Source organism: Eretmochelys imbricata, chromosome 14 (genome assembly GCF_965152235.1).
Source record: "Eretmochelys imbricata isolate rEreImb1 chromosome 14, rEreImb1.hap1, whole genome shotgun sequence".
Lineage (NCBI taxonomy): Eukaryota > Metazoa > Chordata > Testudines > Cheloniidae > Eretmochelys > Eretmochelys imbricata.
In genome coordinates, this window is record NC_135585.1 from 13,843,303 (window position 1) to 13,914,194 (window position 70,892).

The window sequence follows — 70,892 nt, forward strand, 5'->3', positions numbered from 1 at the left end:
CAAAACCATGTCAGTGCATGAGCCAGATTTAGTAAACAACTGGAGAATTTTGACTATTACTATTGAAAGTTTTGCACATGAAGTTAAGGGAATCAGTTCTCATGCTTCAGGATTAGAATAATCCTCCCCACCCCCACAGTGTGCAGAATTGTCTGCAGTTCCCTGAGTGTGTTGTGTGTATTGCCTTCCTTTGAAATATCAGGTACTGGCCATTGCTGAAGCCAGGCCATCAGACTAGTGGCTTGGTCCACTTGGTTAAATGATACATAGTGACCTAAACACCGCCTTCCCTTTCTAACACGATACTGTTCATCTCTTCCAGGTGGGGATGGGTTGTAACAAGACTCTCTATGCTCTGGAGGATGGGATTGTGCGATTCACCAAGGAGGTCTATGTGCCACCACCCCGCAGCCAAGAGAGCAGGGAAGTGATCTGTCGTCTACCAAAAGGAGTGGTGCTTTACAAAACCTTCATCAACGTTGTCCCCACCAAAGAAGTGGGGAGCTTCAAGCTAGTCACCATGCTCTGAGGCTCTGCTGCCTCATGCAGTAATGACTGATCACCTTGACAGATGTGGTACTCAATCAAAAAGATGTCTGGAGGACTCCTCTAGCTCTGAAATGACTTGTTGGCGACTCCAGTTTCCTGCTCCTGGAACTCACTGGGTGTAAATTTGAGAGTTACAAGGTAACCCGGACTACCTTGAAGTTTTTTGTAGAAATATATATCCAATAAATGTTCTGGGATTCTCGAACAGCGTGAGGGTGTTCGTGGAATAAATGTAAAACAAAAAGGGCTCAGCAAAGCTGCCTTTCCCTTCTGGACAGCTGTGCTCCAATCCAGCCAGATATACTGCAATTTCTGCACAGGAATTATCCAGTTCTAGGTATGGCCATTTTGATTCTCAGCATTCCTTGGAACGGCTCCTGTCCTAACTGCACCTGATGTACACTGGGAATTCCGGAAAGGGAATTGTGGGGTGTGGGAGGGAGTCAGTCAGTCCAAGACTGGGAACCTGAGTTCTAATCCCAGCTTTGGCACCAACTCACTCTGCAGCATTGGGCCTCAACTTCTGCCCCAGTTTCCTCAGTGGTAAAACCGGGATGATGATAATCACATCTTCAGACATTTACAAACATGAATTCTCATAACGTGTGAAATAGGAAAGCAGCTATTCCCATGAGACATGGGGAAACTGAGGCTCAAGATTGCTGAAGGCTCCAGCATCAGGATCATTACTCAGGAGTTACTGAGTCAGTCTAACGAGGATGCCTTTTGGTGTGTGCTAACTAGAAGCATTGTTTCTAATAGGCGGGAGCGAATTGTGGTGGGGATCAGAGGCTGTATTGAATCCTTGCTGTCTCTCCCCCTCCTCTTAATGAAAGAATTTGCAGCATATTGATAACAGTTATAAACCTGCATGCAAGGAGTTACTGGTTTCCCAACACTACAGTTTATTGGCACGAACAAGTACCAGAAGGAGCTGTCTCCACTGTTTGTAGTTATCATCTGAGGGGAAAGTCTAGGGAGACATAAACAACCAGCTCTGCTCACACGGTGAGCTCTGGTTGTACTGCGTGAAGCCTGCATCTTTGCAAGAAGTTTTGTTGTAAAACTCCCGTCCTCTAGGTAGCAGAGGAAACTCTAGGAGCTCCCTGTCCAAAAGACAGCTTCAGAGAATGAGAATAAAATGTTTTTCTGAATTAATCATAAAATAGTTTTAGAATTATGGCCATGTCCAATCCTGCCATGATGAGCATATTCAAAAGGGAAACTGCCACATTGTGGCCAAAAATAAAACCCTACAGTCAACAGAAATATTTTCATGACTTTCTAAGGTTTCATTCTAAAGCAATTTGTCTGGATTTTGAGTCCCTCATGTTTGTAATGCTCATGTTACAGCATTGTGCAAGGGCAGGGGAACCAGTGACAAAATAAGGCCAGCTGACTTTGAAAATGTTTGATTTTAATAGTAGAAGGTGTTAAACTTCTGTTCCTATAATTTCTAGCATAGTGGGCCTTTAAAAAAAAAATCCTTATCCTTGCCTTCTGCCTCTTTAGTAAACATCAAATCATTTTTTTAGGGAGTCCTTCATGCTAATTATATTTTGCACTTTCACTTACCTTGGACATAAACCAAAACTGGTTGGTTTTATTTTTGTCCCTAGTTATTTTCACTTCCTGGTTCTCAGGCACTGGCACTATACTGTTGTGTTTAGGTTCCACATACTGCAGAAGAGAATTTTCCTTTCCCTTCTTGGAACCACCCCCCACAAAAAAAGTGTGTAACTCCCAACTGGGCGAAGAAGTCTGTGAGAGCATCATACTCATCAGCTGAAGGGTGAAAGAGGCGTAATCCAAACAACAAAACTTCAGTCTTGTCAGGCTGCAGCACTTGGTCACACAGCAGACATCTTGTGATCTGACTGGCCGTGTTTTATCTACAACATTGTAAACAACATTTTAAAAGTTTGTCCTGAAATACAAAAAAGTAATTGAACATCTGAGAGTTGCAATTACATCAGCACTAGGGAAATTAGATGATCTGATTTCCAGAATTCAAATAGCCATTTGTTTATGAAGGGGAACTGAGTAATTTAGGTTGTCATCAGCATGGTTCTACCCTGGCACCTTTCAGGGTGAAGTCCCCTGTGGTTACATTAACTCTTTCCCAGCTGCCCGTTGTGGCACAAGCTCATGCTGTTCTGAAATGCGGCTGTTTACAGCATTTTGGGACTGTACAGCAAGTTGCTCCACGAGTCCTAGCCCTTGGTGAACCTTTATCTTGTCGGAACTGACAAGCCTTCCGCCACGTAGCGTTTTTAAATCCCCGAGGAATGTGGAGCATGGAGCTATGATTTGCTGATAGCAGCTCTAGTACAAATATATTAATTCTGTCACTTGCAGGTCAGGATTCCCGCTGGTACCTGATAAGGTAAATGTTTTAACATAAGAAGTAGATAAGATAAAGCATTTGAGGACGAGAGGCCTAGCTTCTGAGATTTAATTGAGTGTGTGACAGTAGCTGCTGCAGCCTCACAGAGGTGTATGTTACAGTGAAACAGCTCCCTGCCTTTGCTCCAGAGACAGTCCTTGGCTGAGTGGACCATCACCTTTGCTCTGCCCCCTCAAATACAACAGAAATGGCTGAGGATTATTGTGGTCTTTGGTTAAGATAAGGTTACTAGAGTGAAAATGGTGGAGCAGAAATCCCCTCAGGTTTTAGTTCACTGTTTCTGGGAGAGAGATGGCTGCTAAATCGATCCTGGTATTCACTCCACCTTCGTTCTTGTAGGGGAGTGAGTTGATGGAAATGTCCACTGCTTTGCCTGTGATTTGCACAAGTGGTTCTCAGCTGCTTGTGTGACTGAATGAAGGCATGAAGTTCCACTCTGCCCCGCCGGAAGGGAGAGACATCACAGGCCCTGCTGTCCTTGCCACAGAAGGAAGGAGAGGTGTTCCAGGGTTGATTCCCGTTCTACACAGCTGTGTTCCTTTGAGTTTGGTAGCTGATGGAAGCCTGGAATGTGTCCAGCAATCTGTGTCCATCTGGTAACTCTGACACGGCTCCAGTTCCTGGGAGGGCTGGAGGATGCCTTAGGGCTTGCTCATAGGGAGGTGGCAGCTATTTGAGAGGAAAGAGGAATCCATTATTACACTGCTCGGAAACACAGTGGCGAAGATTACCCCATGTTATAGAACAGGTTTACGTGAGTTCTTTCACACCATTGCCACAGCTCTGAAATTAAATACTCTGGGCCATCCATTAAACTCTTCTTAGAACAGCAGCACTTTTCACATTGCCAACTAGATAAGTGTGCAGGAGGAGATTATAGGCCAACGGCAGTTTCTAAAGAGTTATGGTGGAAATCCAATGCAGCTATTACAGCCCATCCCACCCACTCTTATGGCCTGTCTCCTCACCCCCAGCTATGGCGTTTGGTGGTAAGTTCAGGGATCTGTCAGCGTTCCCCTTAAAAACCTTTCCTCAGGAAATCTTCCCAGTGAAACTATTAATTTCCTGTTAAAATAAGATTAGCCACTACATATGCCCCTCCCCCACCTATAAATTTCTGGGCATTTAATGCCAACTGTTGCTTATATTTATAAGTATAAGCCAGAGCTGACTACTCAGGTTTTCATACACACCTCACTGTGGTATCTGTGGCCCATATCCTGAAAGGTATTTAGGCCCCTAGCTCCTGCTGAAATCAGGAGGAGTTAGGAGCCTAAATACCTGTGGGGATCTGGGCTTAAGTGTTTAAAACATCTCCACTTTTGCACAGAAAATCAGTCTGAGGCAAGGTGCGTGGTACAGAGCTAGGAGCCGGAACTCCCGCTCTACCCCCATCTCCCTCTGAGACAAGGCCCTTACCTTCTCGGTGCCTCAGGTTCTCTGCCTCAAAAGGTGCTAGGAGGTTTAGTAAGTGCATGTAACGTACTCTGCACATGTAACCTGCCCTTGGGAGGCAGGGCTAAATGTTGTCATAGGGTCAACTGCACTGATTCTTTTTTGGAGACAGGCTTAATGGCTCAACCTTTAAAGGAAGGAAGTCAGCAGAGGAATCCCACTGTATTATAAGAGTCTCGGATTTCCAGTCTGCCCCAGTCAACCCTGGGTGCGGCAAGACTGAACCGATGCCATTTGGTACAGCAGACTTATCCTGCCTGGGGTGCTGCCCCAGGGCTCACCTCACCTGGATGTGGACACTTCAGACAGAAGACCTGCTTTTCACTAGTCTACTGAGCGGGAGGCTTAAGGGTTGGAAGGTGAGCACCAGGCAAAGCCTCACAATCCAATAACTTATGAACAAGCCCAGGCAGGGGAAAAAGACATTCAACAGTAGCAGCAGCGAGGAGGGCTGCCAGCATAAGGAGTGGGGGAAAGGAGGACTTGGAATCCTGTTAGATCCTGAAGTCACATTCCCATCTTCAAACAGATGGTTCAGACCAGCAGCCCTGTCCCCTCTCCTAGTGCTCTGCAGATGCACTGGGGAGGGATCAATCATTAACCTGTAGAAATGAAACCACAGGGAATTTCCTGGAACCCAGGTGTTTCTTTCCCAGAGAGAAATGCTATCAGAGAAAGGCAACCTCAGAGACAGAGAACAGAGGCCTCTGCTACTGCACGGCAGAATGCTGGGGGAAGGCCTACAGGATGGCACCACTGCTGTGCTTCTAGACAGTTGGAGGCAGGATTTTGGCAGCTGAAGCAGCCTTCCACTCACCTCCTGGGAGGGGTCCACCCACAGTCCAAACCTCTCGGCAATCAGCTGATGGATCTCCCGCTGCCGATCCTTCTTCCGCACGCTCTCGTAGCTTGGCAAGCGCAGCTGCTCCCATGGAGGGAGCTGATAGCTGCTGGGGGGCCCAACGCAGAATAGTTCATCTCCCTAGAAATACCCAATGCCGCCCAGCATGGAAACAGGTCATATGACTGTCCGAGTCCATCAGCGCCCCTAGTCTGCTGGGAACTCCATGGCCCAGCATGCCTCAGCCCAGGAATTCTGTTCAGGATGCCGACGCTTAGAGTACCCCCCCAGAGACTGTCTGTGGAGCCCTGTGTCTAACGCACCTACACCAGCACCCCATGATGATGGTGCCCCAGAGTTCTCACTGCAACCCCAGGCCTGCAGCACCCACACCAAGGAGATTCTGTCCGGAGCTTCATGCCCAAATCATTTTTGTAATAGGACCATTCTCTCTGGCATCCTGCACCCACGTCTAAGGGGATTTTATCCAGATCCTACACCCAGGAATTGCCCCACACCCAAATACCCTCCCCTGCACCCCAAGATTCCCCCGGCCTCCATACCCAAAGCATCTTCCACTATATGACATGATCTCTTTGCTGCCCAGTTGTAATAACTGGGCCTAGGAATTTACCCTAATTGTAAATTCAAGTGTAAGAAGTTAGTAAAGTGCATAAAATACCACAATAACCCATGAGAGTTGCTGGGAAAAGGTGCAAAAGGGAAACAGGCTGAACTGGTACAAACAAAAAGGCCTACAAGGACCGTGTTAAGATCATGCCTGGCACACAAGAAGGGTGTGGGACTGGAAATCAATGAGCCAAAATTGGTGTGTTGGAAATTAGGCCTAATTGCTGAATAATGAGAGGATAGACTATTTTGCCCATCACTCCCTTTTGGGGTCCTTAAAAGACAAAGACTTTGGGAGGGAAATCAGAAGCTGTCTGCTGACGACTGTTGGCTGAAGATGGGTGGACAGGAAGTGAGCTTTACCATCACGCTGCAACCTCCACCTTCTCCTGGGACTCCAAGATCCACCATTACACCGTTGGGCCTGCCTTGTCCTGACCCTGAAAACTGTCCTGATGTGAGAGGGACCCGGATGACTGCCTTTTCTAGCTTTGTTAGGTTTTTCCTCCCCCCTCTGGTGTGTGTTTATCTTGTTGTGTCTTTCAGGAAAATCAGATCAGACTTTAATAGCTCCAGTTATGATCATCATTCATACCACCTCAAAGGCTATCATAAATAGGAGGGGGTCCTTCCAAAACCTGTCTGTGGCTAACGGGAAAGGGAACAAGGGGTGGTGTTAAAATGGAAGCCTCGCTTAGTTCTTTACATTGCAAATGTCACCGTTTTTCCTTTTCTGTATCTTTAATAAAGGGTTAAAAAGATTTGTAATGGTGTGTTTGCTGTGGTACTAAGCAGACGGAGCTCTTTGTATATCTTGTAAACCCGGAACGCTGTTTAAAACTTTAATGTTGGGGCAGCAACAGGGTCACGTTAAGACTGTTGATTCTCTGGGCCCATTTATTCCATAAAATTAATACAACAGCCCTCTCCACAAAGCACTCTTACCCACCCCATCAGGGAAAACACCGTACCCTCACCTGCACCCCAGGATTCTCGGCAGAGCTCTCCAATTGCTGTGCTCCTGATTGGGGTCCCACCAGCCGCTGGTTACTGCTGAAGTATGGAGGAGGACAATCCTATATGGCATGAGGGGACGGGAAAGGAAGAGAAATGAATACAAGGTGAGAGCCCATCTCTGGCATTCGGTGAGTGTGCCGGGGGTTAGGGAGGCGCGCAGTGTGCTGACCGCAGGCAATAACACTTCCACCTCTACTATAGTACTGAGACCTTATGGCCTGTGGCTTAAGAGGGCATCCCACGCTCCCAGCAAGAAACAGTGCAGCTCTGTAAACAGTCCTGAGATTTCCCCCCTGGGTCTCTCATTCTGTTTGGCTTTCCTGCCCAGTTACTCTCTACCCCATCCCTAGCTCAGTGCTTGCTATTGCTCCCTGTGTCCACCATTCACAAGTGTGTTCCCTTTGGCAGCATTCACACATCTGGTCAGGCCAGCAGAATTAGGGCTGGTAACCAGTTGTCCATAAGAAAGGACAAGCCTGATTCCTATTTCTTTTAAGCCTGATGTCTACACCATTAAGTCATCATCTCCTGGGTGGAAATATCTGGCCTCCATGGAAGACTCTGGTTCACACTTCAGCAAGGTGGACTCCACCCATTGTCCTTACAAGGGGAAAGGTTGAGTTTCCTGTGTGGGCCTTTAAGATATGACTTGAAAAGCCTGGGGTCTGTTCTCTATGAATGTTAAAGACCACTTAACAAAAAATAGCAGTTTGCCCTAGAACCCTTGGCCAAAATTTCCCTGCCCGTCATGGCTGCACAATATAATGTGTGCTGCTACCCTAGGCTATAACGTAACCTACTAAAATGAAGTGAAAGGTGTTAATCTGTGGTCTTGTCTACATGGGGAAGGAGGGGATAGGGGATGATGGGGTGGGAAATGAAAAGCTTTTTGCAGTGTGTCTGATAAAGTGCTGTATGTAAGCTGTACCAGTAGCGTGCATACGGAACGCCTGTTGGGTTTTTCAGTTTGCATCGCATGTACCCACAGCAGCAGCTTGTTGTGCACTGAGGGTGTTGCATTCAAGAAGCAATGGGCTTAAATTGCAGCAAGGGAGGTTTAGGTTGGACATTAGGAAAAGCTTCCTAAACCATCAGGGTGGTGAAGCACTGGAACAAATTGCGTAGGGAGGTTGTGGGATCTCTTTCATTGGAGGAACTTAAGAACAGGTTATTCAAACACCTGTCAGGAATGGTCTAGTTATTACTCAGTCCTGCCTTGAATGCAGGGAACTAGATTAGATGACTTCTCGAGGTCCCTTCCAGTCTAACACTTCTATGATTCTTGCAGGGTATAATGTGGTCTTCTGCATCACTGCACAGCAGGGTGCATCCTGGGATTGTTTTCGCTGTGAACTGTGGGAAGTCAGGTGGCTTCAAACTTCTGAAAATTCCCATGTCTTCACAGCCCCGTTTCCTTTGCGGGTGGGCTAGCACCATTTTCAGATTCCTGTTGGCCAGCATGGACGCAGCAATGCTCCCGTTGTGATGACAGCCCCAAGTACATAGAAGCTGCTTGGGCTGTATTTCAGAACTCACAGCCGGACACATTTGGCTGTGGAGACTGCTCACCGCCGAGCGCCCGATGTGGCGGCAGCAGCAGGAGGAGATTCAGCGGCGGCGGGCCAAAGATGAGGAAGAAGAGGAGGACACTGAGCAATTGGTACCAGAGGAGCAGTTCCTGGATCCGCCCCACACTGGGCAGTGCCATTTCTGGGCTTGGATCAGAGGAAGGCAGTCACTCTGCAGACCTGGGATGACCAGCGAGAGAATTTCAGGAGGGGAAGGGCTCCCTTTTTTTGAGATAGGTGCTGAAATACATGGAGCTACAGCACACCAACATGCAGAGCCCCATACCCCGGATTTTCATTATTTGACTTTGCTGTGGGTGGGGGTGGTGAAGAGGCTATGGCTGAGGAATGCTGCCAGCCACCATTTTGAGATGAGGAACAGGTGTTTCGAGGGGAGGGGAGCAGGAATTTCCCAGGCAGGACAGCGGAGGGAAGGGGAAAGGAAAACAGGCAGATGGGTATGTGCCCTCCACAGCGTGGACCTGGGAATGGCAGATGGTCAGGGCTTTAGCATGTAACAGAAACCAAGTGCTTGCATGGAGCAGCCGCCATCTTGGGACTATAGAGGGGAGCTGGGGTGGGGGGAGCGGAGAGCAAGAGCAGAAAGGAGAAGTGGGGCAGGGGCTGGAGACTCGGAATGCTTCCTAGCTTACATCTGCTGCAGCCACGGGGCCCCCGGAACAGAAGCTAGCTCAGTTAACACAGTACCACCACCACATCGGACAGGCCGCTATTCACACCCCAAAGTTCCCTCCACTCCAGAGGCTCTTCCCTCTTTGGTCCTGGCCTGAGTTGCTGGCTAGGACTGAGCCGGAGTCCTGCCCTGCAGCAATGGGAGTGGCTTTCAGTCACAGTCCGAGTCCCAACCAGATCCTGGCTCTCAGGTGTCATCCCGCTCGTTCTCCAATGAGCCCTGCTGCTTGGCCTCGGGGGCAGGGGAGGGCAACTTTTAAACAAGGGAAGGGTCATCCTGGGAACTTGACACCAGGGCAGGGGAGGGCACACAGGTAAACAGGTCAGGAATGGTCAACTGCACAGGGATAGCTTGAAGAACGCCAACAGCGAGGCGCAGCTGTTGTGTGCATACGACCCATAGACTGAACTAATTCCATTTGCAGCAAATGTCGTCCATTTGCAAGAGGACTCCAGAGTTGTGTAAGCGTGGAGTTAATGCGCTGTGGGGCATTGCAGTATGCATATGCTAGTGTTTTAGAAGCGGATTAACTCAACTTGAACCGGTACAAGCCCTGTGTTTAGTACGGTAGTGTTAAATGGAGTTTTCAATCAAGTTAAGCTAGTTTGACTGAGCTAGCTGGGGTGGGGAGAGGAGGGGAAGCACCTTTCCCCTAGCATAAATAAAACCAGTACGAGAGGTAAGTCATTTGCTTGTCCACACAGGAAAAGTTATTTCAAGATAAGATACAGTGTGAATTTAAAGTGCAGTTGTTACTCTGGATAGTTCCAGGTGTAGACACACTCCAGAACAAGAGTTCCTTTTCCTTAATCCACTTTGGAAATGGATTAAACACACATGAATGAGGCACTCTTATCCTGGCATAAGTGTCCACATGTGGTGCTATTCCATAATAGCAACTGCACTTTAAATTCACACCCTACCTTACTCTGATATAACTTTCAAGTGTAGACAAACCCTTACTCTGGACTAAGAACACTGGCATAGGACGCCACTCTGCAATAGCTACTCTGGTCAATTTCCCCAATAAGACGTTGGTGGCAAGGCCAGAATTAGAGCTCCGGGCAGTTAACTGTTCCCAGATATGTGCTCCAACTATACCCATCTCTTCCAGCAAAGAATAACTTCTCCACGCAATCTCCAGGTGAAGCGAGGAGGCAGAGACTGTAATTGCCCTCACTGGAATTTGGCCAAGGCCAATCACTCACACACTTGTGAAAAGTGTCATGTGATCTTTACCAATTACAAGTGGTCAGGGTTTTATGTTTCATCCACTCTTTGTTTCTCTTCCTGTTGGAATCAGCGTATTTACAGCTCTCTCTCCAACAAAGTGGCTCTGCAGAAGGGCATTGTGGGGATCCCATTGTCTCTTAATGACTTCAGAGAAAATCTGATCGTTTACTAGTCAACATGTTTTTTTCTCCTAATTGTCAGCCCTGCAAGATCAGCCCTGGCTCTGTAAAGGTGAACTGCAAAGCAAACCAAAGATTTACTTTTGCTCTTTATTGCTCATAAAGACTCTCTCACCTGGTCGACACATACTTTTTGTATACTTTAACTATGTTGGTACAGGGTACAATTTTTTAAAAACTGAAATAGTTAAATTGGTACAACCCCTAGTTGGTTGAACTTATAAAGGTGCATTACACCCATATAGCTTATTCCCCTTTCCCATATGGCAGCAAGCTATACTGATATGAAAGTACCTTTCACCAACATAACTGTGTCCACAGTAGGGGAAGGGGGATGGACGGTATTGCTTTAACCAGAGTGGTAGACTTAAAATGGTACCACTTGTGTGTGTGGACAAGGCCACAGACATTTCCCTGCTTGTTTGTTTACATGCAAATATCAGCTCCTCACTTCTGCTGTCTCTGCAGAGGACCCTGACAAAACACATGGAGAGCTGAAGAGATACAAGCCTGGTCTTCACTACAAACAAACAAACAAACGGAGGGGGTGTCATTAACCGGATGTAGAATTCTAGTGCACAGAAGGCAGCCTGCAGTTTTCACATGAGTTTCACATGAGATCAAGATAAACCCTAGTCACCAACTTGACCTGATAACTGAAGTGCAGCCTTCTCTTCAAAAAGCTTTTACCCTGAGATAAGGACACACCTTTCTTGTAGCAAAGACAAGGCCATATACAGACTAAAGGAATCCACATCCCCTCTTAGTAGGTGGGTAAGGAGAGGTGCAGCCTGATATTTGGGGGTCCTCCAAAGATCCTCTGAAGTCCTGTACTAAAAGATGTGACATTTCAAATGTAAACCACAAACAGCCCCTCCCTACGCAAGAGTGCCTTTTGCGGTTCACATTGGGCTCTTTCTGGATTGCATATCACCACTCTGCAGTGACAACAGAAGAGGGAAGTAGAATTTAGTTCTCTAGATTATGCACAAGCCAGAATAGTATGCAGCTCACTCTCCCAAAGCCAAACTAACAGGTCACCTGATCCCTATCCCCGAAAACACAGGGCTGCTCCTGCAATACACTAGTTTGACAATTCCCAAACAGAGGGTTTCCCACCACTTCCCTTGGGAAACTATTACCCAGCCTAATCCACCTCAATGGTCAGAAACCCAAGCAGGGCTCTGAATCGCCAGAAAGAGCAGATCTGTGGCGTGAGATGGTGCCATGATCACTTTTCTCACCACAACTGTACTGGCATCTGCTTGACATGCATGAGGGCAGCTGCTCACTACCTGTGGGGAGGAACCCATTCTGCTGGGGTCTCCTGGGGGCTCTCCCCTGCAGGGGAACATGGAGACTCCACAAAGAGCAGGTGTGACAGGTGCGTGTGCTGAAGCCTGCTGAATATTCACATCTCACTGGCAACAGATGGCCAACCTCCACGAGCAGGAGCGCACCTCCTCGGAACAACAGAGAGGAAAGGGGTGAAGTGATCCAGCTGGGGTCTCCTGGCCCCCTCTTGCTGTGCAGGGAAAGTCAGCAAAGCAGCCATTGTTTCCAGCAAGATCTGCTAGTGGGAGTTCAGCCTGTGATGGCACTTACTTCAAGTCGGACTCTGGCATTTGCCTTTCATTGTCTGAAGAAGTTTCTCTCTCAGTCTAGTGCCCCTCCTCCCCTGAGCGGATATCCCTTTGGAGCTAGGACTGGGGAAAATTCAAATTACTTCTTGGCACGTGGTACCCGTGTGTGTATCTGCATCCTACCTTGTATGTATCGGCCTCATACCCTTCCAAACTGCCCCTCCTCTGGAGCTCCAAGCCCTGCTGGCATTGGAGGTCAAGACCTAAAGCTGTCCCCTGAAGCTAGGTATACATTAGACATGAGCAATGGGGTTCCGGCTCTGGCTGGCTCCCTCAGCACAAGCTGTGCAGTGCATAAAGCAAGTTGTTGACATACCAGTGGCAGAGAGTGGCCCTCTCTTCTATTTCCACTGTGCTTCACAGTAGGGTGTCCTGCTGTGGCCCTTTCCCTGTGAAGAGGAGAGCAGCAAAGCCTGGCTCTGAACACGAATGCATGAAAGACAGAGGAGAGGGAACTCTCTGTTACTCTGTGAAAATCAACCACTGCAGAGGTCAATCACTCAGAGTGTTCTCGGATACTCATCTCCTACCTCCATGGTGTGCCCCCGATTGGCTGCTTTTGATCACAAACTCTACAGTCAGGCAGGTTTGGGCGCAAGGGCCTCTAGCTGGACTTTGTTTGGAGAGAGAATGAGTGATTAGCAGAGAGTATGGGAGTCCTCCGTGATCATTCAGCAAGAGAGGACTATGAACTGGGCCAAGCCACCGTCCGGCATCGCACTGCAAAAAACGAGGCCCTTCCACACTGGCTGGTAGACCAAGCCGTACCAGGGTACTCTAACCAGGCTACTGCATGGTTTCCAAATCGCAGCTCATCTCCAAACCAGCACATCACGGAGATGCCAGGGATTTGCTCAGATTCAAGCAAGGGTCAGGGCACAGTGTGTTAGCTGGACAGCCAGACAGGTGGGCAGGATACTTACATAGTGGCTGGGACTCTGAAAGAAACGGCAGGAGCAGAGGAACTGGCAGCACAGTGGGTCCCGGTGGTACAAGAGCAGGAGCAGCACCAATATCGCCACTATGAACACAGATGAAGAAACAGCTGCCAAGAGAAGAAAGAACAAGCAAGCTCACCACCCGGCCTGGAACGCCCAGCAGCTCACAACCAACCTGGATGCTCCTTAAACCTCCCCCTTTCTTTCTCTATCTGGCACTCCAGAAAAGGAGCCAGGTGGCCGACACATAACTATCTGCCAGCCCGTTTCCCAAGAGCAGCTGCCTCTCTCCTTTCCAAGGACATTTAAAGCCCCACTGGGGAGTGGTATCTCTGTCTGCAAGCATCCCTTCTGTGCCGCTGTGGGGGGTCCTGTACTGAAACTGACTCCGTGCCCACTTACCCTTCATTTGGGCAGAATGGAACCAGCCCTAATACGGATCAGAACAAGCAAGTAAACCATTGCCTTTCAGCTGAGGATCTCACACCCCTTCAACTCCTGATGAAAAGCACGGTATAAGAGCTAGGTATTATTAATTAATTAATTATTATTAATTCTCATTCATTCTCCCAGCTCATAACAGGCTGTTTGCATGCGAGGGAACAGGATGAGCAAGTTGCTCAAAGTCAAGAAGTGCATCAGCAGAAGATTGCCAGGAGTAGAAGCCCGGAGCGTGGCCCCACAGTCCCCTGCTCTATCAGACCACATTCCTGCTCTAGCTTTCACACAAGGGCTCTCTCTCTCTCCCTTACTTCCATGCCTGCAACCTGGAGAGGGCTGGAAGGTAAGATCTTGTGTTAGTTACACAGGAGCAGAGGGCTTGAGGTCACAAGACAGCAGGAGAGGCTGACGAGCACAGCACATTAGTAGAGAACTGACACACTGGCCAGGATCAGAGCTCAGGGTTCTGCATCTCCCTGGCTAGATCACTGACACATAAAGCACAGGACAAGAAGGAGCATTTCCCACAGTCCTCAAGAGAGATAAACCGCTAGACCAGGACTCCTGAGTTCTATTCCCAGCTCTGACACTGACAGGCTGCGTGGCCTCAAGTGAGTCACTTAGTCCCCTTCCTCCATCCCCGCCTCAAAATTTCTTCTGTGGATGCAGAGGGTAATATTTCCCTACCCCACAAGGATGCTGTGAAATTTACCGTAATACAGTTGCGTTTGTAAAGCCCTTGTGAGATCATCTGGCGAAAGGTGCCCTAGAAGGGCTTAGTATTGCTATTAAGCAGCTTTAGGTGTTTGCCAATATAGTAGCAAAAAATATGGGATTCAGGACTCGGGTCTTGGCAGGCACGTTAAAAAGGGATTTATTTCCACATACAATGTTTAGAAAGTGTAGCGTCTCATCCAGTCTATCTCTGGGATCTGCAACAGATTTTATTTGTGAAACATTTCAGGTGAGACCCCCTGACTCAGAGATCACACTCCCACGTGGACAAAAGGATCCAATCTTCCTCCCGGATGGAGTCTTTATGGAACATGCCAGCTGGCAAGAGGGAATTATTTCCCACTCCACCATATGGAGTCAATACAGGTTGACAGAACGGGCTGCCTGCCTTTTCTTTATGGGCTGGAATAGTGTGTCTGCTTTTTAATGGGTCACCTGGAAACCAGGCACTTCAATGCTACTTGTTCTGAACAATATGTGATGACCACATGATAAAACCCAGGTAAGCAGATGGTCATTTCAAGGCAGACCAATTAATGCAAGCACAGCTGCCCCAAGCTGGCATAGGGAAAGGCAAAGTTCTCTCCCCCTAACTGGGGCCTCTCAAAAAGTGTATCAGAGAAAGGGGGAAAAACCCGGAATGTTCCCAAAAGAAGAGCACCTGGTGGAGCTTGCCCCTCACACACACTCTCCGTGCACATCACTGGTTTTTCAGAGGTGCTGTGCACTTGTAGTTCTGATTAAATCAACAGGAGTGAGGGGTGCTTGGTCCCTCTGAAAATCCAGCTATGTAGGGGGAGGGGAAGGTGCTCTCCCTCTCTCCTCCCCCCCTCCCCCAAAGTACCTTTCACAGCAACTCAAGAAAGTAGCATTTTCCAACCCTGATTGCACAGACATGGCACAACAAGGTAAATGCAGCACTTGGGGAGAAATGAGTCTCCCCGCTCCCGCAGACCCCAGTGCTGAAAAGATGATAATGGAGCCTGGAAAGCCCAGGAAGAAGGGAACAAAAGGGATTTTTCCTTGGGGGAGGGGGGCACGTTTGAGAGTTTTGTTGTTCTCTGCAAGGGGCTGCAGTAAGAACTGCTCCTCACTTCCCACCCCAGCGAAGGGAACACAAAGAGACAGACGAAGGGAACACAAAAAGAGACAGACGGGTACTCACTTGCAGCTATGATGATGGCCACTACATTGGCCTCCATGGAAGTGCTGGCAGTGGGAGGAGGTGTTAGCACATCGCTGGGCTGGGTCATCTCTGGCATTGTCCGACGTGATCTCTCCTTCTGCTTCCTGGCTCCTCACACAAACCAGACGTGGTTACACGTAGAAACCCCAACCAGGCTTTGGAACGAGCCCCCTCTGGCCTTGGCTCAGCCACCTCCTAATTAGCCTCACTCACTCCTCGGCTGAATCCAGTCTCTCAAAGCAAGTTGACCTGGCCTTATTTTCTCCACAACAATCAACCCTGTCAACTGTTGCTGTCTTCTGCCATTCAGTCCATTTTGTTCTCATCTGCTAATGTGACCCGGTTCTCGAGCCATGTTTTCCCCTTCCTCTAATAAGCAGACCCGGGTCTGTGGTGGATCCTAATTACACAGGTCCTTGATAAGGTGGCTGGGTTCTGCTCTCTCCTTTCCTTGACCCCTGAACTTGGTTTGGCTGAGTTCTGGTGCCTTCTTCCCTTGGTAGCGTGACCAGTTCCTGGCGGATTCCAGTTGCTTTTTCCTTTCTGTATTTTGACTGTTTCTAATGGCTTCTGGAGTCTCCTCCTCCTGGCCCTCTGCTTCTGATCTCTCCTTCGCTTGATGCACTGGCCTGGCTCTGCGGGGTTCTGGTCTCCCCTTTTCCTGGAGAAAGTTATTTGCTGTCAGCAGTGTTTGAATTGGGCCTCACCTTCTTTCTCCAAATAATGTTATATGGCCCGGTTCGGCTCGGAACCGGTAGTCCGTCCTTGGGGAAGCCCTTCAAAGGTTCAATAACTTCTGGGCCGGGCCGATTTGTTCTGGCACCTCATCTTGGACCGAGCAGCGCATCTCTCTCCCACATGACCGAACTTCAGGCGCTGGATCAGTCTCGAGATAGTCAGACTCACCGACAGCTGATACTTCACGGACTGTACCAGACCGAACCGAACCAGCCTCCTGGGCTCCGGGCCAGGCTCGACCAGGTACCGCCAGGCTCACGCGTAGATCTTTGCACCTTCCACCTCTTGCCCCACTCCGGCTCTCTCCTCATTGGCTGCTGAATCATCCCGCTGGGCTTTGATTGGTTCAAAGTGAAAATTGCTACATTCTCCCAATGGAACCTTGTGTCGGCGGCTGCCATGGAGACGCAGCACGTGGGGAGGAAGAGACGCTGTTCCACGCCTCCAGCTCCCCCTTATCAATGGATTTTATTGTGCATCTTGGTGCAGCGATCAGCCTGTAGGTTTACAGCTGCACTGATCTCCCCTTAGGTGTAATGCAGCCTGAGCTAGCAGTACCTCTTCAGTCCATGCAGAGTTCAAGAGGAAGATTCTGCTGCAGCTATACTGGAAACATCTAAACATATTATCCTCCTTACCTCAAATACTTTGGATCCCCTTTCTATAATGGCCTTCCCCAGTGCAAGCTCTGTTTAAATAAAGGAGGGGAAAATACAAAAGCATGACATACTAAGTGTCTCACTGAAACCCATGACAAAATCCCCCTACATCGGAGATGCTTTAAAAATACCCGTCTCTCTCTCCAGCTGAATGAGACCCGTCAGGTGAGCCCTTAACTTACATCCGTATTGGAAAGGAAAGGAGGACGTGTCCCCAGGACTCTTAAGAGCTGCTTTTCGATATGTTAATCCACTCCCCAAGTCCCCAGAAATCCTCATTGCCCTTGGAACGGAGGCTGCTCCTTTAAAGAGATTTTAGGGCTTGCAATGGATGCACAGAGCTCCCTCTGCTGGAGCTACACCGTATGGGTAACGGAACAGACACAGAAATATTCATTGGTTAATGTTGAAACACAAGTGCTCTACAAATCATAGAATATCAGGGTTGAAAGGGACCTCGGGTCGTCATCTAGTCCAACCCCCTGCTCAAAGCAGGACCAATCCCCAGTTTTTGCCCCAGATCCCTAAATTGCCCCCTCAAGGATTGAACTCACAACCCTGGGTTTAGCAGGCCAATGCTCAAACCACTGAGCAAATGTTAAGTAACAGATCAGACCACGGTGCACAGGTCATTGTTTCTGCAAATGGTCTTACACGCAGGATAAGGCTGCGTATTATCATCATCAACCTCAAACATTTAAAAATCGTGAGTCAAGCCCCACAAATCATGAGGTGAAGTGAGCTGTAGCTCACGAAAGCTTATGCTCAAATAAATTTGTTAGTCTCTAAGGTGCCACAAGTCCTCCTTTTCTTTTTGTGAAATCATGAGGGTTGCTTTTTGTGTGTTTATTTTTTAAGTAGTGTGGCTTCTGCTTCGGCCTTTAGGGTTCATGTTCTCCAGCTTTCCTCCACAAACCCACGGGCTAGAAAACTTAAGCTCTCTTTTTTAGAAGAATGAGGTTCAGGAAATTGCAGGACTAAAAAAAAAAAGCCATCAGCTACTACAAGTTGTCACCACTGTAAACTTACCCCATTCATTGTACCTAAGAACCAGATTCTTTCCAAATGTCTGCAAAAGAGTTTGAGCTTCCCTCTTGCTCCTAGAAAGGAGTCCCTCTCTGTTAGGATTCAGACACCTTGGGAGGAGATGCTGGGGAAACATCAGAGCGATTGACCAGCACCTTTCACAACAACTAAATACCCTTATTATTTTCCTTGAGCTCATAGCAGTCTTGATGTTTGTAAGATGCTCCTGGGGAAGACGAAAGAAGGGGAAGTAACAATGTTTTTTCCATGTTCTCAGTAAGTATTATTTCATATTTCTTTTGCAGTAGCACAGAGAGGCCCCAGCATGGAAAGGGGCTCCACTGCACCAGGTCCTTCAGAAACATGTAGAAAACCCAGATCCCCACACTGAAGCTCTTCCAGCCTAAAGCCAATAAGCAAAACCCAGAGTGGGAGAAAAAAAGACAATCAAAGAGATGCATTTGCAGTACAAAAATAAATTAAGTGCCAATGTCACCATCTGCCCTTATCACTAGCTGGCTGGTTTCTTTAAGGTGTCATGACAGTGCTGCGTGTAGGACTTGAGAGATCAGTTCAGGGAGAGCCTTCCACACATAAGTGGCAGCATGGAAGAATGGTTTCAGAGTAGCAGCCGTGTTAGTCTGTATTCGCAAAAAGAAAAGGAGTACTTGGGGCACCTTAGAGACTAACCAATTTATTTGAGCATAAGCTTTCGTGAGCTACAGCTCACTTCATCGGATGCATTCAGTGGAAAAAAAAACAAAAACAAAAACATGGAAGAAGTCTTCCAGTCCAGCACACACGGAACAGGAGTAGGCCTCAGGAAACCTGGGATCTATTCCTGGCTCCTGGCTTGCCCCTGACCTGCTGTGTGACCTTGGGCAAGTCATTTCACCTCCCTGTGCTTCTGCTTCTCCTCCCACCCTGTGTCTGCCTAGTTAGACTGCAAGATCTTCAGGACAGGGTCTGCTTGTACAAACCCACACTAAAGCACTTGGCACACTGGGGCTCTGATCTCAGTTAAGGCCACTTGGTGCTGCTGTAACACAAATAATAAAAATGAAGTCACAACACTAGCAGAGAAAATCCACCCCAGAGGATTTTAAAATCCACCGAAGAAACTTCCTCCACATCTTAGCCAGAGTGAACGTGGGCAGCATGTTTAAAGGATAGCACTCTTGAACTAGTTCCCATTCAAAACCAGGAAGGAACATAAGGATACGCTGGGGCAGAGTAGGCATGGCTGTAGCTATGCACAGAAGATCGAACAAATACATGAGAAAAACATAGAAGCAGCTTTTGTTTAATGCATCTGATGTTATTTACCCATTACATGGGAATGGTCTCTGGTGCTGTTACACAGTCTGTTTCCTGAATGCTTTGAAACCATGGAACATTTCCTCTATCAGCTCTCCTTAGACTCCTTAAAAGATGGTTCTGACACGGTTCAGGCAGGCAGCTAGTTCTATGCACCCTCGGGTGTAGCAACACCCAGGGTGGCTAAGAAAGGGGATATGAATGTATTAATAGGAGCCAGCGCTTCCCTTGGACAAGTTCCACCTACTGACAAACATTCAGGAATCAAGCCTCACTCCACCCTTGCAAGTGAAATATTGTCAGGAGCATTATTGCCCTTCTACGCTCAGGGAAACCGAGTCACTAACATGTGAAATGACCTGTACAAGGTCCCAAGGAGTCCATGTATGGCGCAGAATAGAATCCAACACTCCCAACATCCTGCCAGTGCTCCCTCAACTCTATGAATATAAGTTTTTATATAGTGCCTGTCACCACTGAATCTTATTAGGGATCAAATGGCAATGGGGAAACACTGCATGGTATAAAATCTCCACCTCTGCCCCCAGAGGCATTCTGGGCCAGCAATTCTCATCCCATGGCTTCCAAAGGGCCCAACCCCACATACAGTTTGCCTCTTGGGTTCAAATTAGGCCTCAAGCAATGGCCAATGCAGAAGCAACAGTTGCCCAGGGAAAAAAAACAATAAAAAAACCCAACAAAACACGGGGAGGCAAACAGCACTGGATGGGTAGCAGGGAGAGCTACAGAACGAGGCTTCCTGAAAAGGGGGACTGACAGATGCTGAAACTCCCTAAATAACACTCAGTGAGTTTCCAGTCTTTGAGGAAGGTGTTAACAGAGGTTGCTGTCCAAAGCTGTTCCAGACTTTCTTTTTCTTCCGTGGCCCCCTACAGAGAGTGAGCAGATGTTCAAAAAAGGGTAACGGATACAGAGGGAGCGAGTGTCAGTTCCTCAAGGGATTCCCCAGGACAGGCAAGATGGATGGGGCCAGCTGATCTGGCTCTGGATCGCATCTCCATAGGAACCCCGGCGGTATTTCCAGGAAGCGCAGGAAGAACTGACGCACAGTACAAGAGATACAGCTATATTTGTGGTGGTGTTGCATATTTAAGACAACTTTACATAATGCTTCTGACACAAAGCTTTCGGTGTTACCTCTTTGGAACATGGTCCAAGCCCTGCATAGTTTCTCCCACTTATTTCCGAATACCAGGTTTACTTGTATAACACTTTCCAGGCCGAGTCCCTTTCCAGCCCCAGTGCTACTGCCCCACATACCCAGCTAAAAGAGAGGGGATGGAGGCGGGGGGGGGGGGGCAGAGATAGGCACAAGCATCGTCTCAGTCCTCACTGGGATCATCTGCCAGAGGGGTATGGAGGTCTCTGACCACTGTGGGTCTTGAGAGGCCCATTTGGCCAGAGAAGGAACTTATCTTACAATATGTTCCCGTCAGCACCTTCACCCTACTTAAACTGGAGATGGGGAGATGATCAAGTTAATACCAGAGATGAACTTAGATTAGCCCCTCTGATCCAGAAATGCCCCAGGTTTTGGAGAAATACCAGCGAGCCCTTGCTCTAGAATGGGTCACATTGACACCCCCCAGCAGAACGTTCCTGAACGCTGGGTAAGTTTGTATCTGGGTCAGAATTTTGAAACATAGGCTCATTCCCACTGAACAGCATCCAGCTCCTTTGCAGGGGAAATACCCTGACTCAGTCGGTCCGTGCATTCCCTCTGCAGTACAATATGGCACACAGAGGCTCACCCCTAGGGCAGAGAATTCATCTTACTCTAGCTCCCGTCACCACCATTCAACTGGGCGAATTCAAGTGGGGGTCTGAGCTTTTGGGACCCACCCGCTGAGATCAGCCCAGAGTTAGGAACCGAAAAAAACGGGTTCAGGTTGTGACGTTGCATATGCAAGGGGGCCTTGAAAGCGGTGTGAATGTTGTGAGGAGATGAGAGGAGGATCCTATGAGCCCCAGGCCTTGGAGGATGTTGTCACATAGGTAGCTTATAAGGCCCCCATCCCCATAGTGTCTGGGCAGCTTCTGAAGTCTCTAGTCCCTATGGAAGAAGGGGAAATAGCACTCTACTTTAGTCAGGCTCGAACGGGTGGGAGGGGGTTAGGCAAAGCTGGCCTAACCCAGGGCTTTTCGTGGTGGAAGCCACGGCAGGTATGGGGAGAGGCTGTGGGTTTCTGCCAACTCAGGGGAAGGAAATTCACACCGAACCCAGCGAGTGGGCTAAATGGATACAGCACTGAACACCCGTCTGGGGCAGGGCAGACACTTTATGGGGGTGAGAGGCTTAATTCATCCACCCAAGCAGCCCCTGCTAGGCCTCTCTCTAAGCCAGTGGAGTCACTGGGGACCTCTCAGACTCCAGCCACTAGAGGAGTGACTTTGAGCCCAGGGGCTTCGCTTCCCCCTTCCCAAGCTCCAGCCATCACACGAGAATCACCTGCAGGTGCGAACGTTTGGCACAGTTAGCAGCCCCACTCCAGGGAGCCTTGGCACTCGGCTGCTACAGAGAACCCGACTGACGAAGTGCCCTGTGGCGAGCGAGAGGGGAACCGACTTCATCCAGGGACGGCAAGGTTTGATTCCCAGCAGCCACCACAAGGAAATAATCCCCTCCCCCCCCCGCCCCCCCCCAAGCCACCAAAAGAACAAAGTACATTACAGCGAAGGGGAGATGAGTCACAGATTCCCTGGCCAACGAGGGCCTTTGTCTCTATTGCACTTTGCTTCATATATATTTATCTATATATTTATAAAAATACAAACTAAGGGGATAGGGTGGAGGGGGATGAGATGCAGGCATCAAGCCAGCAGCAGCTCGTCTAAGAATACGGGCAGGACAGCCCCTGCCTCTGGTGCTCCCCACATACCCTTGTCCCCAGAGTCCTCTGCCAGCAATTGCTCAGGAATGTGGAAGATCAGCAGCAGGAGTCCTGATCCTGCAGAAATTCAGCCACGGACGGGGAGGGGCAGGGCAGGGGGCATGCCGAGGGTAACCCAGAGCTGGCAGATCAGCTGGGCTCCCCCCAAACACCCGAGTCACACCTGCATGGATTCAATAAATACGCCGCTCCTCCCATAGGCCAGCGCCCTCCATGTGCCCGGACGATGGGCGCTTCCGCATGCTCTCTTCGGCCACTCAGTGCCCATTCCTGGGAGAGGTGGGTGGGACTCCTGTTCCAGCACCTCCCCCCAAAATGAAACAGGAAAGTTTTTCCGCAGCCCGAAGGTTCCTCTCTTTCTTCCCCGAGTGAATAAGGTGCCATCTGACGGGATGACAGTCAAGAGAATCCCCCCTGGGGGCGTGTGTGCTTCCCTCCCCCACATTTGCCGTGGGGGACGCTCCCTTGTTCCGTTTTATCTGCCCCAGGTTGCCCCTGCTACCTCAGTCGCCCGTCAGGTTTGATGGCCCCCAGTTCTGATTTGGGGTCTGGGGAAAGCGAACTCCAGGACGTTTTGCTGCACAAGTCCAAGGAGGAGCAGCTGGAGGGGCTGCTCACGCAGAGATCCGCCACCGACCAGAAGCTGCCGATGCTGCTGTCTGTCCAGTCCTCCAGGGCCTTGCCCGTCAGCTGCGCGTTCTGCAGAGCCTCCTTCTCCACCTCATCCGAGCGCGGCAGGTTCAAAATCCCACCCAGCCCCTGGAAGCTCTGTTCCATATACTCATTGCGGGGGGGACCTCCATGTAACCAGTTGCTGTCATCTGGGCAAAAACACAGAGGGAGAGGTGATTGAGAGACAGGCAGACCCAGTCCCCAAACCTCCCACCATGCCCCTTGAACACAGTGGAGAGGCGCTCACCAGCCCGTTTCTTAACATGCCACACCCAATTGGAGCAGAGACCACCCCTGCTGGACACACACAGATCGATCACAGGGGGATGCGAGAAATAGGGAAACAGGTTAGGCCAGGATGCTCAGAACAGGATGGAGCATGGCATGCTGGGACCTGTGGTCTCCATGGGCCAATGCTCCACATTAACAGTGAGAGGAAGCCACAGCTCACATGGCAGAGTTCTCTGGCTCGCATTTGCAGTTGGCTGTTGCACGATGCTTGTTGGTCATTTCCTCAACAACTGGCTGGGCCGTGGCTGCGTGGAGAGCTGGTCAGGACGGGGGGAGGTTTGCCCCCCCACCCCAAAACCCAAAATTTCCCAGGTAAGAACTTTTCACAGAAACGACATTTTCGGTTGGGATGGACAATTTCCCAGGCAGCCTTAGCTGCAGGTCTAAAGCTAGCTCACGCCAATGTGGATTCTCAGGGCCAAACCTGGCCTAAATGGATGCAGCTCTACTGATGTCAGGGGAGTCTCTCCCATTTGCAGCAGCCGAGAGTAGGGCTCGAGATTTCCCCAGTGACAGGTGGCGAAGGCTCTGTCACAAGGTCGTGGGCTCAGATCACATCTACAAGGCGAGGTACCGCACGGCAAGCCAGGGTGTGAATCTACCGTGCGCCAGCTTGCTGCGCAGTAACGTCCCAGGTGGGCAGTGCCGTGACAGGTCTGAAGAACCCCGCAGCACCCCAACCCGCCCTCCGGGGCTTTCACTGCACTGGAGCAGCATCCACATGGGACATTTGTGCACGGCAAGATGGCACACTGTAGAGTCACACCATGGCTTGCTGTGTAGACCAACCCCAAAGATCCTGACGCAGATCAGCCCACCAATGGCTGCTCGGTGGCCCGGTATGGAACAGGTTTGGTGGTTTTCAGTGGTGAAGGAAAAGCCACCAGGTACAACTGACCCCTCTTTGTTGCTGGTCTCAGCAGAGGACAAGGGTCCCACAGGCCACGGAGACTGAGCCTCCCTCCCTGCTGTAGACGGAGCCTGAGGAAGCCTGGGCTGGGCTGGATTGACTAGGCGTAGGATGTGTCCAGCAGGAGGCAGCCCCTCCCCTTACCTTTCCCGATAGGCTGTTTGCGGTTGAAGGTCTGAGGCACCACCAGGAACTGGTTCTCTCCGAGGGGCTCCCAAAACTGGAGGAGGCGGATGGTCCAGACACCAGGGCGCAGGGGCCGGTTGAGAGGGGGCTTGTACTGTGTGAACTCCGCTTCCGCATCCACAGTGATGTCGTAGGACGTGGCGATGACATAGGTGGGGTCGATCCAAACCACGGTGGCAGTGAGGTTGGGCCCCCGGGACCATCTCTGCATGGCCACTGGCTCATCGAAAGGCCCAATCAGGCCCCCGAAATTCCGGAAGATCCTCTCCTTGGGATCCCACTCTGTGCCCACCTGCAAGGGGAGAAAGGAAGAGTGAAGTCAGGATGGGGTGGCACCAGGCCACAGTCAGCCAGCGCATGAGGAAGCATCAGCCACCTCTGTTCTTACATCACACTCCAGAGAACGTGTTCCACCAGACTGGCAGGAGAAGGCAACACAGTCTCTCCCCCGCCGGCCTGGGCTGGGCCTCAGATGCCGGAAGGAGCTCAAACACTCAGAGAAAGCAGCCAAGCTCACAGCAGTTGTGGCTGCCAGCCCAGCCCCTCAGTAAATAGGGTGTGTTGCCTCAGACACCCCACCTCAGGGCATTTCCCTTGGTGGAGAGCATGACTGTGGGACGGCACTGCCAACGGGTTTCGGGTGCCACATCCCAGTCTCCTGTGCCCTCCCTTCTGCTCGGGTAGAGACCCCAACAGGAAACCCACACCTATCCCTGCACCGCGCTGTCCCATCCACACTCCCTGCCTGCCTTAGAGGAGCCAGAGACACACAATTGCATTAGACACTGCAACAAAGCTGCCAATCAGCTACAAACTCACAAAGCTGGGCAGCAATAGCCCTAGCCCCTTCCCAAGGGGGCTTCAGACCCCACTCCTGCCCAAGCAGCCGTTTCCCACTCCCTGGCTCAGTATTTCCACACTGGAGTCTTTCGCCTTCGTTCCCGTCCAGCGAGACGCTCCCAGATCAGAGACCAAATGGCTGGGCCAGGGCTTACGACTTTATAAAGAGGCCATCTCCAGCTGATCCCCTGCCCCACTTGTTGTTAACAGTTACACATTCCAAGGTCAGAAGGGTCCACTGTCATCATCTAGTCTGACCTCCAGTATAACACAGGCCAGGGAACGCCCCTGAACAATCCCTAGGGCAGAACTTTCAGAAAAAACACCCAATCTTGGTTTAAACATTAAGATAAATCCAAGGTAGGCGAAGTTTGTGGGCGGGAGAATGGGGGAGCTGGAGGGTTTGGTGGCAATGGAAGGGAGAGGGATGACCAAGGCTGGAGAGGGGAGCGCGTAGGTGTCCTACCTCCAGATTCTGTAGCCGGTTAGTTTGTCCTCCATGACCTGCCAGCTTCAGAGCCCCTCGTGGCATCATCCACATCTCCAGAGACTCCACCTGCCCCATCCCAGAGTTCTGCACCTCCTGCATCACCAAGTAACCCTGGAAACGGTCGTCGTAGAAATACAGGTGCACGCTGGATGGGAAGCCATGGAGCTCAAATCTAGAGAGAAGGGACCATTGACACGCTCACAATCCCACAGTGCTGAAAGGCGGCCCTACTGCTCAGAGCCCAGATCCGGGATCTCAGGGTCTCCTACCTGCAGTTTCTCTCTGCCTTCTGCATCTGGGATGAGGTCATTTTCTGCAGCCCTAGCCTGGAGAAGGATGTGTACACAGTCAGGATGAGATCACTGAGCCCGCTCAGCCTGTCCACACGATCATAGATGTTCTCCCAATAGGCCTTGAGGGCTGGCGTGTTGGGTGGGTAGTTACCGTAGAGGTGAGAGTCCAAGATCTCCAGAACTTCCTGATTCACCGTCGACTCAAACTTCCTGGCAAAGAATGTGGGTCTGGAGAGTTGCTGAAAAAAGACAGGTGTTCCCGACAGCATTGGCAATGGCTAGAGCGACAGAGAAATGGACTCGAGGCTGACAAACAGCAGGAAACGCAGCCAGTCTATTTCTACTGCGCAAGCCAAGAGAAAGCAAAGAGCCAACGGCGTAAATCATGAATTAGATTGATTAAAATTCTTCCCACCGTTATCAATGAAAACACTGCTCTTAAGGCAGATCAGTTTGTTTTCCAGAAATATTTGCAATTTGATGGTATCTCCTGGAGAAGCCTGCTACTGACAGGCCTTATTTCCAATCACTTAGCCCTGCAACTTAGGAGTCCACAGATGAACTCCTCACAGAGCCCTAATGGGGCTCTGCCTGGGTACAAAATTCTGCCTGCATGGCTCAGATGGCTGGATCAGGACCTTCGATAGCACAGAGCCAGGATCTTAGTGCATGGTTAGCAGAGATTAACTGCATTTGGGAGGACTGTGTGCATTTCTTCAGAAGATCTCTGACTTGCCCTGGTCAGCCTCACGTTTGCAAAAGAGACAGATCAGCACCACATTGAATAACATTTCTCCTAAGAACAATTAAGGTTTTAAAAGATATTTTTGCTTAACCAAAGCCTGTGGGGGAAGGAAAGATGAGCTGCTGTTTGGAGGAGAGTGCGGGGTGGGGTGGGGGGGGGGCAGGAAATCTAGGACTGGGAAGGGAACCGCTTGTAGGACTAAAGAAAGGGGAGGGTGTTAGGGGAGAGAAAGGAGAGGGGAGGGAGGGTGTCATTTTCACCTGTAGCCGCAGGAAGTCCTGGGGTTTGAAGTCATTTGGGGAGCACCCACACCAGTCGACTATGTGTTTATATTGGCACTTACAGCCCAGCTTGCGGTTCCAGTTTGTCACCCGGAGGTTGTTGTCGACAAGAGTCTCACAGGCATGGCTGTTCTCCAGGATGGTGTGGAAAAAGGACTGCACAGACAGAGAAAAGGGCAAAACCCACCAGAGATGCAGCAAACCCAGATGATGGAGATCACTGATAGTCCCATCCCCCCCTTCCCAAACACACACCTCCAGCCCACCCCTTTGTGCCTTATCCCAGCCGGAGGAGACTTCAGGCATCAGCTGTTTAAACAGACAGAACTCTGTGGGTTTAAATGGGACAAAAGCCCCTAATGTTTCCTGTCTGCAAACCCCTGGGATTCCCAGCTGTCCCCCTCTCATAACGGATCCAGGGGGCGGGCTGTTCTACACTCACTCCATACAGATTCCCAACACACTCCCCCGAAACAGACCATCATGCCTCCCAGTGGCTCGTATCCAGGGGTCTTTGCAACTGATGGAAGGTGGATAGAGTTTAAAAAAGGGAGTGGAAAAAACAAAGGCACTTTCTTATTCAGCACGTCTGCTTGCTGTGGGCCCGACTCCCCTGCCCCACACGCTGTGCAGCCATGGGTACCCATGCAAAGCAGGAGGGAAGTGCTACCAAGGCAGAAGGGCAGCACTTCACACCCCCTTTACAAAGGTCTCGATGGCTCCACAGGTGCGGGACCTGGGGCATCAGACCCTGTACGGCGCGTCACGGACGCACACGGCCTTGGCTCCCGTCCGCCCTGCGGAGCCAGCAAAGCTCCAGTCCAGTAAACCTCAAGGATTATCCCCAGCAACCTCTGTGCAGGAGCTCCCCTTGCAGGGCCTTTATTCCTGGGGCTGGTGGAACAGGGAAAGGCAGAGCTGGGGCCCAGGCTGTGTGTGTGGTGTGGGCAGGCAGGGAAACCAAAACACAAAGCAGCTGCGGCTCTGGGGGCAGTTCGTTGCTTCTGAGACATCGTTAGGAGAGAGAAACGTGGAACCTTCTGACGGCAGCTACGTGGTCACTGGTCTGGCTGGGGTGGCTCTGCATTCAAGCTTCTGTGCGAAAAGGCATCAAGATCCTCAGCACTGTGAGAGCCGCTGAGCAGGGGCTGGAAGCACCTAACACAGGTAACCGAGATGGGTCGGCTGTGGAGCCTGCGAGCCTGCCACCGGTAAGAGCCAGAGGGCTTGGGGCCTATTTCACTTCCGCCAGGGCCCAGCACGCCAGGGGTGAGCTTAGCAATGGGGGAATGCAGGGGATTTCCAGCTGTGCTTGGCAAGGTCTCCGCAACTTCCACGCCCCCATGCCCACCACACACCCTGTTCCACGCCCCTCTTCCAGTCAGTCTCTCTCACACACACACACACAGCCTCGTCCACACTCAAAAGGATCTTCAAATGACAGGACGTGAATGGGAAACAGTTCAAGGGCTTTATCCTGCTGCCATCAAAGCCGCTGGGAGCTTCGACATCAATGAGAACAGGATCAGGCCCCAAGGCAGGATAACTTCCCCAAAAGGAGGAACACGATTCAAAACGGGAGAGACTCCTGGGAAGCCAGCTCCGAGCCCCCCGCCCCGGGGAACCTCCCCGCCCACCCACCTCGGCGGGCAGAAGCGTGTAGGTGTAGAACTGCCGCAGCTGGGACACCAGCTGGTCCTCCGTGTAGACCACGTACTCCACAAAACTCCGTGTCAGCGCGAACCAGTCCGAGCCACCGTCCACCACGATGCCCTCCGGGATCTGCCGCTCGCCCAGCCGCCACATGTGGGAGTCGCACTCGTGGAAGAGGCGGTCCAGGCCCTGCTTCTTAATGAACCTGCGTAGGGACAGGGCGGGGTCAACAGTGCGTGGTCTCTAGAGGAACACACATTCCCGACTGCCGAGAGGTCACCTCGCTATCAGGAGCGGGGGCATTTCCCAGTGTGCGGCGACAAGGCCAAGGGCAGATCCTCGGCTGGCGTGACTCAGGGGAGCTCCATTACAGCCAACGCCGATTTACATGGTGGCTGACCTGGCTCATTGTTTGTACTGCTGTTACAGGGACGGATGGAGGTAGGCCTTGTTCTTTCAGCTGCTTGGTATAATTGGCCCAGTGCCCACGTCTTCTCAGAGTTCACCCCCCTGCCGATCTCTATCCCAACCCCAGTGCCAAGCGCCACTCTGCCCCCACACACGGGTTACCTGGCGTTGTCTCGGCCGTGAGACTTCAGGAAGTTCTTATCTCGGTATTTGGACAGGAACGTCACCAGCTCCTCGTTGGTCCTGCAGGGAACAGTGATACGAAGGAGAGCACGTTAGCGGCGCTGGAGTGCGAGCTGCAGCTGCCAGGGCTAAATGCTTACACGGAGAGGCTGCGATTTGCAAAGCCACCAGATGCTTCTCCCCCGTGCAGCACTCACAGGGCAAGGGACAGAGGAGGATGAACTGATTCACCCTAGAGACTCCCAGCAAAGGTATTGCCCTCAGGGATCGGTCCTGCTTTGAGCAGGGGGTTGGACTAGATGACCTCCTGAGGTCCCTTCCAACCTGGATATTCTATGATTCTATGATTCCCAGCCAGACACTCTGCTCTTCTGCAGAGATGGGATCAGGCCTGGGGCTAGAGCAAAGCTGCACTGCCCCATCCCCCAGCCGCACGCTGCCCACTGTTGCCAATGGGCCTCCCACACCCCACATGGCTTCTCGTTCACCAGCTGACGGGGTCAGTACAGACAGGGCTCCCCAAAACCCTTCTCGGGCGCGTGGGTTCCATTTCCACCCCTCATTGCCCCTTAGCTCTCTCCTCTTTTCCCCCTCCCATGCGGCAGTGGGGATCTCCAGTGTCTACCCGGGGGGGGGAGACACCAGGCCGGGTGCAGAGATTCCAGCTCCTGCTCCATGGCTCCTTCCCTCCTGGCTCTCTTCCCCCGACCCCAGGAACCCTCCCTTCCCCGGCTGACCTGGTTGGGTAGTCAGTGGCGCTCAGGTTGATGAAGTAGTCCCAGGGCCAGTCCGTGATCTCCAGCAGGTCCTTCATGCTGCGCAGGTACATCTTCAGCAAGCTGGCGCCGCCCCAGATGGTGACCATGCGCCAGGGCGTGACCCGGATGTTGGGGTACTGCTGGGCCAGCTCCAGGGCCTCGCGGTGCAGGTAGTTGGAGCGCTGCAAGAGCGGAGGCTGCAGCTCAGGAACTGGGCTTTCCAGAGCACTGGCACCCAGCAACACTGGGACTCTGCACTGTACTGCCTAGTTACGTGGGGTCTGATTCGCTCAGGTGCTGGGGGGGGGGGGGGGGCGGTCTAAAGCTCCCGCTGACTTCCACCAGAGCTGCTCGGTGCTTCTGAGAATCTGAGCACGTCACCAAAGCTGGTATTACTGCCCCATTGTACAGATGGGGAAACTGAGGCACACAGAGACTAAGCGACTTGCCCGAGGTCTCACAGCGAACCAGCAGCAGAGGCAGGTATAGAACTCAGGAGTCCTGACTCCTGGTCTCCTGCTCTAACCATTAGACCAATTTTGCCTGCTTGGTACTTCAGTCTCTTATGGCTGGTGCCATGGGCCTCCCAATCTGCCCTCATGACAAGTCTCTGTGCTGGGCCACTGAGCCCTGCCTCCTACTCCCCCGGGCACGCTCTAATCAGCTGCGACGTTTGGGTCGGCTCCAAACCTCAGCCCCATGATCAGAAGCAGGACCAGCGCTTGGAGAAGTCTCACGGTGGAGCTTGGACTCAGGGCACAGACAACTGACTGGGAAGCTAGGACAGGTCTGACAGCCCGCTGGGGTCGCCCAGAAAGGAAGGTGAGGATGCTGCAATAACCCCCCTGCAGCACCAGGAGTTCTCACCTCCCATCTCAGTGCTAAGAGCTGAGCCGCTCAGCTCATTTGTGGTTTACAAGGGATGGCAGGGCGGGGTCGGTGTTTCACCGCTGGCCTAGTATTTTGCATGTTGATTGGACTTTTCTCATTCTGGTTCCTCTCCCCAGCCCTGGCAAATGCTCATTTCCTCTCCAGGATTGGGGAGGGGGAGAGTCCCTTGGTGGGCTTCTTCTCCACGGAGGGAGGGCTCATTGGAGAGCAAAGGGCCGGGGGATTTGGGGAGGGAAGCCTGCCCCAGGCTAGCTCGGGAGAGTGGGGTGGAATGTCTCCTGTCGGAGTGGAAACCTCCAAGCTGACAGGACACCCAAGGGGAGTTTGGTGAGGACAGGCAGCCAGATCTCTGGGAGGAGAGCAGAGCATGGAGGGTCAGCTGTGAGAGAGGCAGGGAACAGATCACTGCCTTCCCAAGGCAGGTAGGAGGGACGGGGAAATGGATCCAGTCCCTCTGGCACCGATGGGGGGGAACACAGGGGGAGGAATGGATCCAGCCCCCACGCCACAGATGGGGGTGGGGAACATGGCGGGAGGAATGGATCCAGCCCCCTGGCATGGGCTGGGGGAGGGGAATGGATCCCAGGGTCCGGGGCAGACGTGATAGGGCAGATGAAAGAACATTTCCCACGAATTCATTTCCCAGGGGAGCTATCGTAGGCCCATGGGGAGTTAGGAGCGGAGAAGGGGCCTGCGCGGCACTCTCTCTGTTTAGACGGGCTCCGTGCTAGGAGTCTGACAGCCCCCGTCCCAGGTCACACGCTTTGTTCCAATCTTCATTTGCATCACACAAAGTTGTTCCTACCCTGCTGCTTTGCTGAGCTCGTTCCTCCAGCCAGCGAGGGGCCTGCAATGGCTCGGCCCACAAGAGTCTGCTTTACAGTGACCAGGAGCAAGAGAACATGGCCAGGCCTCCCTCTCCCTTAAGGTCCAGGGCACTGTGTCCCGCAGACGTGGCCAGCATGTTACCGACACAGGCCCCTCACCCCTTCCTTCCTCCCCTCCCGACTCAGCACAGAAGCCTTCTGTGCCCACCCCAGTGCCCTGTCCTCCCCAACCCCACCTGCACCAATGTTCCCCTTTGCCCCGCCACCCATGTGCTACCCAGACTCACCCCTGCCGTGGGCTCACCTGCGGATGTCTCTGCAGCATGCGTGCTCCTGGGGGCGCCTTGTGTGACCCCTGCTTATACAGCAGGGCTCTTTGTCCCCCTTTACTGGCTACACTATGTACAGAGGCTTAGCCAAGTCTGTTCTGCCCCCTAGCTAGCAGCCTGACCCTTAACTCCAGCAGTAGAGGCTGTTGCTTTCAGAGCCCAAGGTCCAGGGTTCAGTCCCTGCAGCCCATCCGAGCAAGGGCGTCGTTACAATTGCGTCCTGCCAACTTCAGGCACGTCCTCCATCGCCAGCACAGCTGCTGCACCCGAGCGTCTCCACCCGCCCCCTCCAGCAGCGAACCCCCCTCCCCGTCTCCTACCTGGTCGACGTGGATGTAGAAGTAGTGCTGTTTGTGGTACACAGCCTTGATGAGCCGCTTCAGCTGGCGGACGGCCCTCCCGTGAACGACCAGCATGTACGCGACCCGCACCGGCTTGCTCGCGGAGGCCTGCTGTGTCTTGCTCTCGTCCCACTGGATCACGGGGCTGACTTTCCCTGCGGGGACAGAGAGCAGCTGCTCACTGAGCCAGCAGCTGGGCTCAGCTCACCCTCTCGCTGCGGGAGAGAGGAAGGGAAGTGGCCATCGCTCAAGACCCCTCTGCCAGCTGTTCTCTTATTGCAGACTACAGAGTTCCCTTACTGCCCAGCCCCGGTGTTACCGTCTTCCCAACCTAGGGCTGCAAATTCAGATTGCCACAGTCCCCAGGGCCTGATCTGCCAGAAGAGCAGGCTGCAATCACCCCCTATCTCCACTACCGGAGGTGGGCTGTGAGGACTCTGAGGGCCATCATCCAACGTGACCAGGATGCTGAGTAAGTACAACACGGCCTGCTGGGATGTGTAATCTCCATGGGACAGTCTTCTCCATTAACAATGGGGGTGGATGGGCACAAGGCAGAAACACGGTGGGCTGCATTTGTGATTTTCCTTTGTAGTGAGTGAACCCACCCAGACAAAGTAGCCTCGCTTAGGAGGGAGATTCCTTAGGCGAATAGGCTGGCACTGGATTACCTACCACCTTTGGGGGCTCTGCTGATGCTCACTGGCAATCTCGGAGAGACTCACCTGACAGCTGGCAGTGCCGGGGCACAGAGTGGGGCATCAGATTCCCTGCCTGGTGCAGGCACACCACATTGGCTATCTCCTGCTGGCACTGCTTGGTGCTGGCTCTCGCTAGCGCCGAGAGGGCGTCTTTGCCAGTGATCTCACACTTGGGGGCGAAGCTGTTCCCGGTGGGCTGGGGAGCCCCCTCCACGCTGCCTATGTCGCCGTGCTGGAAGACGGCCAGCTGGGCATCCCCATGCAGCTCTGTCCAGTTCCTCCTGCCGGAGTCGTCCTGAGCGGCGGGGAGCCTTCGCCCAGGTTTGTGTTTTGTGGTGACGGCTCTCACCACCTTGGCCACCAGCACTCCAGGGCCTTCTGGGCGGCCCTTCCACCGCCCATGCTTCCGGCTCGCGCTCCCCCGGCGACCGGCTGAGCTGTCTGAATCTTTGGAGCCTTCACTGTTTTCGGGCAGCCTGGCCTTTTTCTGCCGTCCCTTCTCCAAGTTTGATCGGACACAAAACAGAGGGAAAAACGTTAACTTGGGCATCACCATATCTCTTGCAACAGCCTCCTTACTGTTAGCAGCAGCTCACCCTGTTACAGAGCCTTCCACCCCAGCATATGCTGCAGACATGCGCTTATCTCACCCCCCTGCAAGGGGGTGAATACTGAGCAGCCCCACTGATACACAGGGAAACTGAGGCACCGCTTCTGACTTCTGCCATGAGCCCCACACAGCTGAGGGATGTTTGTGTTGGGAGTGGGGGTGGGGGAAGACAATCTTGACCTTGAGATAAAGCTCTAGTACAGCCAAGTCCAAAGAGGATAAGTGACTGGCCTGAGGTCACAAAGCAAGTCAGTGGCAGAACGGGGAACAGAACTCCGGAGCCCCAACACCCCCTCTCCTGTTCTCGTTATTATAATTATGAGGTGCCATGGGAACATGAAGGTATGTCTATGCTGAGTCTACTCAGACTCAGGTTTGAGCCTGAACCCCCCTACCGTCCACATACAAATCAGTTTGACTCAGCTCAGCAAGTCCTCAGGACCTGGTCCTAGGACCCATCCAGGGAGTGGCGCTGAGACCTGGGTCCAAGCCCTGTCATTTTGCAGCATGGACGCAGCTCCAACTGCACGCCCGAGTCGGAAGGTCTGCGTAGTGCAGCCTGGATGCTTTAGCAAGGCTGTGAAGCCCGGGGTCCCGCAACTGGAAGCCCAGGTGTACAGCGCTGTGTGGATGCTCAAGCGTGGGCTTGGAAGCACCAATTTAACAAGGGCAGGTCCCACAGAAGTGGCTTTACAGTGCCGTGTAGACATACCCCTAGAGGGCCCCGTTGTGCAAGGCGCTGTACACACTCTCAGGGCAGGCCCTCACGACAAACGTGTATTGCCACTGCAGCACTTCTGGCGAAGACGCTCCGAGCTGACGGGAGAGCGCTCCCCTGTCGGCTTAGTAACTCCAACTCTGTGAGAGGCGGCAGCGGTGTCGCCCGGGAGACGCTCTCCTGCCAACACAGCGCTGCCTAGACAGGCGGTGAAGGTCGGTACGACTATGTCGCTCAGGGGTGTGGATTTTTCACACCCCTGAGCAATACAGTTATACCAAAGTAAGTGTGTAGTGTAGACCTGCCCCCAGTGAGAGGCAGTCCCTGCCCTCAAGAGCTTACAATCCAGCTAGCCAAAAGGAAGTATTATCATCATCCCCATTGTACAGACGGGGAATGGAGGCTCAGCCGGATCACACAGGGAGTCTGTGGCAGAAGCAGGAACACAACCCAGATCTCTCAGGTCCCAGTCGAGTGCAAAACCACAGGCCTACCCTTCCCCTCTGAGTACTCACTACCACAGCTTTGCACATAAATAGCAATTGCATTTTCCATGTGCTGAACAGACATTAAACATCCCTCACAATCCCGTCAGAAGGGAGACAGGACCAGGGAAGGCAGGCATCCAGGAACTGCTGTGGTGGACACACTATAAATACACTGTGGTCTCAAAGCAGGCGTGCAGAACTCTGAGCCAGCAGGCGTGGATTTTGTTCCTAACAAACACTGCCACGACTTCCAGGGGGGGCCTCAGGCAAGTCAACTCAGTTTCCTCATCTCTTACATGAAATTAGATGAAGGTTTCTAACCATCAGAAGAGAAGTTCTGGAACAGCCTGCCCAGAGGAGTAGCAGGGGCAAAAAGCCTACCTTGTTTCAAGACTGAGATTGATACCTTTATGGAGGGGATGGTATCACAAGCCTGCCTACAATGGCATATGGCTCATCCGTGACTGCTAGCTCCAGCAGCCGGAGATTGGACACTAGATGGGGAGGGCTCTGAGCTACTATAGAGAAAATTCTTTCCCAGGTGTCCGAATGGTAGCTTTGACCTACATGCTCAGGGTCTAGCTGATCACCATAGAAATCTTCCCCCAGGTCAGACTGGCGAAAACCCCTCAGGGCCTCTGCCATTCTCTGCAGCATGGGGCATGGTCACTTGCTGGTTTGAACTGGAGTAAATGGTGGATTCTCTGTAACTTGAAGTCTTTAAATCATGATTTGGGGACTTTAGTAACTCTTCCAGAGGTTAGGAGTCTGTTACAGGAGTGGATGGGTGAGGTTCTTTGGCTTGTGATGTGCAGGTCACACTAGATGATCATGATGGTCCCTTCTGACCTTAAAGTCTGAGTCTACATGCAGCTAATACTAACGTGCAGTGTGTCCTTGGAGATCTCCAGGTACAAAGCCCTGGCAAAGGGTTATTATTTTACCAATGGGCTAGTGGGCCAATTACTTGATCTCTGTGTCTAAGGTCACACAGTTTGTCCATGCTGGATTAGAACCCACGTGCTTTAACCGCACTTCTTGTCTTTAGGAGCGCTGGCTCACCGAAGCTAGCTTGTAAGCTGGGATCTCCAGCTGCTTTGAAAATCCCCAGAGCAAACTTTCCCAAGGAGCCAAGCTGATGAGTAAAGGGCGATGTTAATTACACAGAGTTATTTCTGCCATGCTGGCTGATTAGCAGACATGATTTAGCCTTGGGGAGAGAAAGCAATCGCTCCTGGAGGCGGTGAAGTTTGATGGTAAGAACAGGTGATAAGACATGAGGGCTGGGCAGCCTCTCTGCTTTGCAATATTAGCCACTGTCAGAGACCGGCCACCAGAGAAGACAGTCCACTGGGCTGATCCAGCAGGGCCATTCCCAGGTGAATGCTAAAGCAGCTGCCTACTGCAAGAGCCGTTAGGTCTCGATAGGCTGTACCACATTTGAAGGCCAGGGGCCAGGTGTGGGGCAAGGTAAAGGGATGTCAGTGCAGGATGCGGACAGGGGAAACACGTCTGTTAGTAATACTTCCTGTGCCACGGAAATGATGGATTGCCGGTGTAACAGCAAGAGAGAGAGCGGGTGAATCAGTGGGTCCACCATCGAGCTCTGCTGTGCTAGAGGAGTCACAACTGGAGCGACTGGACACACTTTCCTTGGTTACCATAGGCCAGTGAGCTTTGCTGAAGCCTTTTGGCTGGCACACGCGAAGTCTGCAGTGCCTGGACAATGCCTCAACTCCACCCACAACAGCAGCTGCCTTGGCATTTGGCAAGTATTGATTACACCTCAGAGTAAGGTCACGAGCTCAGGTCTGGCTGATAAGGGCACGGACAGGCAGCCTGAAGCGCTGCAGCTGTCCCAGTTCCGCCAGTCCCGGTGTGACCCCACAAGACTTTGCTTTGTATCTGAAAGTTACCCCAACGCTGCATCTCCCATCCACAGAGCTAGGTGCAACAGGACAGATGCTTCAGGAGACCCAGAATGCAGTGGGGCAGCTACAGACACAGGGCATGTTGTGTGCTGATGTGTGGGAAGAGCACTGCCGAGCTGATGCATTGGTTCATCACCAGGTTGAGAGATCAAACAAATTACTTCATGCAAGCAGCATCCTTCAACAGCTTCCTTACTTGGCATAGTCTGCTGAGAAGGGCCAACCCAAGGGAGATGGGGGGCACAAAGATGGGGGCTTGGAAACCCAAGCAGCTTCCAAGACCTGGCTATGCAAACGTCAGTTCCTAAATCAGCTGAAGTAAAGCCCTGAGGTCTCACTCGTATCAACAAACCACTTTATTCAGAGAGCTGGTTAGTGAAACGAGACTGTTCCCCAGCCACGCAGGGATCACATGGCTAGTAAAAGATCAGAGGTGCTGACCAACGGGTCAGTTCTAACATGCATCTGTCGGCAATGCTCTTTCAGCAAGACGAGCGCGAGGAAGGTTTAAAACTTCCCCATCTCCCACTCCAAGCATGCATCACAGAGCCCAGAACAGGCAGAGATAACAGTTCATTAGTCACCACGCAGGACCATCTGTTCAGAGAGTTAAAAGCCTGTTTTCTCTGTACAAGTGTCACAGGAGCGGAGAGTCCGGGAGGAGACTGACAAGCGAAGAGCAAAGGTGTTCCACATTCTAGAGCTGGCGCTCTGCTTCCAGGAGGCCAGAGAAAGCCTTGACACCCAGCAAGCAGAGAAGGAGACGCACCTGGAACTGGCTGGGATGAGGGTAAGGCAGAGGAGTGCGTGCAGGGCAGATTTCAGAACTTCTTGCCCAGACTGGCTTGAATTTTCCTTTTCCCCTTCAAGGCATCAGGAGCAAAATCATTCTGTTTACTCTGAGATTTGAGCTCCCAGCAGCATCCACGGAACCATCTCTGTTCCCAGCCATGCTCCCTTCAGTCTCCCACACCCGGGCCCTGAATATCACCTTCCGACTGATTATGCCCTTCAGGATGGAGCTGTTTTTCATACCATGCACACTGGAGCTCCAGTGACACGGCTGGGAGGGGAGATGTTGCCGAGACATCTGTCCACTGCTCCCCCCATTTCTTCCTCTCCTCCTCCTGTGCTTTCAGCACAGAGCTCATGAAATGCCACCACATAGTTACAGTTGGATTCTTCCCTGCCAGAAGGAGCCTGTGGTCTGGCCCACGGCTGACAGAGCGTGCCCAGCTCTCCTTCTCAATAGCAGAAATAAGAAGAAATGCCCCTGTCCTTCCTCGAGGGGCCAGTTAATGAGCCCAACAGTCCCTAATTACTGCACCATACCGAAGTGATCCTTCCACCCCAGCCAGGAAGTGAAAAGGAGGAGATTACTCCAGTCATGTCACTCAACTGTATTTAAAACTTCTGCAGAACTTTTGGCACAGTTCCCAGAATGAGCTCCTTGTCTATGCCCCCCCCCCTCCAAAATTCCTGTACCCTGCCAGGAGGTCATTTCCCTAGGATCCCCCCCCCACACACACCTTCTGGGTCTAGACTTCTTTCTCATCAAACATACATGCTGTGAGGCTGGCGTGTGAAGGAGCAGAGCACTTGGTGCTGTAGTAGATCACGACCAGCGAGACTGGTACGACGAAAGGCTGACAAAGGGACAGTCTCTCAGGCTCGTTTCTAGCACATCCCTTGCCAAGCTATCTACACAACACCTACAAAATCCAGAGTGGCATGGAAACTGCCCACAAGGAACTCCCCTCCTCCAGAGCGACAGAAAGATACTGCAGTGGCGAAATGACTAAGGAAATCAAGATCTTGTTTCAACTTGGTATTTCAAAGGATTGATTTTTCCTTGTCTCATTCCCTTCTGATCATCCTCTGTTCCTGGGGGAACAGGAAAAGGGATAATCACTCTGCTCCCCTTTGTCTGTCTAGCCTATTTGCATTGTGAGATCTTTGGGGCTGGGATTCTCTCTTACTGTGTGTACGTTCAGCACCTGGCACAACAGGGCCCTGATTTCAGTTGAAGCCTCTAGACACTACCGGAATATAATAAGACAATTACAGCTCTTCAGTCTGCACAAGTCCTGATATCAGTAGCACAACTGACTTCTGCCCCTCCTGCTTCTGGGCCTGCCTGCTTTGAAATACGTACCCCCACGAGGCAAGCTAATACTGGATGAGGATTGGAGATCCATCACAAAAGACATTTACTAGCCTAGGCACACCTGCTCTGATAACTCCCCAGATTCCAGAACCTGCACAAGACCCATGTTCCTCATCTGTTCCACAGCTTGGGGGTTCTGGAGGCTGAACAATTTGCATATGGTCAGAGCAGGGGAGCAATTCAATTCTGCTCCGCGTTTCTTCAGGTCATTCACAAATATGTCATGAGAACTGCTGACGCAGAAATATTCCTAGAAAGGGTCTTTTGCATTCTGAGATTTAGAGGAAAACAGTCAGCTTAGAAAACCATTTGTAAACACATTTCCTCCCCTGGATTACGAACATTATTATGGTTTAAAGAAATGTTCGATTTCAAATTTAATTTACTTTTCACCATTGATGCCAACTGTTCATTTTTATTTTATTTGGTGCATTCCCTTCAGTTTGGGCAATGAAAACAGGACTGGTCCATTTTTAAGCCTCCTGTGACGTTGCATTTGGGTTGCAGCCACTACAGGGAAAGAATTAAATACAAAGGCGGGAGGGGAGGGTTTTTTTTTTCCACTACAGAACTAAAATCCTATGCTGACATTTTTCAAAGCTACCAAGGACATTTGAGAACCCAATTCCCATTAATGTATGCGACTCTGAACCCCTCAATCTTATGCCTAAAATGGGCTCTGCTGTGTCTCTTTAAAAGCAAGCTCTTCGGAGAAGATCTGTGCGATTGTTACAAGTGCACTGACAGAGAAGGACATTTTAGATGGAGCTTTTTCCTGATCTCACTGTACTGGGTGTGAGACAAACACCTTGTTTAGTCAAAGCCTAGATCCATTTGGATTGAGGATTATCAAGCCAAGAGGGAAGATTAAATAAATGAATCAGACATAATGGACCTTTCCCAAATCACATTTCCTCCTCCGCATTTACAACGATATTCTGTGGCTTACCCAAGCCTTCCACACATTCAGGCCTGAACTCTCCTAAAGGGGCCACCCTGCCGTCGACCTGTATGCACATAGTCCCCAGTTAACTTTAGGGGAAACGTGTATGTGCATCCAAGGGCAGACTGTGACTTTAAGAGCAATACTTCAGCTGCATTGCAATTTGGAGGAATCCCAAGTAAATATAATAATCCAGAAAGCTGCGTGATGCCCATAGAAGGATACATACTTGAGTGGGTTAGATACTCAGTGGGTTGGGAATGTGACAAGGAGCTGCCCAGGGAATGGGAACAGAGTACAAGGCTTTTCATCTCTAAACCTCTCATTTGCATGGAGCCCAGGCTGTTCAGTGGCCCATGTGAAAGGAGGTGGTCTTGGCCCAGTTCCTAGCAGACAGATACCCACATCGTGACAGTCATCTCTGCAATCCCTTGTGGCTAGGCCGTGCTTCGAAGCCAAGGACTGCACATGCTATGGAGGCTGAGCTAACTTTTCAGTTTCCAAAAAAAAAAAAAAAAAGAAGGAGTACTTGGGGCACCTTAGAGACTAACAAATTTATTAGAGCATAAGTTTTCGTGGGCTACAACCCACTTCATCGGATGCATAGAATGGAACATATAGTAAGAAGATGTATATACATCACACACACACAAGGTGGAAGTTGCCATACAAACTGTAAGAGGCTAATTAATTAAGATGAGCTATTACCAGCAGGAGAAAAAAAAAACTTTTGGAGCGATAATCAAGATGGTCCATTTAGACAGTTCACAAGAAGGTGTGAGGATACTTAACATGGGGAAATAGATTCAATATCTGGAATGACCCAATGCATCGGATGAAGTGAGCTGTAGCTCACAAAAGCTTACGCTCCAATAAATTGGTTAGTCTCTAAGGTGCCACAAGTCCTCCTTTTCTTTTTGGGGATACAGACTGAAACAGCTGCTACTCTGAAACCTGTCATTTTTCAGTTTACAGTTGTTCCTACCCAGGGTTGAGGAATGCAGGCCAGGTGGCCTGGAGGAAGCTGTCACTGCTGTTCTCAGCACTGTACAGTACCTGCTGTGTGCACAGAGCCCCTCAGTGCCCACAGCTGTCAACCCAGCACCTTCCGTGAGCACTGCAATTTCAGGGTGCGCAACAATGACAAAACCTTACTCTGGGTCTGATTGGAAAAAGTGAGGAAGACAGTAACTGCAGCTGCCATCTAGCCAGAGGGGTAACAAAGCTCTGGGAAGGGGTCTGCTGGCTCCCTGGGTGATGTGGGGCCTTCATACTAAGGGGCTGTGCCTTATTTGTTGCTTTTGGACATAGATAGGAACTGAACACTGAGTGCCTATGCTATAGCTCTTGGCTGACAGTGCATCCCTGGGATCAGCAACAAGAGCCGCAGCCCTCTTGTTCTCCCCAGCAGAAAACAGCAAACAGCCACAGCGTTGGCTCATTTGGGTAAGTCACTTTGAGATTAGGGCTATTTCCCTCCCTGGGCAAACTCTTTATGGGAATGTCTTGGCCGGGCTGCTCTCCTTCCCTTTTCCCTACACAGCCACTCACACCTGCACCCCTGTCAGCGAGCTGTAAAGATGGCCGTACTGGACCCCCGAACAGACAGATTCAGTAAAAGCCAGCGACCTTGTTTGCATATTGAGTCTCCGGCTGAGACCTCCCCCATGTCCTGTATTTAGAGTTATCTGCGTGACACCTTCTCTGAAAAACAGAGCAAAAAGAGCTGGGAAGGAAGGAGAGAGGAAACAGACATCAAGGGAAGCTTCCTGCCAGAACAACCACAGCTATAAGCAGCTGCTTTGAGAGCAGCTAGATGGCACAGTGGGTAAACTCAGACTCATGGGGGGTGCGGGGGAACGCTGCTTCACATTCGGGCTTCGGCTGCAAACAGTCTGATTCTTGCTGCTGCAATAAACAGCTTCCGATGCTCCAGGGCATTTTAAGGACTAAAGCAAACTACCACTGGCAGATGTCGACAGGGCCAGCAATACTGGGACAGAACATTCATTAGGGACTGGGAGAATGAAAAGGCTTTAATTGATTAAGCAACTAGAAGAACCCATACTCTCCAAGCCCTTCAGGTCTGAAAAATTGGCTGGTAATCTTAGGAGCACAGGATCTCCTGGAAGATTTCTGTTGCTTTCAGCTTTGCCAGAAATACCCTGGTATTCTCAAAAAGAAAAGGAGTACTTGTGGCACCTTAGAGACTAACCAATTTATTTGAGCATAAGCTTTCGTGAGCTACAGCTCAATTCATCAGATGTTACTCTGAAACCTGGTATTCTGGCTCCTCCAGTCCCAGCCACGGTCAGGAAGTGCAGAGGCATGTGGAAATGAAAAGCTTTTTTTTAAGAAAAGTTAACTGAACTACCCTGGAACCTGCTAACAGGTTCAGGTTTTGAGCAAAGGCTTAGGACGGCTTTTGCTTCCCCTGAACTAGATCACCTGTCCCCTAATGTCCATCACACCAGACCAATGAGCCAACCACACCTCACATCTCCAGACAAGACGACCCTGGGCATCAGCAAAACCTGCCAATTTCCCAGTCTGATTTTGGGAAGGGATGTTCAGGAATCAGGTAAATTCTGACCCAGTATAAAAGCCAAGAGAAGAGGCTTCTGGAAGGAATGGAGACTAAACATTTCTTTCCAGAGAAAGGCACAAGACAGACCGACACAGGATATTATTAACACTAGAGAGTTCTCAGAGTGCTTTACAAGCATTAGCTAGTTAAGAAAAGACCAAAAGGCAGAGCCAAATCTGCAGCTCAAGAATCCCCAATTCTGTCCCAATCTCTCCCGCTCCCCACCTCGCAAGGCTCCCAATGTCTTAGTAGCATGGGAGATTTTTCTTTCACTAACTTTTATTCCATAGCTTCAATTAAGTCTTTCTGGGACATAAGGCTCCAGAAGCCACTTGGTTTTCTGGCACATGGAGATAATAATGCATGGTAGGTGCAGCTCATGAAGGGGTCTCACTTCCTGTCCACCCACCCATCAAATCAACCAGCATCACTCACAACAGGGCACACACAGCTGCAAGTTAGACTGCTGGAAGTGTGACAACTGTAGACCATGCTTACCTTCCAAAAATACTTGGATCCATGCATCTCTCATGTACCATTGCAGACCCTACAACCATTTCTGCATCTCTGCCCAGTGCCCAAGGACAGCTGACCACGTCTTTGCTAGTCCCATGAAAAACTGTGGACTCCTGGAAAACTTCCCCTCCACTTCCACCCCACCAAGCACCAGAAAAGGCACAAAATCCATTCCCTAAAGAAAAGGTGGAATCCTAGTGCCCCCAGATATCACAACTTTCTAATTTCTGCTATCCCCAGAATGCCGCTATGCTGTAATACAACCGCAGCATACACCCATGATCCCCAGCTCACGCCCTTCGTCCTTGGGGCACTATACAGTTCTTCAGCCTGCCCTCCCTCAAATCTCCCCCATCCCAGATTTTACCACTAAATCATAGTATATTGGTCCTCCCCACAGTGAATTTAGTACTTGTAAAAGGTGTCGGATTGACAGGCCTGGACAGACAACCTCTAATCAGCGGTAGAACAGGAACACAACAACAGACAGCAAGTGCAAGCACTTTCTCAGGTTGACCCAGATATGCTTCAGCCTTAGATCTAAACGGCGAAGAGGCTGGTTAAGTCTCTGTGGCCCATACAGTTCTAGGCCTCCCAAATGAGACGGCCAGCAAGGGGCTCAGTTATCAGGCAGACACTTGGCTGTGAGAAACTACACTGAGACCATCAACTCAATCACAGGTGTCTGACACAAATGGGATTTAGTCACAACTGACCTGATCTGGGTTTGACCACATACAACAGGCAGAGACATAATCCATACTCTTGTAATAAACAGACCCATCTGAATGAGTGACCCAGAGGTCAAAACCTTCATGTGAAGGATGAGACAGTCTGGTCCAGAGAACTGGCTTCTATTCTCCACCAGCTTAGTACGTGACCTTGGGCAAACCACTTCACCTGTCCTTGCCTCAGTGTCCCCAGATGTAAAAAGGGGATGAGGGAAGTTCACTTGGATTCATAAAGCACTTTGAACATCTCAGATGAAAGGCAACGTATAACTGCAAGGTATTATGATACCATCATGATACATACTAATATTCCTCCCCATATCAGCCTCGCAGAACAAGATTCATGGTGAACTCCCCCCTTGCTTGGAAAATGTAAGATTCCAACTAATGGTATATTAACAGCCCTGCTCTTACATCAAAGCCCTGATTTCTGACAGTCTCACAACATCTGATCCTCTATATCATAATATATAGTAATATTTCTCTGGATCAGACCTTCTGAGTCTTACCTTACTGTAATGTCCTCCAGTAATTGCACCCTAACACACCCCTTACGCCAGACTCTCAGTTCTACCTACCCAAAGCCAGGTCCCACCCACTTATCCTAAATCACTAGAGCACCCCTGCCCCATATCACTCCCTCAGATCCTAATACACAGCAGCACCCCATCTAGCCCCCAAGACCTAATGCACTGCAGCAAGTTTCCATATTAGTCACCCCAGATCCTAATGCACGGTCAACCCCCCACATCAGCGCTCCCAGCCCCTGAGGCGCTGTGCTGCAAAGTAGCAGGATACAGGGGGAACTAGACATTTCCAACTCAGACACCCCCAGGCTCTAATGCACTGTAACGCCCAACCCACCAAGACCCTGGTGCTGTAACACCCAACCTCCCGCAGCCTGATGCAATCACCCCATGCCAGCTAGCTCTAGATCCTAATGTGCTGCAGCCCCCCCACCCAGACCCTAGAGCGCTCTCTTCCCCCTAGCAGATGCCCCAGATCCCAAAGCACCATCTCCCCCACATCAGCCACCCCAGTGCCTAATGTACTGTCACACCCCACCCCTCGCCCAGACCCACAGCAACACTCCCCCCCACCCCGCCCCGAATGCACCCCTCCCACCCCATATCTGCCCTGCCCCCGCTCCCCCAGGCTTCGCCCCCTTCCCCTGCCCTCCCGCCCCAGCCGAGCCCCCCACCCCTTCCCTCACCTCGCCGTGGTCGTCCTCCTCCAGGCTGCTGAAGCTCCACACCACCAGGCCCTGGATGAGCAGGATGGCCAGCGCGGTGGCGATCGCCAGCTTGTAGCGGCGGGCCAGCTTCTGCAGCCGGGCGCTCGCCACCATCTTCCTTCCAAGCGGCGGGGCACGGACGGGAGCGCGCCGGCCAGCCAGCAGCCAGCCAGCCCTGCAGACGGCGGGCGCGAGCACGCACAGCGGCGGCGGGCGCGAGCACGCTGGGGGAATTGGGGAAAGGGAGAGGGATGCATGTGATTCCTCCCCCCTCCACCCAGGGCCTTAAAGGGGCTGGCGAGTCGTGCCCGGGATCAGGCTCTGCCGGGGGGTGGGGAAAGGACGCCGTGTAGCTCCTCAGGGAGGAGGCAGATAAGCAGCAACACATAGGGATGGGTCCTCTGCATAGATTATCCAGCCCTAGGGTGACCAGATGTCCCGATTTTATAGGGACAGTCCCGATTTTGGGGTCTTTTTCTTATATAGGCTCCTATTACCCCCCCGTCCCGATTTTTCACACTTGCTGTCCGGTCACCCTCTCCAGCCCCACACTTGTTGCCCGAGAGCAATAGGATTTTCCTGCAGATCTTGGGATACTTGTGGGGTTGGAGGGCCACTCTGTCCCTCCAAAGTAATAATGACCCATGAGCAACAGTGTTGACTGCAGGTTAGATCACGGGTCTGGGATCATCCCTGCTTCCAGTCGGGATTCTGCTCCTTGCTGGAGCAATCCGTCAGGAACTCCTGAAGTGAACATTTCCAGACATTTCTGCTTCACAGTCAATCTCCCGTGCTCTTTTACTTAGCAGGGCATGGATTGGTCCTCCGCCATTCTGAGGCCAAATGCTGCAAGAGGCTTTGACAAAGTTGTTCCTGAACAAGAAAAAATAAAGCACAGGAGTAATGAAGATGGTGTCAGAGGAGGTGTTGATGAACAGCAGGTAAGGGAATAATTGGGAAAATTGACTATCTACCCATCAGCACATCTGTCTCGGAAGCATACCAAGCCCTTTAGGGAAACTCGCTAATGAACCTACTGAACTTTAGCTGGGCATCGTGCTGAACGAGTGGCAATTAATTTTGAAAAGTCATGAAGCCCTAACATAACCTTTTGCAGAAAAATGCGCAATTGGCTAAAACCCCCCAGAAGTATTCCTGAGAAGCAGCTTGTACAACATAGAACAAATCAGAGTTTAGATCCCCTGGGCTGGATTCTCCTCTCAGTTCCATCACCTTTACACCAGCGTTACTCCACTGACTCCAGTGGCATTAACTCCCAGTTTACGTTGATGTCGACGCAAGCAGGATTTGGCTCACAGTGTCCGAGTCCACAGCAGGATGGCTTCAAGGCTAAAGGGGCAGACATGATGTCAGGGAAGAGGCAGAGCACTACACCCTCAACAGAAGAAGCCCAGAGCGTAAAATAATGCAGTCTTTATGTCTCTAAGGAACCCAGCACATCACTTGTTAACTTGTGTAACAGCCCTCCTACAGCCGTTAATGCACAGTGCAAACGGGATCAGAGAAGCACATAGCGTAGGGATCAGAAGTGAATGGACCATCGACTTGCGACTGGATTTTTGCAACAATCCCCTTTGCATACCAGCACCCTCTGCTTGCTGCATATTTAGTTTTGCTTGGTCTGGCCTTATTTGCACATTGCAGCCTAAATGCTATGATGATAAGCATATTAGAAATACTTAGATAGCAAGACATTCAAGCATTTCCACCATGGTTTCGGACATTGGCATTCACTTTCCTCTGCTGTCTGCTCAAAATACAAGAGCACTTGGCCCATAAGCTACTTACTAGGCAGGTACAAGATCACTCGGGAAAAATATACATGCACACTGGCTATTGACGGGTTTCAGAGTAGCAGCCATGTTAGTCTGTATCCGTAAACAGAAAAGGAGTACTTAGTGGCACAAGTACCCCTTTTTACTGGCTATTGAGAAAGTGATAGATTTGGAGCTGGCGATACGGGATGAATCCTGCATCTGATCTGGGTGCTTGTTGTTTACTGTATGCATTGTATTAATTCCCTGTCAGATTTTCCAGGAGGTGGGATGGTGCCTGATATTCACAGCTCTTGGCAAATAATGAAGAGATTCACACTGGTGCCATAGCTTGGTCCCCTGCAGGGCCTGCCAGACAAACTTTGCACAGGAGAGTTCAACCTCTGTGAGGCAGGGGGAAGAGGATGAAAAGCCTCTCAAGGGTTTAAAGATACAGACACTCTCTTGAGGAGGTCAGGCAATTAATGGGGAAACTGAGTCAGACCACTGGGGAGCAGGCTGCCCCCGAGCCTTTAAAGGCCAGGGGTAAAATAAACCTACCTAAACCTTTAGGTAAGAGATGCATACAGACGTCTATTGTTTTAAAAAGCCCCTTTCTCATGTTATGCTGTGCTGCCACTGTTAAGAGTAAACCCTATGTTGTATTAAGAAGGCTCTTTTGGGTCACAGCTCCCAAAGGGAAGAACCACAGGTAACCAAACCCATTCGGACCTGCTGAGCAGTCACGGTTGCTACACAGGGGGCTGGGCCCAGTCGGAGAGTGAGAATCACAAGATTCTGCCCCAGAAAGGTGAAAACTCAGGGCCCAAGACCTGGCAGGGTGCACTCAGAAGGGATGGGGCCCACCACCAGAAGCCAAGAGCTGTTGCAAAGCTAGTCCCAGTTGCGGGAGCTGAGTACTGACAAGTCTGGCCCATGTTAAACAAGAACCAAACCCTCCCTGGGGTTTCAGGTTTACTTACCAGATTTTCCTTTTCTATTATACCCAGTGTTACATAAAGCAGCAAAATCTCTCATCGCAAGCCCTTCATACAATTTAACAGTCTATAAACAGCAAACAAGGATATTCTGCACCAGTGTACAGCTCATGTTCCCAGCACGCCCTCACCTCCACTCTGATTAGCAGACACCTGTTGCTTTGTTTCTGAAGGGAGCCCCCAGCGCCTTAAAGGATTTGATTCTAAGCAGGCTCGGCTGCAGCTGATTTATTCAGGTGCACATGGACAGCTTATATTTAACCCCATATCTTTCCACCATCAGCTGGTGGGGCTCTTTTCCCTGTGAGAATTACTGGGGTGGATCATTGCTCTAGGGTACTGCTTTCATTATGCTGACAGACCTGTCCTCCTGCTTACAAATACTTGCTGATTTATGGTTATGCTTCTCTGGTATCCTGCAGCAGCAGGCTGTCTCCAAGGGTAATGTATGGAGACAAGCCCAGACAAGCTTGGTTTGAGAATAATTATGTCAAACAAAAGCCAGGTCTCAAAGATGTTATGGTAGGGCTGTTAAGACCCTAGAAGCCAGGCAGGGAGGGGGAGAAAGGGAAACTGCCCACCCCTGGTGGGAGGAAGAGTGCAGTTAAGAGAACCCCTTTAGAAAGAGCTATTTCCAGGGGAGGTAGAAGATGGTAAAGCACAGGTCAGAGTGAGCACCTCTGGGAGAGGTGATGTAACATGTAACCAGTCACCTCAGGAGCCCAGCTGGGTTGCTGGGCAAAGAACTCTCTTCCTTGGGACTGGGAGAGAGCTTGGATGAATGCAGAGAGCCGTCCAGGGGGTTTGCAACGCAGCCTGGGACGTGAGGCTCACGACCCCATACAAAAGCTTGCAGCTGGGAGCCCCAAAGAGGAGTCGCTCTTATCTAAGGTGTTCAGGTTTCTTAAGCTATATTCCGTGACACAGGTTGGGGGCAGTCTTAAGGGTGTTTCTACAGCCCATGCCTGGGCCTATTGAAGTCACTTGTAGCTTCTCCCACCCCTGACTTCAGTGGGAACTGGATCGGAGCCCATGTTAGGTCTGTTCTTGTTTATCCAACTTCACCGTGTGTTTTTCTCTGTACTGTGTCCGTACCCTGCTTTTCTTCAGAGCCGGAGCTGTGGGCTGGGAACTCATCACCCTCAATTAGCCCCTTGGAGGACACACACTGGGCTCTGACCTGGGGGGGAAGCCAAGTCAGGAGAGGGCCAAAGAGTATTCTGATTAGAGCAAGGGAGGCTGCTATCTCCTATTTTGACAGAGTGCAGTGAAGGGGCTGGTGAAAGCATGCATGAGAAGCTGGCTTTGTTACAGACAGGGAGGCTGATCCTCTGCAGCCCTGCTCCTAATGCAGTAATTTGCACTAGTGCAAAGCAAATGCAAAATGGGTCTAAAAAGGCTACAAATCCTCCTTGTAAGGCTCCCCTATTTCTGTTACAGAGTTCAGGCAACAGATAATCTCCCCATGCCACAAGTTAAACTGCTGCCTCTGAATATATAGGCAGCAGCAGGGGGCAACAGAGATTCCTCTGCCTGCAGAACCAAGCTGTCTGGGGGCCCTGATTTGCCTGTGAATCAGGCTTTTCAAGGACTCTGATTTGCACTCAGATCAATAGGCTTGTCCCCACTGATGCCTACCACATTCCCTGACGTTTTGGAATCGATCAGATTTGGCATTTCAAAGTTGTTGCACTACAAACAGAGAAATGCTGTCCAGCTGTGTGAGAACTCGCTTTTCATGGCCCATTATTCCCCTTTTACACACAGAGCAATTGAGTTGCAGAGAGGTGCAGCGTCTTGCCCAAGAGGTTAGAATTCAGGCGTTTACGGTCCCGTGTGTCATTCCTAGACAGTGATGCCTCTACATTTCTATATTCTATAGTCTATATTTCTACAGATACCATTGTACCCCCCTCCTCCACCCCCATATTGGCAAATGACAATGGGAGCTGTGAGAACACATTCCATATAATGAGTATCGAAATCCTGGTGGCTACCATGCCTCCCTCCTCTTGCTTTGACTGCTCCTTGACCCCTAGTTACTTAGGATTTGCGCTCTCTCTCTCTCTCATATCTGCTATTACTTGCCAATATCTTTTGCCTGCATGGTGCCTGGAAGAGACCCTGCTGGATGAGACTAAGGAGGTGGAGGAATGTGATGATGTCATCGTAACCACTTCTTATGACATCATCCTAAAGCCATCTCCAGGGAATCTTGCCCAGAAGCGAATCCCCAGCAGCGTTATGGGGTCCCGTCACTGCATTTCTGTCCATCAGTTGCCTCTCCCACAGCATAAGCCTATGGCTCACTAGATCAATGGCAGGGACTTCTCTAGAGCTGCTTTGAGGCTCCCAGGGAGGATCAGAAATGGGGGGTATAAAGATGCCCTTAAAGAGGCTTCAAGGCGCAGTAGCTTAGGAATGGTGTCCTGCAGCCCCATGACTGAGCGAGAAGAGACAACAGGTGAATTACATTGTTGGGAAAAGAGCATGGATGAGACCCAGGGTTGTTCTGTGATGTGGTGCTGGATTTCCTCTGTATAGATACTAAACAAAGATAAGGAGTAAATTCTCAGGGCTGGGCTTTGCCAGGGATGGGGAGAACCAGTGTGGTCTTAGCATAAGTGTATTTGCTACTTCATGTAATGTATACTTTTGTCGCTTACTGTGGGGATTAGCTGCATTAGACTGGAGCAGGTGAGGACTTGAGGACCAGGAAGTCATGTGATAAGTCTTGACGGAGGGGTTGGGTCTTGACTGGAGCCCAACATCCAGTCGCTATCCTGGTAATTTAATATTTTTCCTTTTCTCAGCTGGCAAGAAGGAGCTGGAGTTCAGGGTATTAAAGCCCTCCTGCCACCAGGTATGGTCTTTGTTGCTGCTCTTGGTGCCTGCTCAGATCTCATGGTTGCAGAGAAGAGAATTGGCCTCAGTCATGGGTCTCTTCCTAAAGTTCCTTCCCTATCCACAGGAAGAGTTCTCTGGCTTCCCTCCTGGTGGGGGCTGGAGCAAAATACCAGAGAAAAGAATAGTGTACCAGTGAGTCTTGTTTTCACGCATGCAGTGATAACACCATGGGCACATACTTGTTCGATCAGAGGGACTGACCGGACTCCTGAGTTCCATTCCTGCCCTTGCCATTGACTTGCTGAGTGCCTATGAACACGTTATTTAGCCGCTCTGTGCCTCAGTTTACCTGTACCTAAAACCTGGTATTATTTCTAAAGCATCACAAGTGTCCAGTGCTTCACAGATGGAGAAAAGAGATATTTTTACCCTGAGAAGCTTACAATCTGGGTAGACTTAACACAGCAAGGGAGGACAAACAGAAGGGGTGTGCGGGGCGAGGCGGGTGAGAAGGACAAAGGCTATGATGGTAAAAGATCATGAGACAGGATTTGGTATCTGTGTAGTGATTTACATTCAGCTCTTCATCATGGGAATGGAGCACCTGTTACATTTTCATCCTAGTAATGTCTTTTAAAATATATATCTGTGGTTGGTGTATAGGATTTGTAGGTATGGTAAGGCAAATCCTCAGCAGGTGGGAAGAGGTGTCGTCCCACTGGAAGTCAATGGAACTCAGCCCTCTGCATATCTATGTAAGCTTATAATTTTAAGGGAGCGAACTCTGGCCAGCAGGCAGGCGTGCACGACACCACGTTTGAGATCAGTGTGGAAAAGCTGACTCAAAAAGCGAGTCCTGATGAGGGATTTAAAGGAGGAGAATGAAGCTGAGAGGCCCAGAGGATCCCAGATGGCATTCCGGGCAGAGGGCACCATGAAAATGAACACAACATTTTCCCTCCAAAGGGTATTGGGAGAATTAGAGTTAGTTATTGTCTGTAAATTGCTCTTAGAGCCTCAGGCAGAAGGAGTTTATAAAAGCGCTTAGTATTAGAAGCCCCAGTCCACAGTCACAGATGCAGAAATATTGCACCAGCCTGTGAAATATGTTTCAGACAACTGGGGCTGTTTGCTTTGTTCCTATGGCTCAACTGGGCATTTTCATGTAACTCGTCATCCTGGTGATGAAATCGATTGGGGTTTATTAAACAACATTCTCTCCTTCCTCAGACTCCTTGTGAAATTCTCCCACTTCCCCCATCCATGTGGAGGAAAAGTCCCCTCCAGCGTGGCTTTAATCAGCCTTCCATAGTGGAGCAGCCTGGGTTGGCTAGCCTGAGGCAGCGATCTGCATACCAGATTATGGCCCAAAGGAAGAAGTCAATGATGGAGAAGAAAAAGTAAGAGACACAATGGCAGGTTTTAACTTTCCAGCAGAGCTCAGTTTATCTGACCTGTGCTCTGGACCCATTCCAGCCTGAGCAGTCACATTCTGCCTGTCTAACTTCCGCTTGTGGTTCCAGTGTTCTTCGCTCACTACCATGTGGTCTCGCAAGTTGAGAAGAGTTAGGCTGGGGCTGTACTTAGAGAGGAGACCTCTAGGGCAGGGTCTCTCAATGTCCGGGCGCCAGTCCCTGAGCTCTCCCTCACCCAGCTTAGGAAGGCAGCAAGCCTGCCCCTAGTATCAAAAAAGTTGAGAACCAGTGCTCTAGGGAACTGCTGTGAACCACAGGATATGATGTTAGTGACTTAAGGTGTATCTACACTGCAGTGTGTGCCTACATCCTGCCTGGCAGGGGTGTGTTAGCCAAGCCTGCCTTCCAAAATCCACGTTGCTGACTGAGCCACACACCCTCCAAACCCCATATGCCCATGCCTCACACAAGTTTGCCACTAGCATTCCTGGGGATGTATCCCAGGGTTCTTTGTGCCTCATCAGCTGGAGCCGTCCTGGGCACTGGTGTGTGGTGTGCTGTGGGAGAACTTGGTGGGTAGCATTCTTTCTTCGGAGTCAGTACTCAACCCCTGCTCCAGCCTGGCGTTAAGGGGATTCAGAGTGCTATGGCTGCTGGATCTGATGTGAAGCCAACATCTCTGTGGGGGTTAAAGATCCCAAGGCTCTTCTGGCAATGGAACAGATGTTAACGGGACACTGGTCCGGTCAAATGTGCCCCCTATTTTAGGCCATATCTACACTAGAGCGCTTACAGGGGCACAGCTGTACCGATGCAGCTCTGCCTCTGTAAGATCTCTTGTGTAGCCGCTCTATGCCGACAGGAGAGAGCTCTCCCATCAACATAATTGTACCACCCTCAACAAGCAACAGTAGCTATGTCAGCGGGAGATGCTCTCCCATTCTACAGAGAGGAGGGGGGAATAAGACTTCATTTTTCTGTCTCAGTTATTTACCTTTGGGCAGGGATTCTTTCATCATGATGTGAATGTACAGCACCTAGCACAGTGGAGGCTTGATCTTAGCCTCCAGTCACTGCTCTAATACAATTAATTAATCCCACCCCAAGATCACGGATGTGGGATGTAATTAGGAGCTCTGCACCCAGGACAGGTATGGATTTCTGCTGCATGGATCCTCCAGATACCATGACTCCATAAGCCAGGTATGAAACACAACAGGTGTTACATATGCTTGAAATTCAGCAGAGAAATAACCTGTGATTTCTCCTCTTCTCTGTGGCCAGGTCTGACTTTGTCCTCCCAAAGTTGCTAAAGTCCATCCACAGTTTATACCCAGCGAAGATTAAACAGAAGGACACAGATCCTAGGATCAAGATGCTGCAGTTGGAAAGGATAAAGGTCAGGAGCTAAAAATCATGGCTTACAAAAGGGGTGCCAGCCAGGTCTCCCTATCCCAGTCCTGTGTCTTAGCCACCAGACCTTCCTTCCTCTCCTTATCAGTCACCACTAGTACTTGGTGGTGCGAATGACCATGTTCCATCCGGGGTACAGATACTCCACAAAGAAGGGATGAGAGGTTTTGCAGTATGTAGCTAACATTCGCAGGAGGGCTGTGAATCCATGAACACATCAGAGCTCTCTTGCCTTTGTGTGCCCACAGGAGCTCACAGAGAGCTTGGCTTCTTCTGTGGAACAAGAGCAAATCTACGCTGCTCAGGTGACGTACGGGACTTCGTTCCTCACTGTCTAGGGTGTAACTAACCTCAGTCGTGTTTCATAAACCACTCCAGCTGAGTCCTATAGAAGCTATAGTTGGAGTAAATCACAAGCCTCCAGGCAGTGAGAGGGGGAGGGGGAATCAGAGAAGTGTAGGACTGGAAGATATCTGAAGAGTTCTTCTAGGCCAGTCCCCTGCACTCATGGCAGGACTAAGTATTATCTCTAGACCATCCCTGACAGGTGTTTGTCTGACTTGCTCTTAAAAATCTCCAGTGATGGAGATTCCACAACCTCCCTAGGCAATTTATTCCAGGGCTTAACTACCCTGACAGGAAGATTTCCTAATGTGCAACCTAAACCTCCCTTGCTGCAATTTAAGCCCATTGCTTCTTGTCCTATCCTCAGAGGCTAACGAGAACAATTTACCTCCTTCCTCCTTGTAACAACCTTTTATGTACTTGAAAACTGTTTTCATGGCCCCCCGCTCAGTCATCTCTTCTCCAGACTAAACCAATTTTTTCAATCAGAGGTCATGTTTTCTAGACCTTTAATCGTTGTTGTTGCTCTTCTCTGGACTTTCTCCGATTTGGCCACGTCTTTCCTGAAATGTGGTGCCCAGAACTGGATGCAATACTCCAGCTGCAGCCTTATCAGCGCGGAGTAGAGCCTTGGAATTCCCAGGGGTCTTTCTTTGTGCCATTAATATAGATCACGTTGCATTGTAATGAAGTTAATCAGCACAGGGGTACTGAGACAGGGAGAATCCCTCTGATGGCCCTACAAGTAGCATGTAAGATCATTCACCCAGCAGGAGCTGGCAATTGCTAGGTTCCCCGCAATTCCCCCAGCTAGCAGGAGAAATCCCAGGCACAAAGACAGGCTGGAGGACTCAAACTGAACAATGTGTCAATCGTTAATTCATAGAAGGCAGCCCTTCATAATCATTAAATAACTTCTCTTACCCCACACGAGGCTGGGAAGTATCGTTATCCCCACTAACAATATTACTTACATGCTCAGAATCCCTCCTACACTCGTCTTATTGTGGCTTAGCTGCAGTAACTCACAGCAGTTACCTGGGGAGCGTCTACACTGCAATAAAACACCCGCCGCCCGAGTCTCAGAGCCCAGGTCAATCGTCTGGGGCTCGCAGGGCTCAGGCTGCAGGGCTAAAAATTGCGGTGTAGATGTTCAGGCTCGGCTGGAGACCAGGCTCTGAGACACTTCCCCCCGCCCACAACCTTGTGAGGTCTCAGAGCCCTGGATCCAGCCTGAGCCCAAATGTCTACACTGCTATTTTTAGCCCCGCAACCTGGGCCCCGTGAGCCGCAGTCAGCCGACCTGGGCCAGCCGCAGCCATGTTGTGGGTCTTTTATTGCCATGCAGACGTACCCCTGGAAGCATTCTCCAAGGTCCTGGTAACTGATGAATGTTACCCCACTCCCAAGGCTTCTTTCTAGGCCACGATGACTGCCAGGAGACCCTTGACTTCCCATCCCCTGGGCCTCGTGAGAGACCTGCACTGCAGTCTGCTGTGTGCTCAACTCAAGGCCGCTGTCGTACTGTCTGTCGTCTCTGATTTTACACTGGGCTGGGCTGAGCGTCACTGGGAGTTGGGTCAGACGTCTCTAATGATTGCTCCGACCTGAAGATTTATTTCTCTGCCATTTGTCTCTTTAGGCCCTGGGCTGCCTTAGGATCACTGATGAGTTTGTGCTGTCTGCACTTCACAACACTGTAGGTATAACCCATAGGGACGTTCATTCTCTTTATAATGTGTTCTTAATAATGACTTCAGCTTTAGTGCCTCACGCTGTCGCTGCATTACCAAGAAGTGGGCCTGACCTTTTCCTCCTCCTGAGAGCCGACTCATGGCTAAAGTGCCATTCACATGCACTCTGCTGCCCAGTTCATAATGTGGGTCTCGGTCAGAGGACCAGGCTCGTGGCACTGCAAAGTCACGGGATTGACACAGCTGGTGTGGGAAGGGGAGGCGTGCTGCGCAGGAGATGATCTGAAACTCAGGGCCGAGGGGAGGAAGATGGCTCAGCCAGCATCGCTTATTACACAGCATCCCTGAGCTGGCGCTGGATCCCCCAGGCTGGTGCCTGGGCTGCACTCTTGTGACTAGATTAGTCCAGAGTTCAGGAAATGGGAGAGTGATTTGTCAGGGAAAGGGAGACAGCAGACCCTAGGGCACGCAGACTAGGTTTATTAGGGTGGGGAGAGATTCAGTCGTTGGGATATTGATGCCCAAATTAATATAGAAAACTTGTGTAAAAGGTTAGAATTGCAGGGGTAGGAAGTGCGGTGCTAAGTGGCTTTTGTCCGGTCTGCTAAAGGGATCTGTTTTTTCTAGCTCCAGCTATGCAGGAGTCAGCCTGTGCGATATGAAGTAACTAGGACCCTGGTTTTATTTGGTGAGTGATTCTTCAAGTCACTTTTCTTGTCAATGCAGCAGCTCCAAGCTCTTTGACCCAGGGATCAGGGAAGGTGATTAGACGCTGGGGTATTGGCCTGTTGGCACCTACTGGGCATAAATCCCTCTACAGCGAGAGGAAGATCTGCCTGCTCTTTCATTCCTTCTGACAGCATCAGTCTTCACAGTCTCAGGCTGTCCAGTGTAATACTCAATGGCTGTAATCCATACATGTAACTATGCAAAGGAATGCAGCCCTCTTAACTTGCTGTGCATGCTAATGAAGCTGCGTGCGTGATGTCGGTGAAGTGTCTTGCAGAGCACAGCAACGTCATTAGACAGTACAGGGCCAATGCGCCCAGCCAAAAAACGTAGGTAACTTAAAATTAAGGTTGTTACAGTAAGTAATATACATGTCAGAAATCATGAACACCAAGAAATGTTTGCTTAAATCCAATCAGCAACACTTACCTAGTGCAAAGGTCTGGAAATGAAAACTTACGGCAATTCCAAGGTAAAAACAAACTACGTTAAGATGGAGTTAAGGCTGAGAGTATGTGTCAGTAAATTAAAGATACGAAATAGTATAGGAATGTAACTGGTACTTATTGTGCAACCAAGCTTTACAAACGCAGGAAATTCAGAGTCATGGTTACACGTAAAAGACATGCACAGTTAAGGCACCCAACCTTAACTCTGCCCTGGAGTGATGCCATACTATAACCATACGTTTTATTATAAAGACACGTTAGTGTTATTATGGTCCCTAAAGCCCACATAGTTCATACACGCACCAACACACATCTAGACATGTGAACACTCTAATTCTACACAGCCACTAAAAACACAGTACAGCACTCCAGCCTCTGAGTTCCAGGGAGAAACTTTTTAACAAAGGCTTGTTTCCATACACACGGCACTAATATCTCTATAGCAACTACAGCTGCCTGGCACCAAGCTCCAGAACAATACCCTTCAAGGTCTGTTGCACACACACCTCTTCTAACCGCAGAATGGTAACATTTTAATTATCAGATTAAGTAGACCTCACATAAAGAACAGTCTGGTACCTAATACTGTTGTGTAAGTAATATCTTCCTGTTACTGCATTGAGAATACAGGAAATCGGCCTCTCTCCAGTGGAGCTGATTCACACCAACTGCGGCTCCATCCTTGTATCCATAGAACAACACAAACCACTTGTATTATTGATCCTTCTTACCCAGCCTTTCCTGTGTCATACCACTGGTTTAGACAAGATTTCTGAACAGCCTTTTTCACTAGGGAAAACGAGTCTGAACTGTTATTGAAATGAGATCTACAACTGCTGTGTGTAAACGTTGCTGTTAGGAAGTTAAAGAACCATGAGATACTCGTGCAATTGTGCAGAGGCTAACTTTCATCTAGTTGTAACTTGACTATCATCTCATTAAATTACTTGGCATTCATGGACAAAGTTTTACTCCAGCCTATCTCCGATCATCCACATTTTTCAGCCAACAGTGCTTTCCCTCCCCGAGTTTAGAGAAGTGGGGGGTAACCATTGGGCTTATAAATGAACTCTGATTTCACCCTTCACTCTGGAGAGACGAGTCTCTTTGTAATACGTGGGGCAGAATCGTGCCGTTGCCTAAACACAAGGGCAAGAGCCAGGAACCCTTTTAAATTCCATCATCAACTCCTTGTATGATTTTTTGCAAATCATTCCTGGACTCATTTTTCCAATCTGTAAAATGGGGATAACATTTCCCTCCCAGAGGTGTTGTGCCTGTTAACTAGTTATTGTCCATACAGTGTTTTGAAGATGACAACAACTATGTAAGTATTAAGTGGTATTTATTAAGCATAGGGGTATATATAGGTGAATTTGGGACAATGGCATGTGTTTTGTCTTTGATCAGGGATCTGCCACAAAATTCTCAAGAGGCAAAGAGAAGCTGGTTGTGACTAGCCACCCCCAAAGAACATGACATGTCTTACACTTTCTCTCTACATATTCTCCATCCGGTCAGCCCTTCTCTCTGAGACCAGGGAAGAGAGGTTTTGGTACCTCAGGAACGTTTCTTGGGCTAACTAAATTACATTATATGCATGTAGAATCCTTGATATTGTATCAGTCTGTGGCTCCCAGAGGTCTGTTCCAGGAGACATGAATAGGCAGGTCTAGGGATGGGGTGTGTGAATGCTGTGGTACCTGTTAGGGAGTGAGGAGAGCTGTGGACTAGGATTTAGGAGGTCTGCAATACAAAGGGTCGTGGGGCAGGATCCGTAGCAGAGTAACCGGGGGAAGCCAGAGAGCAGGATGTCAGCGGGTGAGAGAAAAGCCCCTGGAGTGGGTTAGGAAAACTTCTGTAGGAGGTTGGGAAGGGAGGCTGCAGATGCTCTTATTCGCTCTGGAATGTGAGTCCTGTCTGCCTGTGTTACAGCCCCTGGTGCTGTTGCACAGGGCAGGGTCCCTGCCCTCACACCCTCCTATGGCTGGAGCATTTGTAGCTCTGTGGAACTGAACGGGAGGATTTCTCCATTACTGTATTACAGGGAGAGAGGCTGTCCTGCCTGCAGAGACGCACATCCGAGCAGGGTCTGGGAAGTGAGCTGATGCATCCTTACCACAGGATGGCTGTGTGGGATCAGATCTGGCTCGGAGACTATAACCTGGGAGCCAGTGGGGGGCTCGAAGCAGGGCTGCTCCCTTCCTGCCCTTAGAGAGCCAGGACAAGACGTGCTGTTTTTCACTCCTTGCTTGCCAGGAGCACAGAGGGGAATACGTGTGTGTAGAAACTGGCCAGCTGGTGATGGGGCATGGGAGATGGGTGGAGGGACACAGGGAAGGATAGAATGGAGCAGGGGAAAGGAAGGAGGGATGCAGGGAGAACACAAAAGGGGCAGGGGGAGTCTGTATGTGTGGAAGAAATGTGCAGGATGATGGCTTTTCTCCTTGAGGGGATCCCCGAAGGGGTCATGCAGGGGACTCATCTGACTAGGGTTCTCCCTTATGCAGACTGGGCCCATGATAGGAGGGAATTGTGAAAGGGGCCAGCCTTGAGGAAGGCCTGTTCCCTCTGTCTGGTGGCTGCTGTTTAATTACAGAGAAAGGCCAGAGCCACCACGTTCGGATCAGGTCCCGATGCACTCTGCCGTTGGGCCCATCTCTGTAGAAAAGTCATGTAAGGGAATGGGGTCCATGCTGCCAGGCAGGCTTGGACTGAGGATGAGAGAGGCCTGCATTCACCAAAATCTGGCAGGTTCCCTGGTCTGCCTCTAGCCTTCAAGCCTAAGCCCCTCTCCACAGACAGTACCCCCCAGCCCATGCTGGAGAGGCCCTTGTCTTTTTCCTGTCCTGAGTCCTTTTAATATTCCTGCACAAGGAGCCATCCAGAGCCTACTGTGTCAGATGGCTCATGGGCAGCAATCAGTGGTGTGCCATCCTGCTGTTCTGCTGAGTTTGCCCCTGGCACCCAATTCCCAGTGAGCTGCCAACTGTCTGGGCTCTGGTGTTCAGAGTTGGTCATTGCCTTCTGGTTTTGTGCTGTGCTTGGGACAGGTTGCCTGGATGCCGCTATGGTGAAGGAACTGATCAGACACCTGAAGAAGGGAAGCCCGACTCAGAGAAAGGATCTCCTCACTGCTCTGGCGGTGGCTTTGCACGCGTGGGCTGCAGTGCCCGAATCCAAGGTCACGGCTCCTGCTGAAACTGGACCAAGGGGCTCATGCTCTGCCTTTTCCAAGTGCCAGGCCCGCCAGCCCCAGTATGAAATGAAACACAATCAACACCACTGCTCTTCCTTTCTGTCCCAAGGGAGTGTGGTGGGTGCCCAGTCCAGGCTGATCGGGACCCTAGAGCAGCTGGCAGCCTCACAGGACCACACAGATGACTCGGTTCTGTCTGCAGCCACCTGCTTGGTGTATCTGGATGCATCCAATCCCGCTGCCCTGGAGGCGCTGCTGAGGTGCCTGACCCAGGAGAACATGAAGAAGAAAATGCAGGTGCGGATCCTGACTGATCACATAAGGAGAATTTGTGTCTCTGTCCTCCATCCTCTCCTCAGTCCACTCCAGGACCACCCATGAACCTTTCCCAGATGCTTTGCCCATTGGCTTCCATTACCTGGGGAAGATGAAAACAGAGGCGGGGTTGTCCCAGACTGTTCCCTCACCCATGACCTGGTTCAGGATGGGGATCCAGAGACACCACTGCCTCGGAGTCTCTCAGTCTGTCTCGACAGGCACATCTGCTCAGCTGCGCCCCTCTCTGCATTCTCTGCAGACGTGTAGCCACTCCCCTCCCAAAGGGTCTCCCTTTACCAATGGTTGCCTTGGCTTTGGATGGGAGAGTCTGTTACAGCGCAAAGTACAAAACTGGAGGGGTGTTCTTGATACACGGGTTTAGACATGAGGCCCAAATTCTTCCTCGGAGTCTATGATCCTTCTCTCCTGATCCCCTGCAGGCTTTGCTCATGCTGGTGAAGCACGTGATGGTGGTCAGCACCGATATCATCCAGGCCGTTATAGATCAGCTTCGCCATTCTCCAGTGTACAAGGTAAGGAGGCAAAGCTACCACCATTCTTATTCTCTGGGAGTCGGGGCACGAACTCTAACCCACTGCCAGTGTTTCTTTCCCTCCCAATCCACCCATTTCCAGGGTCCTATATTCAGGAGCCCCACTGCCAGCCTCCAGGTGTCCATATGTAGGAGCCTGGTTACTCTGGCTATGTGTCCAGTGGCCAGCAGGTATTGCTTTGGCTGTCCCCATATGCCTAAGGGTCCCCTAAGAGTCATGCCTAAACATCTGGTTGCTGTTGTCCTGGTGCCTAATTGCCCAGTGGGGCATCCACATCTCCTAGTCTTTTGTAATCAGAGAGACTCTTGGATTCCTGCTTAGCGGGACACCCAGAGTGGGCCTCCATTCTTCCTAGGATGGCACCACCTCAGCCTCTCCTTCTGGGCGAAAGGCCCAGCAATGCCCTCTCTGACTGGTGGCACTGCCAGCAAGGATTCCTAGCCTGGGCACTTGCTTCCTGCAGCCTGGAGAGACTTGTAACACAGACCCTTCCCGCTCCTCCCCAACATGCGCACACAAACACTTCCTGCTTGCGTGCCACCAAGGGCCTACGAGTGGCTGACCCAGCATGCTCTCTTCACGCTGCTTCCCCACAGCATCGCGCTGATGCCGCCAATTTGCTGAGCACCATCGGGCTGGAGTCGATCCAACAGGAAGGCTTGGAAGAGGAGGTGTTCCAGCTGCTGGTGGAAAAGCTGCACCAGGAGCCATTTCTGGTGAGGCTCAGGGCATGGAGGATTTAATCACAATGAAATTAAATAGCAGAGTCTCTTTCCAAGAGAGCGTGTCAGGGCCAGGAACCCACCCCCTGGCTTTCTCTGCTCCAAAGAAGGGATATTAATGGAGCTTTCACCCCAACTACCTTCCTCTCCAATGGGCCATCAGTATGGAGGATGTGCTAGTGAATTCACTTCCATTTAAACATGGGCCTAAGACACAGTCAGGATCCAAAATCCAGCAGTATTTGAATCTGGGGTTTAGTCAGAGACCAGCCAAGGGGTTTGGATCCAGATCACCAGAACCCAGAGCCAGGTTTTGATTCAGGCTAATCTTAGTCTTGATCTTATTGTTCTTTACTGTGGATTCATGTGGGGTTGACAAAACACTGAAAAGATGTTGGGGCTGAGGCTGACCGATAAAGACCCCGCCATGCACACACAGCCCCTTCCTCACCATGCCGCCTGCTCTGAAATGTTCTCACCTTGCCCTGCGCTGCATCTCTCTCCCTGACCCACATCTCTCTCCCGCTCACAGGTAGTGAGACAGACTGTGGCAATGACTGCGGCAGCTCTGCAGATGAAGGGGCGAATCTGGGATATTGTGGAGAAGTAAGTGGCTGGCAGAAGAGCCAGAGATCCAGTCCTCTCCTGCTTCTGTCCAACCACGCGTGCTGAACAAAGCCCAAAGGCCGCTGGCGTGGTCTGGGTTTGATTCCAGGATATTTTCCCTGGGCCCACATCTTTAGGAACCTGCCTGGTGGGCTAATTTTCACTGGCTCATTCACTTCTCTCCTGGTTCCCACGGTTCCAAGGCTTAGGCTTTCCTCCAGGCCAGACGCGGCTAGTGGTGACTGGACTTCAAGGCAGAAGCCCAGGGAAGGCACAGACATGGTGGCCCGGGTGGGACAGCCTTGGCCCTCCAGCCAGGTTCTTCCTCTTTCCCCAGGGGATGTGTGGTGAAATTTAGCCACACCCAGAGTTACAGCACAAGCCTTCAGGGTTGGGGCTGGAGAAATCCCCGATTATCACGTTGGTGGACGTCACCAAACGGGGAAATTTCATTTTGGATGATCTGAGACCACATTAAAGACATGCCCCTCTCAAGCATCTCCTCCCAGAGGGCGTAATATACAGAGCAGCTACCTCCTCACCTGCTCCTACTGACCTGGCTAACAACAGCAGGAGGAAAGGCTGCAGCTCGGGCAGAAGGGGGGTGGCTGTCAGAGAGGCTGGGGGCTACCCCAAAGTAAGGAGCCATCTAAGGCCCAGATCCAGGAACCCCACAGAAAGTGGGCTGAGATTGCTGGAGACCACTAAGCGGATTTCTTCCCCTCCACACACAAGGCTGGGGAAAGGATCAGACTTTCTCAGGCTTTTAACTCTCCGGTGTAATCTAAAGGGTAGCCAGCATAGGCTGGAAAACCAGTGTTTTAAAGGCCCACAGTGACCCCTTATGTAGAGGATGGGAACTGCATCCCCTCACAGTGGAGGCAGAAGACAAAAGCATAGTGGGAGTGCCTTCCTTTAAACCCTGCGGGAGGGGCAAAATAGCCTCATTTCTCTCCAGTAATGCCGTGTGCATCGTGGCAGGCAGTTGAAGGAGAAGAGCGAGGTGAGCCGAAGACAGGCTGTGGTTTCCTTGGTAAGTCATGTTCTGTCCTGAACCACTAGACATGTCTGACATACATTACCCTAGACACAGCGTGCGGGTGATGAGTGGGCTGTGCAATCTCTCTCTGGGCTGGATCCCCACCTGCCTTTTCATTTGGCCATCACTTCCCTGTGTTTCCAGCTCCAATCCCTTCTCTACTTGCTGTCCAGTCTGTTCTCTCTCTTCCTTTCTCTTAGGTTCCTCATACTAGGGCTCCACCCTCCCTACGTGACTTCCCTTAACTTGGGAGCCATGTTTTAATCTCTTGGTACATCACTGCCTCCTTCTCTTGGCCTGCAGCCTGTCTGCTTTCAGAGCAGCTCGGCCAGACCACAGCGGGGCTGAATGGCTCCGGAAATGGCCAGTTGTGTTGTGGAGCCTCCTGAGGGTACAAAATACAGCCTAAGCGACTGGCTAGTGAAAGCTGTTACCATCCAATGGCCGGTTGGCTGGCTGTTCATTTTCTTCTGGACACTGTCCACATCTCAGACTGCCTCCAGAACTGTCCCCTACATTGGCAGAGTCCAGATATTGCCTGGCTGTGGAGACGGGCTGACCCCCTCAGCCCTGGAGGTGGGCCCTGGTCAGGACTGAGGTGCGCTGGTGGAGCAATGTTGGGAATCTTGCACGGATGCAACCCTTGCTGTAGCTGTCTTGGGAACAAACAGAAGACTTTGGTCTCCAGAGCTGGCCATCTCATGCCTCACACCAGCAGTACAGTCACTCATTAAAATAGCCCTGGTGTAATGTTACTGAGCACTATAGACTTGTGCCAGTTATAAGCACAGTGTGGAGCCTAATCAGCTTTGGAAACCTCATCATGTTGTTAGATTCTTTATCAAACCGCTCTGGATTTTGGTCTTTCAAAATGCTCCGTGACGCTCTGCTTCCACGTCTCTTTTCACTAGGGGGTCCTTGGTCTTCGCAATAAGCATGTGTTCTTTACCCTGCTGGAAATGCTGGAGGTGGACAGCAGTCCGGCCGTTCGCATACAGGTTAGTGATGTTCTCCAGCGATGTGTGTGGTTCTTGGTGTCCAGGAGCAAAGGCCTCACCTCTGTATGTGTCACTTCTCACTGCAGGTCATTAGAGCGTTTTGCACCCTGGGAATGAACAACAATCATGTGCTGAAAACCCTGATGCTCAAGGAACAGACAGATGGGGCTCTAGCCAGGTACAGTGCAGATTGAGGGAACAGAGGTAATGACCAAAGTGGGTTGAGATTTTGCGGGGTGAGGTGCCTCAGGAGTTGATTTGCTGGAGTTCTGCAGCGACGCTTCTCCAGGTCACCTCAGCCTGTTTTGGGGTGGCTAGGCAGGTCTATGAAGCACCAGGATTGATGTGAATAAACTCAGCTGGATTGAGCTAGGTAAGAAATGGGAAAGGCATATGCCAGCCCAGAAGAAGTGCATGTTGCTTCAGGGAACACATGAAGGACATGAAAAGAGTGGCCTCCAAAGGCAGGGAGCACATCTCCGCAGTGTGGATAGAGGGCTAATCAAGGAGGGGAAATTCTCCCCAGCACCCCTCCTTTCCATCCCAATCTCTCACCGTTCTGTTTTCTCTCTGGTTTTAGAGAATGTGTGAAAGCTTTGAAGATCCTCCAGAAGCTCCCCAGTGCTAGAAGAGGCTTGGAGCATCAGATCTCTCAGCTCTCCTGAGGCCCTACTGTCTGGGGGTGGTCTGCCGCTGTCTGTGAGCTCAGAGGGAGTAGCTAACGTGGAGAGAACACGGGATTTAAAACACAGGCTCTGTAGCCGGGGTTTCTTCTGGACTGGGTGTTTTGCATCTTGTCTCCTAAGAGCGCTGGGAGATTGGAATATTCAGGTGTGTGTGCGTTCATTTGTAGAGCGTGTTTCTCCGTTCCTAGAGGCAGGGGGCCGTCCTCTCGGTACCATGGTCAGCAGCCAGAGTCTCTCGCTTGGCAGGATGTAGTTAGGGCTAGAGTCTGCTACCCACACCCATGCTAGATAGTACCTTGCGACTCCGATTGATTTCAATGGGACTGTGCACTGAGTGAGGTGCTACTCAAAGGGAGTGAAGGGGGTGGGCGGATAGAATCAGCCCTTTCATTTATCAATCTGCACTTGAACGGGACCCTCGGATCCTGCGGTGAAGGGCTCTGTCTGAGAACCTGTATGGACCCATCCATCCGCCAGCCTGGAAGCATGTGTACAAATGCACCACCTCCTGGGCTGGTGCACCATTGGCCTGGCCCCAGTGCTGCTGCTGGGCAGGCCCTGCTCCTACAGCCTGGGGGCGCTGCCTACAGGGACAGGGCAGTGGTGGTGCCAAGCCGGTGCCTCTGCCTAGCAGCTCTGCTGCCCCTGCTCTCCCAGGGGCTGAGGAGAGTGGCTTCCCAGAGTCTGCAGCAGCTCCCCTTGCTAGGCAGGAGGCCTGAGGGCAGCTGAGGGGTGTAAAGCTTATGTGCACCTTTTGGAGGGCTACATGTTTCTGGGGCAGACTGTTGAAAAATGGGGCCGTCTTCAGAAAATCAGGACACAATTCAGAGATGACATCCAGGTGAGGATCGTATTGCCTGGGTCTATAGCGTGAGGGGTGAGTGCGGGGAGCACTGAACGTGGGGCATCCACAGCATGAGAGAGACCTCCCAGGGCTGCGTATTAACGTCCAAAGAACCAGTCCAAGTGCTTTGCAAAGTATTCACTGCAGGGTTAAAGGCGATCCAATCCCTCACTGCAATGGAGTGTTCCACCAGGAGGAAACCTCCATCTATACCCTCATTAAGTGTTGGACTCCTCCAGCCCTGAGTGGGTGATATTAAATTAGCTGCAGCCCTGAGCTCTTCACTCCAGCTGTTGCATTTTCTTCTTACCCAACGGTGGGGCTGGATTTCCTTGTAGCAGCTGCCAGGGTTCACGGAATTAGAAAGCATGTGGGTTTGGTCAGTGACTGCAGGAGGATCTAGAACCATATACTCCGGGCTGCCATCTGCTGCATTGTTCCCAACTGCCTGAGACAAAGATGAGCTTAGTTCAGTACAACGAGATAGATGCACTACAGAGCTCACCTTACTCAGACTATAAGTGCTGATGCCGGGAGGGATGCTGGGCTGGAGAAGAGTGACTCCTCATGGGACCCATCCACCTGATGAGGGCAGTTAAAAGTTGCAAGAGATTTTAAAGGCAAGGAATTTCCTCGTATCATAGTGTAATAAAGACGCTTGTTTGGGGGGCAGCTGGTCCCGGGTCACAAGGGGTTGATTCGCAGCGCAGGGCATGTGCATAGCTTCTTACACACCTAGCTTAAATAAATACGGATCTGCCCCTAGGACTCAGGTATTTCTATCCATCCCCTCGCATTGCCACATTATGGGTGGATGGGCCTTCTGACTGAAGATACAGCCATGTAGCAATTCTCAGCAGGGCAGCCCTAGCATCTCACCATCCTGAAAGAACCCCTAAATCCCTGCCCCCTGGGGGTCTGATTGATGGTCAAATCCTCCAGGCACACACCTGAAAAGGCAGGCACAATTTTGCACTTAAATTGTGCTTTCCATACTACACTTGCTTACACAACACGTCCAACTGTTGCTCATGCACGTACCTAAGTTGTGTGCACAGTTGCTGTATTGTTCAGGCAAACTCCGCAGGAAGATTTGGACAGTCCAGTCCATTGTGATTCATAGGTGGATACAAATGCCAATGAGATGGGGGGAAACTAGGAGCCTGTGATGGGGTGTAAAAGCCCCCACATTGGACAACAAGGAGTTAAGGGATTATTTTGGGCTCAGCCAGCCCCGCCCCGCCACACCCGTAGCAAATGCTCCTTCTTCTGGGGGAATTAAAAGACAGCGAATTAGTTTATTTGGGTGGCAGAGTTGGAGGTAAGCAGACCTGCAGCTCACAGCTCCAGCAGAGCAAAGCCCAAAGGCTCTGGAATAGCTGCCCAGAGGGGCCCTTCCTGAGGGAAGGGAGGGACCCACTCCAGAGACAACCCGAGAGGGAAGTATTCTGTGGATCTTGGACATTAGTAACCTCCCTTACTTATTTTGGTTTGGATTGCCGCACCAGGGGAAAGCCTGGAACTAAACTGACCCCAGGAGGGGAAGATGCTCAGGGACAGCCTTAATTTTTGGTTGCTAGACTACTGGTAACCTGGGCCCTGCGTTGGAGCCCAGTGGAGCGGGCAGGCCTGGGCTCCCCTCCTGACAGTCCCCTTGGTAGTCAGGGGTTGCAGTCATGACTACTAGGCCATGCTCCCCAACCAGACCCGAGGTGAGAGCTGTTACAGGGCCACTATATAAGAACACTTCAATATAAGCTTGACATCACCTAACAATTCCCCTGTGCTGGGATGACCTTCCAACAGTGAGATCAGCTGACTTTGGGGCAGCTTTGCTCTGACGGAGGAGTACAAAGATACCATACTGTTGGGGAGACTCTTGCCCATTGACCTTAATAGAGTCACCCAGAATTTACATTGGGGTGAATGGAGCATTGAGCCTAAGGTGTTTAGTCCCTAGTGCATGCTTCTTACAATAGAAAGGTACATTCCGTGAGCCCAGTGGGCTTGTAATAGCAATAAGCCACAGCGGGGGCTATAGCTGTGAGTTACTGGCAGCTGATAGCATGAAACCACTTACACGCCCAACATGTGTGAAGCAGTAGCCTCCACACATCCATCGTGTTGTGGCTTGCTGTTCTCTTTTACACTTACTGTTCCCACAGCATCTAAGTAACCAAATTATTTCCTGTGTGAATCTAGGCTTCTCCATTCTGCAATTTCTCTTGCTGGAAATGAGCGGGGTGCTCTGATGCAATTCAGTAAAGTTATGGGGAAATGTTCCCTGTTAATGCTCCAGCATCTCTGACATGATGTGAGGTCCTGTGGGCCGCTGGGTTCAGAGCCCTGGGACATGGTTTGTTTACAAGCGCAGACATCTGGCACACTTCCTAGTGACTGGAGAGCTGTCCTACACATCGCCATGGTTTGGTGATCACGTTCTGTGTTGCCAAGGATCCAGCGTTGTGTATCCTGGTGGGTGCATGGTGCAAGTCTGGGAGCGCTCATTCAAAATGTGCTTTCTGTGAATATTCTGCAACATTTGCTAAAAGTCAATCTTTAGTCAAAGATTCCTGGTAGTAAACTTGATCCCTGGAATATCTGCAGAAAGCAAATGCTAAAGGGACATGAACATAGAATCATAGAAGATTAGGGTTGGAAGAGATCTCAGGAGGTCATCTAGTCCAACCCCCCTGCTCAAAGCAGGGCCAACCCCACTAATTCATCCCAGCCAGGGCTTTGTCAATCTCAAGCTGGGCCTTAAAAACCTCTAAGGATAGAGATTCCACCACCTCCCTATGTAACCCATTCCATTGCTTCACCTATCTGAAGCAAAATAATTTAAAAGTTTGAATGAGTATCTGCAAAACATTGATTACATTATTTGCCCAGGTCTACATGTGACGCACTTTCCTAGGACAGAATTTAAGATGGGACAGTAACAGGACATACTAGGATCTGCCTTACCAACTGGGTAGGTTGATGTTCTTGTCCCTCTGTATAGATTCTCCTGCAAGAGCTGGATGAGACAGAAAACAGATCAGAACAAAGTTACAGCAACAGGTAAGGAGGCAATTGCTGATTTAACAGCTACACAGATCTAAATGGCAGGATTCCTCTGTAACTTTAGATGCCAACCCAAACCCCATCTATGAATCTGGTCAGTGACAATTTTTTCCACTGCAGCCCAGACACAGCCCTTTGAACTAATCTTGTTCTTCTCCTTAGACTTGTTGCAGATGTAGCCTTCAGAACGGACCCTGATTTGGAATAGCAGCTAAATCCAACCACCTGGCACAACAGCCTAACTCAAAATGACCCTTGTCAGCAAAATAGCCCATAGGAAATGCACTGCCCAATTGCACAGGAGTGGTCCAGTGCACCACAGCTTACAGTTGCTGCGCTGGAATATTTGGGGAAATTACTGCAGAGTACTCTAGAGGATTTGCTTAGTAATGGCTGGTCCCATGGGACCGACTGACACTGAGATGATCCAACTGTATCCACACATAACTAATCCCAGGCTGATCAGAGCTGAGCTGGCTCACCAGAGCTCTCAAGCCACGCTCCTATGTACTGACACATTAAGTGTAGAGGAAGTGAAATCTTGAAGTGTAACAAATTCAGGGCCAGATTTTGGTGCCTTTACTCATATTGAGTAGCACCTTTCTCCATACATAGGCCCTTTGACATCCATGATGAGCTACTTGTGGAGTAAGCTGCTACTCTGTGTGAGTAAGGGTACCTGAATCTGGCCCTCATGCAGGGATGTAGGCTGAACACCATCACAAGAGATATTTATAGTTGTGGACAATGTTGCACATGTTCACTCATGTATGCCAGGCATGCTCTTCTCTTTCTGCCTAGCTAATCTGGGTGTGTGATGGGGTGTACTCCCCACACTGGCCCTGCAAGAGCTGAATTAGGACAAGTGGGGCCCCATCAGCCAGCTAGGCTGCAAATGGGGGAGATTTAGGCTGGCAGCAGCTAATTTGAGAGTAGATCACCTGTAGAGGCCTTGCCTGTCCCTCACAAAGCCAGAGAAGGGGCCTGCAGGGAAGTAATTGTCAGTCACTCCCTGGGTGGAGGGAGTTTGGGCTGGCAGACTCAGGAGAAGGTAGGAGAAAGCTCAGGGAAAGGCAGCAGGGGTCAGGAGGGAACAGACCCTTGGCTTCTGATTAGAGGGTCCCTAAGATGGAACCTGGAGTAGAGGGTAGGCCCCACCATCAGTAGGTCCCCATGTCTCCCAGTGTCAGGTTCTTCATAGTCACAGGGAATGAGTGGTGGGTGTGATTGTCTCTGTTGGAGACTCTGCCCTGCTTCACCTCGTCCGCCGACCCTGTGGTCTTGATTCTGATGCTGCTGGAACAGATCAGAAGTCCTGTCCTGCACCAGAATTTTGCACAATTCTCCTAGTCTCTCTCATACCATCACCACACAGACACTGATCTGCCCAGGGGGCCTTGTGCTGCCCTGGGGCCCGTCACTGCCCAGCAGCCTGCCAGAGACCGTGAGAAACACAAGGAATCACTTCTTTCTAAACAAACGCTCAGTGCCCTGGGAAATGTTGTGGTGACAGCTGAGCCTTTGACATGTGTGACCAGAGGAGAAGAGCTTGGCGATGCTGAGAGATGGAGGGACCCAAATCCTTGCCCGTTGGGCAATAAAAACACCGAGTAGACAATCACTCCTCTCCTCCCCCACCGCCCACGCAGTCAAGGGCAGACATCCATTACTCTTCCCCTCCTCTCTGATTCCATGATGTGAAACTGGGTAAGTGGGATCCCTGTCCCTGTTCTTTCATACTGGTTGATGGCAGATCCATCATCTCTAGCTCAAGAGGAGAGAGACACTAGTGGAGTTCCCCCAACTCCTAATTACTGAGCCAGAGAGAAGTATCTGCTCTGCACTGAGAGAACGTCCCAGTCTCCTGGCAACTGACGCTTAGAGCTACTGCGGAAAAAGGGGCCTGCAGGCTGCTGCCCTTTCTGGATGCCCCCAGACTCCTGCTGACAAAAATAGAGCATTGCAGGAAGACATCTGTGGGCAAACTCTTCATTGCCAAACAGAGACTTTAGGATCCTCCTGTTCTCCCCTGCTGGGTTAGGACGTTTTGGTGACTTACAAATGTGAAGGGCCAACCTGCAGTAAATTTACCAATAGGTATACTCTGGAAAAAACTCCTAGTGAATGAGCAGCTTTAGTTCCTGCATAAACTGTAAGGAGCGGTTCAGATGATACATGGCCCACCGGAGAAGCAGGTACAAAATCCAAGTCTCCAGGAGCAGTGCATTGGGGCTCCTGCAGGTTTATTGGAAGCCTCAAGGACCATTCCTGGAATTCCTCTTCCATTCTCAGCAGCCGTTCTC

The 70,892-nt window shown here is 50.8% G+C and overlaps 2 protein-coding genes across 3 annotated transcripts in view; one reads left to right on the plus strand and one right to left on the minus strand.

Annotated features, from left to right (window-relative positions):
* MRPL27 (mitochondrial ribosomal protein L27) overlaps nucleotides 1-756 on the plus strand; it is a 5,861-nt gene extending 5,105 nt beyond the window's left edge. Inside the window, exon 4 of the mRNA XM_077834415.1 lies at nucleotides 323-756. Within this exon, the coding sequence (XP_077690541.1) occupies nucleotides 323-529 (207 nt within the window). The 3' untranslated portion in view covers nucleotides 530-756. The remainder of the gene's footprint in view (nucleotides 1-322) is intronic.
* A 21,214-nt stretch (nucleotides 757-21,970) lies between these two features.
* Nucleotides 21,971-45,006, minus strand: XYLT2 (xylosyltransferase 2). 2 transcript variants are annotated; one of them, XM_077833122.1, is made up of 11 exons: nucleotides 44,872-45,006; nucleotides 32,992-33,463; nucleotides 32,246-32,421; nucleotides 29,858-30,060; nucleotides 29,100-29,180; nucleotides 28,518-28,734; nucleotides 26,856-27,032; nucleotides 25,827-26,089; nucleotides 25,534-25,729; nucleotides 24,186-24,519; nucleotides 21,971-22,989 (listed from the first exon to the last, which is right to left on the minus strand). In XM_077833122.1, exons 1-11 carry the CDS (start codon nucleotides 45,004-45,006, stop codon nucleotides 22,667-22,669), a joined length of 2,577 nt encoding a protein of 858 aa, XP_077689248.1. In that variant the 3' UTR covers nucleotides 21,971-22,666. The 2 variants fall into 2 exon arrangements, with proteins under 2 accessions (XP_077689248.1, XP_077689247.1); XM_077833121.1 differs by having other exon boundaries at nucleotides 32,992-33,466.
* Between the last annotated feature and the right edge of the window lie 25,886 nt (nucleotides 45,007-70,892).

What these genes read in the sequence shown, in the direction of transcription:
- XYLT2 (XM_077833121.1), bottom strand. Translation starts at nt 45,006, where the DNA reads ATGGTGGCGAGCGCCCGGCTGCAGAAGCTGGCCCGCCGCTACAAGCTG. An exon ending in AGGACTTCCTGCGGCTACAG is followed by an intron (nt 26,090 to 26,855) that starts GTGAAAATGACA and finishes GTCTTTTTTCAG; the next exon opens with CAACTCTCCAGACCCACATT. An exon ending in AAGGCAGAGAGAAACTGCAG is followed by an intron (nt 25,730 to 25,826) that starts GTAGGAGACCCT and finishes CCTTCTCTCTAG; the next exon opens with ATTTGAGCTCCATGGCTTCC.